The 60948-nt window shown below is 43.1% G+C and overlaps 4 protein-coding genes and 1 long non-coding RNA gene across 9 annotated transcripts; 2 read left to right on the top strand and 3 right to left on the bottom strand.

Annotated features, from left to right (window-relative positions):
- Positions 1 to 381: 381 nt before the first annotated feature.
- Positions 382 to 10023, bottom strand: LOC124041645. The gene is made up of 3 exons (XR_006839971.1): positions 9711 to 10023; positions 2711 to 2857; positions 382 to 1212 (listed from the first exon to the last, which is right to left on the bottom strand). It is a non-coding gene; the product is annotated as an uncharacterized LOC124041645 (long non-coding RNA).
- LOC124041642 (cullin-3) lies at positions 8064 to 22419 on the top strand. 2 transcript variants are annotated; one of them, XM_046359456.1, is made up of 16 exons: positions 8064 to 8376; positions 11907 to 12104; positions 12378 to 12491; positions 12969 to 13129; positions 13736 to 13850; positions 14356 to 14584; positions 17247 to 17392; positions 17690 to 17866; positions 18257 to 18427; positions 19490 to 19597; positions 19890 to 20014; positions 20170 to 20266; positions 20389 to 20523; positions 20696 to 20882; positions 21139 to 21284; positions 21889 to 22419. In XM_046359456.1, the coding sequence occupies exons 1-16, from the start codon at positions 8317 to 8319 to the stop codon at positions 22018 to 22020; spliced, it is 2301 nt and encodes a 766-aa protein (XP_046215412.1). In that variant the 5' UTR covers positions 8064 to 8316; the 3' UTR covers positions 22021 to 22419. The 2 variants fall into 2 exon arrangements, with proteins under 2 accessions (XP_046215412.1, XP_046215413.1); XM_046359457.1 differs by lacking the exon at positions 8064 to 8376 and adding an exon at positions 8936 to 9663.
- Positions 22420 to 22534: 115 nt separating this feature from the next.
- Positions 22535 to 28528, bottom strand: dhrs12lb (dehydrogenase/reductase (SDR family) member 12-like b). Of its 3 annotated transcripts, none has more exons than XM_046359461.1 (11): positions 27886 to 28528; positions 27523 to 27684; positions 26850 to 26983; positions 26648 to 26730; positions 25987 to 26082; positions 25751 to 25832; positions 25606 to 25667; positions 25303 to 25407; positions 23618 to 23708; positions 23208 to 23345; positions 22535 to 23040 (listed from the first exon to the last, which is right to left on the bottom strand). In XM_046359461.1, the coding sequence occupies exons 2-11, from the start codon at positions 27576 to 27578 to the stop codon at positions 22889 to 22891; spliced, it is 999 nt and encodes a 332-aa protein (XP_046215417.1). In that variant the 5' UTR covers positions 27579 to 27684; positions 27886 to 28528; the 3' UTR covers positions 22535 to 22888. The 3 variants fall into 3 exon arrangements, with proteins under 3 accessions (XP_046215417.1, XP_046215416.1, XP_046215415.1); XM_046359460.1 differs by having other exon boundaries at positions 27965 to 28528; XM_046359459.1 differs by having other exon boundaries at positions 27523 to 28528.
- On the top strand, positions 27874 to 37587 carry LOC124041644 (AP-1 complex subunit sigma-3-like). 2 transcript variants are annotated; one of them, XM_046359462.1, is made up of 6 exons: positions 27874 to 28257; positions 34319 to 34497; positions 34701 to 34809; positions 35479 to 35616; positions 36712 to 36771; positions 36961 to 37587. In XM_046359462.1, the coding sequence occupies exons 1-5, from the start codon at positions 28255 to 28257 to the stop codon at positions 36757 to 36759; spliced, it is 477 nt and encodes a 158-aa protein (XP_046215418.1). In that variant the 5' UTR covers positions 27874 to 28254; the 3' UTR covers positions 36760 to 36771; positions 36961 to 37587. The 2 variants fall into 2 exon arrangements, with proteins under 2 accessions (XP_046215418.1, XP_046215419.1); XM_046359463.1 differs by lacking the exon at positions 36712 to 36771 and having other exon boundaries at positions 27891 to 28257.
- A 1209-nt stretch (positions 37588 to 38796) lies between these two features.
- On the bottom strand, positions 38797 to 47027 carry LOC124040862 (secretogranin-2-like). Its single transcript, XM_046357965.1, has 2 exons — positions 46911 to 47027; positions 38797 to 41023 (listed from the first exon to the last, which is right to left on the bottom strand). The coding sequence occupies exon 2, from the start codon at positions 41010 to 41012 to the stop codon at positions 39219 to 39221; it is 1794 nt and encodes a 597-aa protein (XP_046213921.1). The 5' UTR covers positions 41013 to 41023; positions 46911 to 47027; the 3' UTR covers positions 38797 to 39218.
- Positions 47028 to 60948: the final 13921 nt, after the last annotated feature.

The raw sequence follows: 60948 nt of genomic DNA, 5'->3' as shown, positions 1-60948 counted from the left end.
GTAACGTGTACTGGAAAGGGCCTATAGATATACAAGGAGTATACAAAACATTAAGAACACCTGCTCTTTCAACCTGGTCTCAGAGCATTTCGTATTATTCTGTATGTAAATCTGAGATACTACATTTAGTATGATATGTTACGTTTTGTATGGTATGTATTCATTTGTGACTGTCCATCACCCATTTTGTATTATATATTACTAATGTGCTAAACGTACAATATATGATATGCAACTATGACACAGTAAAGGTTTCTTTTCAATGTCACCAAAATTAAATGTTGAATTGCCATTCATTTATTTCCCTAACGTAACCTAAGATCCTCATTTGCCCATTATCTACAGATGCATTTCAGACCTCTGGGTCAACGTATGTGTTTACACAACACCATGACAGAGAGAGAGAGAGGAAGTCAGTCTATCTGTCCGTTGCTGTCATTATCAGCAAGCAACCAGTAGCTGAGCCCCTGTTCTGTGGAATGGGAGGAACTCAGAGCATGGGCTACAGTGTTGATACATGCCACTATGCACTCACAGATTGCATCCTTAATGGCACCCTATTCTTTATATAGTGTACTACTTGGTCAAAAGTATTGCACTAAATAGGGAGGCAGCCACAAACAGCACACACTCTCCTAAACACACACATGTACACACATACCTATGTGCTTATGTTGGCCAATGAACATTGAATGGCTTATTAACACATAGCTTTCAATAGAATAACATCGGTTGTTTTATTTCAAGCCTGTCTCACTCACAGACAAACAAAACAAAAAACAGTATAGGCCTACATACATTGTAGTATAGCAGCGGGTGGCAACAGGTGACCAAAACCAGCCGTGAGTGATTTTCTTGGGCCCCCCAAGGTTTTTAGTAAAAAGGAATTCAGCAAAAAAAATCTGTTTAATTACTGAAATCTGTTCCCAAGTATTCACACACACAAAAAAGAGACATAATTATGTGATTGTGTCTTAATGTAATCAATGTATAAAATTGTTATTTTCAAATACAATCTCTTTTGGGGCTTAGTTGTGATCCATTTGCAATTTTGCAGACTATTCTGGCTATAGACACAGTTGGGGTTAGCGCTGTAGCGCTTGGTCTACTAGACGCCTCCCAGGTAACTTTCAGCACAGTTCACATGGCTGCTGACCTGGTCCCGGTCGCAGGTGGAAAACCTCTGGATGTTGTAGTGGGAGAGGGCATCACCTGGTGAAAGGGGTTCAGGTTTGAATTTAATTGAATTGTTGATCAATCGGGTTGAGTTGAATTGAGTTTAGATTGATTGTGAATTTAATTGAACTGTGAATCATTTTGAATCCTGATGTGGCATTCAACATAACCCACAATAGAATAAGCAGAAACAATCAACCATTTTGCTTTCTATTGCTGTGAAAAATACCATAATATATTACAAATGAGTCATTCATGAATCCACCAATAAAGTGGGCAGCTCTGATTTCTATGTCACCTGCCCCGCCATCTTAAAGTTGAAGATGTGGAGCGTGTATCTGTCTTACTCTGAGGGTGTTTCTCAAAATAAATACTACTGTGCTCCGAGCACACAAATTGGAGCATGGGAGGGTCAGCATATGAGTCCAAATCAAAGTATGCGAAACAGAGCACAGAGGGCACTTCTCAAATGCGTACTCTGTTTACACATATTTTGAATCTTGCATCAATTCAAGATTCAACGGAAAGGATGCAAAGAAATATGACGTAACCACGTAAAAAAATGATGCAAAAGGTATTGAAATCACGGTGGCCATTATTTGAGCTGAAGCGAGAAAAATACACGACTTTGGAATGACATGTTGCCTATTCACACAAATATCACATTTACATAAGTATTCAGAGCCTTTACTCAGTACTTTGTTGAAGCATCTTTGGCAGCAATCACAGCCTCGAGTCTTCTTGGGTATGACGCTACAAGCTTGCCATACCTGTATTTGGGGAGTTTATCAGATTCTTCTCTGCAAATCCTCTCAAGCTCTGTCAGGTTGGATGAGGAGTGTCACTGCACAGCTATTTTCAGGTCTCTCCAAAGATGTTAGATCGGGTTTAAGTCTGGGCTCTGGCTGGGCCACTCAAGGACATTCAGAGATAGAGTCATTGTCCTGTTGCAAAGTGAACCTTCACCCTAGTCTGAGGGCCTGAGCCCTCTGGAGCAGGTTTTCATCAAGGATCTCTCTGTACTTTGGCCGTTCATCTTTCCCTCGATACTGGCTAGTCTCTCAGTCTCTGCCCCTGAAAAACATCCCACAGCATGATGTTTTCCAGGTGATGAGCGGTGCCTGGTTTCCTCCAGACGTGACGCTTGGTATTCAGGCCAAAGAGTTCAATCTTGGTTTCATCAGACCAGTGCCTTTTGGCGTACTCCAAGCAGGCTGTCATGTACCTTTTACTGAGGAGTGATTGGTGGAGTGCTGCAGAGATAGTTGTCCTTCTAGAAGGTTCTACCATCTCCACAGAGGAACTCTGGAGCTCTGTCAGAGTGACCATTGGGTTCTTGGTCACCTCCCTGACCAAGGCCCTTCTCCCCAAATTGCTCAAAGTCCTCCATGTCCACCCTCAGATCTGTCTTCCTACCCTGGACAGGTGATGCAGGGTCTCCAAACCGGCAACCCAATTTAGTAAACCACTAATTATAAACTAACAAGTAATGGATTTAGTAAGGACTTTACAGTCAGTGGTGAACATAACTTACAAATATCTGGTGCAGTACAACCCAGTCCACATCAATAAAAAGCCCTTACCCCAGCCAGTGGTCTCCTGCAGCATGCTCAAAGCCATTCTTGTAGTGGTCCAGGTCTCTGTAGAAGTTCACAGACCCATCCATTTGTCTCTGGAAGAACTGGGAAACAAACACAAATCACAGTCTTCACTTTACCCCGTCCCCTCTGTTCTCTCTCTCTCTCTCTCTCTCTCTCTCTCTCTCTGTTTCCTCTCACTGTTCTCTCTCTCCATCTGTCTCTCATTCTCACAGTCCATTTCACTCCGTCAGTGTCCATGTCACAGTAGGCATAGACAGCAGACGTGGGGCCAGCAGGGGAGATGGTAAACACTTCACTGTGGATGAAGCTATTGTCATATACCTCTGAGCAGTCCTGAGGCTGGTTCTGAGACCACAGTCATAGAGAAGAGCAGCACCAAAAGTGTAATACACATACACAGGTGTAAAGTGTGTGGAAAAAACTACTCTTGGTATCTGACAGTTCTGTACCTTGTTATTTGGCAAAACAACAGACTTGAATCAACAAGCGACATTGCATACATAGAGCATAATGTCTAAAATGGACTGTTAAACTGATTTCCTGTCTGTCTCTCTCCCTCTCCTTTTCTTACACACACACACACACACACACACACTCATCTTCCCTGAGTTTTTGGAGCTATTGTGTAGCAGGGCTTTAAGTGACTGCAGGACTGCAGGACAACAAAGAGAGCCCAAGGATAACAGCGTGGGAACTGGAAAAGGTGTTTCTGACTTCTAAAGCATCAATTTTGAAACTAAATGGGGAGAGAAGGGTGAGGGAGTTTGACCTAGGTCCAATTTTAGAGTTTTTAAAAGATGATAACAGACACTTTCTAGGCCTACATAAGACATGTCTAGAAAAGTCTAAAAATGTCTACACACTTTCTATATGAATCACCTAAGTAGGTCTAGCTCATTCTGAAAAATAGGCCTAGTTTCAGTGATTGGACCAGATGGAGACCATGCAGATGCAGATGAATGATAGATGACAAAAACAAGAGAGCGAGAGAACTGATCAATTTTTAAACTTCTGATTTCAACTGTATGTATGTAGGGGGGGAAAAGTTGAGGAAATCATGGTATCTATTTACCAGGTCAGGTTAGGCAAGTGGCTAGCAATTAGATATTCTATCCCAATGGCACTACTTTCCACGCAGACATACGTTTGTCGTTTCAGCAACATGGAGAGTGAACAGAGGCTCATGAATGTGATCAGAGAAAGGCTGTGGGAAATCAGAAAATTGGAGTTTGAGAACATGAGGCTGAGGAGTTGGAAACAAGTTACGAAAGAATGCTACCCACCCCTACATTAGTGGCTGAATACGAAAGTGACTCAATGCTTTACATTTTCCTATTCTCACCATTTATTTTGTTTGTGGCCTGATGTGAAGAGAATATGGCATCAGGGGCATGGAATCAACCTGAAATTGGCCCTGGCATTTCTAACACACTGACCCATTGTTTTCCTTGAGGCCCCCATGATAATTTTGTGCAACATAAAAATAAAAGTTAGACATGCCCACTGAGAAAAAAATGGACCAGCCCATCTGCCAGTCTGCCCCTGCATGGGACAGTTAGTGTTTGAGTAACTGTCCATTGTCTTATTCAGAAAGCAGCGTCATGACTGTGAGAAGATATTCCATCTTCCAGTCCTTTGTCCATCATCACCCAGGGCCAGGACATTTTAATGTGACCAGGGTGCAGATAGAGAGTTGGAATAACCCTCTGACGGAGGCACGGTGGACAGCATAATGTGACATTTCTTTTGTTGTTTTGTTCATCCCGTCCCTCATCCGTATAGCCCAGGATTGATAGGAGCGCAACGTTACCCTTTTGTGAGGGTTCACTGTATTTCAGAGGAGGCTTATTGTCATGCATGTGGCCAACATTGGCAATTTGCATTTTTTTAACAAATACCAATAGTAATTTTCACACAATACCTTTTGCATAGCCACCAAATACAAATTATTATTTAAAAATGTCCCTCATCTCTATTTTTATTTAATCATCTCATTTTATATTAGGCCTAGTGTATCTAGAAGTATAATATCTAGGCCTACAGTAACCATAAGAAAGTGTCACGCCCTGACCGTAGAGAGCGTTTTATGTCTCTATTTTGGTTTGGTCAGGGTGTGATTTGGGTGGGCAGTCTATGTTCTATGATTTTCTATTTCTATGTGTTTTGCCGGTGTGGTTCTCAATCAGAGGCAGCTGTCTATCGTTGTCTCTGATTGAGAACCATACTTAGGTACCCTTTTCCCCCACCTGTTTTGTGGGAAGTTAACGTTGTCTTTGTTCAGGGAACATAGCACAAAGCTTCCCGCTTTGGTTTTTTGGTCTTTGTTTTGTCAGCGTCATTTTTTTAAATAAAGAGAAAATGTACGCTTACCATGCTGCACTTTGGTTCAGTCCTTCAGCCAGCCGTGACAGAAAGGCCCATTTATTGGGTAACAGTCTGAGGCAGATATGGATTTTTAAGTTTATTAAAGGCTCAAGGTGTTCAGTAAATGCAGCTTGTACATTACAGATAGGGCTACCATTCGCCCTTCTCTCTGTCTGGGGAGACCGCCATGGTATGAGTGGGGTTTGGAGCCCAGGGCAATGAACATCTGTTGACTGAAATGCATTCCAGGTGACTACCTCATGAAGCTGGTTGAGAGAATGCCAAGAGTGTGCAAAGCTGTCAAGGCAAAGGGTGGCTACATTGAAAAATCTAAAAATATACAATATATTTTGATTTGTTTAACACTTTTTTGGTTACTACATTATTCCATATGTGTTATTTCATAGTTTTGATGTATTCACTATTATTCTACAATGTAGAAAATAGTGAAAATTAAGAAAAACCCTTGAATGAGTAGGTGTTCTAAAACGTTTGACTGGTACTGTAAAAACAACACTTTTTTCAGGTGAGATCAGAATTTCTTGAAGTACATAAACGTGTACCACAGGAGTCGGTTTTGGTACCTATTCTCTTCACTATTTATATAAACACCATTGGTCAATCTGTTAAAAATGGTCATTTTAATCTATATGCGGATGATACTATTATGTATGCTATTGCCCCGACTGTTGATCTGGCTGTCAGATTTTATAGCTATGCAGGAATCCCTTGTGTCACGCCCTGACCTGAGAGATCCTTTTTTGTCTCCATTTTGGTTTGGTCAGGGCGTGAGTTGGGGTGGGCATTCTATGTTTTTCTATTTCTATGTGTTTGGCCGGGTGTGGTTCTCAATCGGAGGCAGCTGTCTACCGTCGTCTCTGATTGAGAACCATACTTAGGTAGCTCTTGCCCACATGGGTTTTGTGGGTAGTTGTTTTCCATATCAGTGTTTGCACCTTACGGGATTGTTTTGGTTTCATTTATTATTTTGTTATTTTTGTATTTAGTGTTCAATGAATAAATATGAACACTTACCATGCTGCACCTTGGTTCTCTCCTTCCAACAGCCATTACACCTTGCTGATTTAAAACTTGTGCTTAATACAGGCAAAACCAAATTATGTACATGGTGTTTTCAAACTCTCTGAAGAATATTTCAGATGAACTACATGTTCACTCATGAGATGGTTCTCCAATCAAACATTTTCCTGCATATACATATTTATTTTAACCTTTATTTAACTAGGCAAGTCAGTTAAGAACAAATTCTTATTTACAATAACGGCCTGCAAAAGGGCAACGGCGGGGAGGGGGCTCGGATAAAATATATATAGGACGAGAGACACCACAATACTACATAAAGAGAGACCTAAGACAACAACAGCATGGCAGCAACACATGACAACAACATGGCAGCAACACATGAACATACAGCATGGTAGCAACACCACATGACAACAACATGGCAGCAACACATGAACATACAGCATGGTAGCAACACCACATGACAACAACATTTGGATTGATATGGATGATGTTTAAAAAACATTAGATGAGCTGGTTAAGAAGCTAAGATTTAAAGTTGGCTTTCTCTACAGAAACAGACTGTGCCTTTCTCTAAGCAAAATATTTTAGCTGGTAAGTAACTGATTATAGTTAGTTTTTTTGTACCCCTCAGTTTACATTAGCACAGTGTCTTGTATGTAGGCATATGCATGGTACATGCACACTGGTAGCCTACTTAAACGTAACAAAATAGGAGATTGGTTATGTGATTGAGACAGTAGCCTATTGGCCATCTGACTACTCAATAAGGTATTGTAGTTAAGTAGCAAGTAAGTGCGAAGAATGCTATATTTTTAAATGTGCACATTTTTGTAATATTAAACCAATCAATGACACCTCTAATTTTGACTATTTGCTGAAATGCAATAGGATATGAATTTCATAGACTGTATTTAAACAAATTGTCAATACTAGTTAAATCTGCTATTTTACAGTGAGAACCTATTATAATGAAGCAAAAAGGCCCAAGGGGGTGTGGTGTTTGGCCAATACACCACGGATAAGGGCTGTTCTTATGTACGATGCAACGCGGTGTCTGGACATGGCCCTTAGCCGTGGTATATTGGCCAGTGGTGGAAAAGTACCTAATTGTCATACTTGAGTAAAAGTAAAGATACCTTAATAGAAAATTACTCAAGGAAAATCACCTAGTAAAATACTACTTGAATAAAAGTCTAAAAGTGTTTGTTTTTAAATATGCTTAAGTATCAAAAGTAAAATGTAATTGCTAAGATATACTCAAGTATCAAAAGTAAAAAAATATAATAATTTCACATTCCTTATATTAAGCAAATCAGCTGGCACAATTTTCTTTATTTCCTTTTTTTTAACAGATGGCCTGGGGCAAACTTCAACACTCAGACATAATTTACAAACACAGCATTTGTGTTTATTGTATCTGCCAGATAAGAGGCAGAAGGGATGACCAGGGATGTTCTCTTGATGTGTGTGACTTGGATCATTTTCTTGTCCTGCTAAGCATTTGAAATGCAACGAGTACTTTTGGGTGTCAGGGAAAATGTTAAAAGTACATTATTTTCTTCAGGAAAGTAGTGGAGTAAAAGTAAAAGTTGTCAAAAGGAAAAATAGTAAAGAACAGATACCCCAAAACATGTATTTTTACAACACTGATATTGGCCATATATCACAAACCCACGAGGTGCCTTATTGCTATTATAAAGTGCTTACCAACATAATTAGAGCAGTAAAAATACATGTTTTGTCATACCCATGGTATATGGTCTGATATACCATATCTGTCAGCCAATCAGCATTCAGGGCTCAACCCACCCAGTTTATAATTGGACATAGTTCAAACTTGTTGAATGAGGAGGATGAACGTTCTGTAGCTTTATTTTTCGACAGTTAATCTCGCGTGAATTCGGTGCGCCGTTAACACTGCGCAGTAGAAGATTGTTGTCCGCCATCACTGCTAGAGAAGCTAGGCAAAATTTGAGAGAAGTGTGACAACAACAGCGAAGAGAGACGGACCCAAACCCAAGGGGAAGGTCGAGGGACATTTTTACCACTTTGCATTTGAAGGCCTCCCTGTTGCAGCCTAAAATAGTATTTCATGTTAACTTAGAGACGACGGACGTACTAACTAATCATGTCCAACCTCAAAGGCGGCGTCAAGAAAGACACCAAGATGAGGATAAGAGCCTTTCCTGTAAGTAACGTTATTGGCCGGGTACGCTGAGACGCAACTACCGGGGTTGTCACTTGCTAGCTGTTTGATGCTATAGATAGGCCAGACTAACTGAGCAAATGCGTTTCACTGTCAGCTAACTAGCTAAACGTACTATTTCGTTGATTAATAATCGCCCGTTGGCTTGCTAGCTAGCCTAATAAGCATTGAGTCGATCGAGTTATGTTAGCTATTTGTGCAAACTGGAAAATATCCACTAACTAGCTACTAGTTTACGTTAACGTGCAGTGATGCTGACAAACCTGTCAGCCAGCTAGCTAACTTAACTAGTTCTCCGATTAACGTAGCTAACTGGCTACCTACATGGCTAGCTAGCTAACTAACCTACAGTATGTCAACTATCTAACGGTACCTAGTAAACAAGTTGCCAGGTTAACCATACATAACTTGGATACATAGCTAGCTAACTAGCCTACCAAGTTCGCCAGTCTTAGTAACTAGCTAACTCGAGAAATGTCACGTAATGTAGCTAGCGAATGTTGTTTTGATTATCATTCAGCCTGAGCTAACGTTGTTAAGCGAGTTAGCCAGTTTGCGATGATAGATATGGTGCATTCATGACAAGTTGGAAACTCGGAACTCCGAGTTAAAGTTAACGTACTATCCAAGAGTGAAACTCTGGCTTCATCTTTCTACAACGATTTTATAAGTCGAACATTTCCGAGTTGCCTTGAACATAGCCAGATTATCTATGATATTGACAGTGGACCCACCAATATAAAGTAGCTTTTTCCAAATATGCTGAAATCCCACGTGCGTCCACATATCAGTGCATTCGTAGCAACCTAACCATTACAAGACATTTGACACTCGCATTGATCTCCATATAAATATTCCTCACTGTGGTCTTGTTTTGGGTGGAGTAAATCTTCCTCTTACATTTACATTTAAGTCATTTAGCAGACGCTCTGGATAAGAGCGACTTCTCTTCCTCACACAATAAGGAATTCCCTCGACCACGCCCACAAAGTGGGGAAAACGCATTCTTTCCCATTGACCCCCAGTGTAAGAGAGAACTGAGTTGTAGTTTTTTTTTAAAACATGCAGAAAAGCTGCAGAACCAGTTGTTCAATGTACATATAACCGGGTCAAAAATCAAGACCTATGGTTCGCAATGCTCCCACATAGGGACATGGAGCCTGCGAGAAGAGTCCTTTGGCTTCAAGCTTTCGAAATGGGAAATTACGTAAATCGGTGTAGAAGTAGGCTACACGTAGCTGTGTGTGTGGGAAAGCATCTTAATCACAGGTAAGACATTAACTTGTTTAGTATATTATGTTTGTAACTCCACTCACCAGTAGCAGTTGTATAGTATGCTTGTGTTGTGGTGCTTGGCTAGCTAGCACTCACTCGTGGCTGCTAGCAGCGTCATAAAAAGGGGCAGCGCCACAATATTAGTTTTTTCTAAGTAGTGGGAACACTCCGGATCCGGCAATACTGAAAAGAAATCTTTAGACATGTATTTTGCTTTAAAAATTGATAGACTTTTAGGACACCCATGTGCAAATCTTGACTGTTCCCTAGGTGTGCAGCTAACTACCCAGCCGAAAAAGACTAAAGGTAGCAGAAAATTCCACGATTTATGATGGAGTTGAGCGGTGACTAGTGTGGGCGGACTGGAGCTCCGACGTCACATAAAATCCAGTGTTAAAACTTGACGTTGCCGCTGCTGTCCGCGCACACTAATCACCACTCAACTCCACCGGAAATCGTTGAGTTTAGTCAGCAACAGAAATGTAAAGTGTTTTACTTGACTTGCTAGCTAGCTGCCACTAATCTGTATTCTGTCAGAACCAATTCTTTATCTTGGCCTACTTTGAAACGGTTTATTAACGTTAGCTAATCGAGGAGCACAGCTAACTACTAATGTTAGTTAACATTACTTAGTGGTTTGGTTATTTTTTGTCAACAGCTTTTGTTGATCAAGACACGCATTGCACAACGTTGCTTACGGAGTGGAGTTTGGTTCTTTTACTGAGTGATCAAATAGCATTTTCCCTTTGCCCATTTGTCAAAGTTTATTAGGTGTTTTTTGGAGGTGGCTATTTATAGATATTTAAAAATAGGCCTGCTATGTTGCAGAACTAGGTAAACATGGAGAGCTATATGCTGTAGTAGTCTTTATGTTGTTGAGAGGAGCCTCACATTGTTGGATGCCAAAATTTGGCAGCATATGTGAAGGAATGACATTGCAGTCAGGACCCTGGGTTTAGCCAGAAGTGTACTGCATCTCAGTCCCTGAATTCTGCTCTCTGTCTTTTATCTCGCTCCTTCACACAGTGTTACACTCTGACAGCTTGAATGCTGCAGGAATAACTGTGGCATCTGTGACCACCAGGGTTGCAAAATTCTGGGAACTTTCAATACATTCCTTGGTTTTCTGGAAATCCTGGTTGGATATTCCCGGAATAAGCAGGAAATCCGGAACAATGCAACCAGGATTTATAGAAAACCAGGGAATTTATTGAAAGTTCCTGGAATTTTGCAACCTTAGTAATCACACACTGTCTGTGTGTACCTGGACATGTAGCCAGGGTATGGGATATGCAGTTTTTTGCCTGGCTGCATACCTGCAGCTAGCCTGGCTAACGCAAGCCACGTGACTTAAAGCGCGGGGAGAGCTGTGACCACACTCGACCACAACATCCGAGAGCCATTACAGACTGAAGTTCAGAGGACTTGAAGAGTCCAGACTAACCTGCCACAGGTTTTAGCCAGACTAACCTGCCACAGCCCCACTGAGAATAATAACTGAGCATGAGGATTAGGCTTAGTTTAGAAGTAGGGAGAAGCTGCTGTGAAAAACTGTTGTACTATTTAGGCAGTTTCTCCCCTTGGCACTTGTTGGATCATCCTGTTCAGTTGTTTGCCCCAAAATAATGGGATGGATTTTTTAGTTGCTTTTTGAAGGGGAGGCACTCAGTGTGGAGGAGAGACTTGATGGAATGGCTCTCTCTCTCTTTTTAAACTTTGATCTCCCTTTTTTTGTCCCCCCCATTACTCATGTGTCAGTGTGAGTTGGAAAGCCATCTCTTGGTAGACCAACAATGAAGTCAAAGTTACAACCTCCAGCGCTAGCCTCTAGGTGTATGGTTGTGGCTGGAGTTCTTCTGCAATGAGCAACACAGACATCCAATGAGCAACACAGACATCCCTAATTGGCGAATGGCATTGTTTGTTTTAAATGTGCTCAGACAAAGTTTGCTCCAACTGCCACAATTAAGTCACTGTGAAGTCAAAATGGGCTGTTTTTTTCCCCTGTTATTGCCACTCAGTCAAGTTTTAAGCGCGGGTCCATCTTGTGGGTGATTTGTTATTCACAGCCTTCAACACCTTTTAATGAAACAATTGACTAATATCTCATCTGAGCAGATTTGCAGCACGAGGAAACAACACCTTTGTAAGAATGAACGGACACACGTGAAAAGGGTTTAACTTTTCTGTTATAATTTTCTCTTCGCCATTGTGTCCTACTGCCATCTTTCCCCTAGATGACAATGGATGAGAAGTATGTCAACAACATCTGGGACCTCCTGAAGAACGCCATCCAGGAGATCCAGAGGAAGAACAACAGTGGGCTAAGCTTCGAAGAGCTCTACAGGAACGCCTACACCATGGTGCTGCACAAACACGGCGAGAAGCTCTACACAGGCCTGCGTGAGGTCGTCACCGAGCACCTTGTCAACAAAGTAAAGGACTACACTTCCCAAAATGCACTACTGTATTTATCTTATCGAAAAGCATTTCCCATAATACGCTATGAAAGTGATCTCCGCCTTGTAGCTTACCAAGTTTTCTCATTATTTACGTACGAGAAAGAGAACACAATTGAAGATCTTCATGAATGACATCTGGTGGAAGTAAATTTAAACAGACATTAGATCAGTGTCTATGGGCAACTTCAACATAGTCTCAGCAAAGATATAGCTTCTGTCGTTATCAATACTTATGTCTTTCCACAGGTACGAGAAGATGTCCTCAACTCATTAAACAATAACTTCCTGCAGACATTAAATCAAGCTTGGAATGATCACCAGACGGCAATGGTCATGATCCGAGACATCCTCATGTACATGGTAGGTGGCCTGCTTTGTCTTATCGTATGGTTATTTCACCATGAAAGATCAACCATTTTGTTGTGAGCCTGAATCGGAGTGCCCTAGCAACCCTGCCAAGAAGGAAAACCACAGTCTGTATTAGCGGGGGCACGCTGGAAAATATGCATGATTTGAATGAATCTGCAGAGTTCCTGAATTCTAGTCCTGAATGATTCTGAAGATGTTAAAAACCTCAGATAGGCCTAATCAGTACTATTGATTTTCTAGAAAGCTGTCTAGAGTATTTCCTTGAAGTGTAAATAATAGTTTCCTCTTAGGATGGCATAACCCTGGCAGACTCCCCTCACCTCTACATCTCATGGTGGGTCGGTGGCCAGGCACCGGGCAGGCTCAGCCTTCTAGTAGCTGTTTGCTCTGGGCAGAACAAAGAGCTACTATTGTTTTATCTATCCATTTTGAGAACTCTGCTTAACTTATCTCCGTGTTCTACTCCAGGACCGGGTGTACGTGCAGCAGAACAACGTGGAGAATGTGTACAACCTGGGCCTGATCATCTTCAGAGACCAGGTGGTGCGCTACGGCTGCATCCGAGACCACCTCCGCCAGACCCTGCTGGACATGATCGCACGCGAGAGGAAGGGAGAGGTGGTGGATAGGTACGGACGCTTCCAGGGTCTAACAAAAGGCCTGGCCCTCCATTCACAAATTGTCAGAGTATGAGTGCTGGTCTAGGATCAGTTTTTCCTTACAGATCATGATGAGTATGTTGGGGGGGGGGGGGGGGGGGGGGTGATCCTACTCAATGCTTTGTGAATAGAAGTCCTGCCACTGTTTATCGGCTATTTGGTGAGGCTTGTGTATGAAGGTCATGTGCTGGGTGACAATGGCTGGCTGTGTGATGTAAGGTTTAAGCTCTAACACGGCTCCATATTTTTCTTTGACTGTTTTATATGTAAGCCTATCATAAGGGCAGTAGCATAACTTATTCATAGAGTACTGACCTTGTTTGTATACTCTCAACTTGGGAGATACGCAGCCGAACCTAATACATGAAAACCCACACCATGAACGGTCTGGCATATGGTTTTTAATCTGTAGTTGAGTCAATGTGATCTCTTTGAAGAATCTATGTGGTTGTGTAAGATATCATAAAACTCCATCCTTATCAAATTAAATGTATTTATGTCACAAAGTGCTATACAGATGGTTTTTTAGTCAAGCGTTATCGCTTTAAAAATAAATAAAAATGTGTGTGTGTACAGGGGAGCGATCAGGAATGCCTGTCAGATGCTGATGATTCTCGGCCTGGAGGGCAGGACTGTGTATGAGGAAGACTTTGAGGCCCCCTTCTTAGAAATGTCTGCAGAGTTCTTCCAGGTAGGTTGGGCAACACTTAACTGAACATTTTTTTGTGTGTTTTTTTGTTTGTTATTTTGTCATTGTGATTGGACAAATCTGCTGAGCTTGTTTGTTGTCATGGGTGCTAAAACAAAAACTTAACCAAGCTATTACAAAACATTAAGATTCATTAAGTCAGTGACACTTCACACTATCCTAACCCAAAATAGTGATTTTCCAACATGTAGGTGTGACATATCTTTGTTTGTGGTCATGCAAATCTTGATGGCCTAATGATGCATCCTTTTCACACTGACTACATTCTTTGCGGGCTTAGTCATTTTGATAGCCGTGAATGTGATTTCCTGCATTTCTGACATTTATCTGCCATTTGGGATGGGAACTGCCCTATTCCCTAGTAAAAACAGATTTTCATGCCCTGATCACATTCCTTCTATCATCTTCCTTTCTGTCCTCCAAGAGTGGCTGAATAACCCGACATCACGATCCTCAAACATGCTCTGCTAATCTATCCCCTCTTTAGATGGAGAGCCAGAAGTTCCTAGCGGAGAACAGTGCCAGTGTGTACATCAAGAAGGTGGAAGCCAGGATCAACGAGGAGATAGAGCGGGTGCTGCACTGCCTGGATAAATCCACAGAAGAGCCCATTGTCAAGGTGGTGGAGCGGGAGCTCATCTCCAAACACATGAAGACCATCGTGGAGATGGAGAACTCTGGCCTGGTCCACATGCTTAAGAATGGCAAGACCGAAGGTAAACAAGGAAGACATGCTTGTTTTACAGGCATCAGATGAAGACTGAATTGCGTTATAATCCTGACTAATGAGAACTACGTGTGTTGAATTATTTCTGGAGACCTGGGCCCATTTTCAAAAAGCGTCTCAATGGAGGACTTCCGATCTAGGATCAGTTTCTCCTGTCCATATTATCTTATTCATTGTGATCTGAAAGGGAAAAGTTATCCTATATCAGCATTCCTACTCTGAGACTTTGTGAATATGGACCCTGGGCTGAGGGGGTTATCTTAATAAGATTGAGTCAGGCATGTTATCCAATGGTGTTTCACGGTACCAAAACATCATGATGCCAACACTTCACTTTCATGCGCATCTCACTTGTAGCAGCTGTAATCCACCAGCTGCATCCCCTTCCAACCATCACTCACCTGCTTCTCTCAGTCCGCTCTTCCTGCGCATCTATTCCTCCATCAGTCTAAAAATATATATAATTCAGCCGTAATGGCGAGCGGGGATGCAGACCCTGATGTTATATTCGCAGAGCGTGCAAAGTCATCGCCTGGTATAAACAAGAGCACAGGCAGTCTGCGTAGGCTTTGCAATTGCAAATGTTCTGTCACGCAGCCTCTGAGTGACCGAGAGGAACATGGAGCACAGCTTCGTGACAGGCATGCTTGCAGCTTCACAGCAAAGAACACGTTTCAAACCGGAAGAAAATATAAATGAATCATACTATTCTTGATTTCACTATGATTTGATTTCATTTCACAAAACACGTCTCGGGCCATTATAAACTAATCCCGGGTCGCTAATTATTGGTTTGATAACCAACAACAATGCTCAGTTATGTTATAGCTATCTAAAAAACTGTTAGCTTGACCGTAGGTCTAGGCAAATTTGATTGGCACGGTAAGAAAGGAAACTGGTCTGCTACTCATGAGATGTGCTTCAAAGTTAGGGTTCATATAGGCCTAATGTAAGTCTAAACTATATTTTAAAATTATATCTTTCTATTGCGCCTTAGGCTGAGGCCCTCTCGGTTGAGCTAACGTGTGCTAATGTGATTAGCGTGAGAATTTCTCAGGACATAGACATATCTGATATGGGCAGAAAGAGATTAACACAAATTTAAGCTAACTGCACTGTCCAATTTACAGTAGCTATTACAGTGAAATCATACCATGCTGTTGTTTGAGGAGAGTGCACTGTTGTGAATTTGAAAATGTATCAATACACCAAATAGGCACATTTGGGCAGACTTGATACAACTTTTTGAACATAAATGCAATGGTTCATTGGATCAGTCTAAATCGCTCCTAAAATGGAACCCCCATAGTAGAATAGTTCATCTATTAACCTGGTCGGCTTGTTTGTTCTATGAGAAATATTCTTCAAGGCGCATTCAAGTTGTGAGCGCCATAGGGAAGGAAACATGCGTTCTGACGTTGTGGGAAAACGGCAGTTTTAATGGCATTTGATAAAAAGAGGGGAATCTGCACTATTTTAAACCGGCGTGATTTAAGCACGTTACGGCTCTGCAATTCTCTGAGTGCATAGGGGAGAATGGGGCTAAATGTAACACGGGTCTATGACCTTAACATTTTCACTGCCCAGGAAATCTAATTAACCTAATACTAGCAGAGCTAGAGCGGTGTTTGTCAGACCATGAGACATCCTGAAAAATCTGTCTTCTCACAAGACTTGTCTGAAGATCCCCAGTAATTAATGGAAGTATATAGTTTAGTGCCTAAAATAAGGGTATAAATACATAAATCATAGTTTCCTGATCTTTCTTGTCTCAGATATAGGACCGACACGTCAGAACAAACTGTCTTTTTTTCTTTTTTTCTCCCCAATTTCAAGGAATCCAATTGTTTTAGTGGCTACTATCATGTCTCATCACTACAACTCCCGTACGGGCTCAGGAGAGACGAAGGTTTATAGTCATGCGTCCTCCGATACACAACCCAACCAAGCCGCACTGCTTCTTAACACAGCGCGCATCCAACCCGGAAGCCAGCCGCACCAATGTGTCGGAGGAAACACCGTGCACCTGGCAACCTTGGTTAGCGCGCACTGCGCCCGGCCCGCCACAGGAGCCGCTGGTGCGCGATGAGACTAGGACATCCCTACCGGCCAGGCCCTCCCTAACCCGGATGATGCTAGGCCAATTGTGCGTCGCCCCACGGACCTACCGGTCGCGGCCGGTTTTGACAGAGCCTGGGCGCGAACCCAGTGTCTCTGATGGCACAGCTGGCGCTACAATATAGCTCCCTTTGTTGCTGTTGCCAGTCTTAAAACACTATCAACCTGCCTGGTTTCCAGCATATTTAAAATAAAATATTTAAAAAATAGTGTTTAATGTTTAACATGATCTGGCATCTCAAACACTCTTAATAAATCAGTTGGAGATTAATAAATTCTCACTCACTCGGGCATTTACAGGTTCAGTTTAATTTGTTTCAAATGCATCTCTTGACCTCTGCATGCTCACCTGGCAAATGAACGCTGTAACCGTGGCAAAGCAAGACACTGAGTTAGACAGGCAGACGGTGCATATTTGACAGTGCTTAAACAATGCATCTTTGCAATCTTGAAGGTAGATCTGTATATTTATGAAGTTCCTTCATAACCCATCTATTCTTTCTTCCTTTCCCTCGCTCTCTCCACTTCTCAAGACCTGGGCTGCATGTACAAGCTGTTTAGCCGTGTGCCTAACGGCCTGAAGACCATGTGTGAGTGTATGAGCTCCTACCTGAGGGAGCAGGGCAAGGCTCTGGTGTCGGAGGAGGGAGAGGGCAAGAACCCTGTCGACTACATCCAGGTACGCTGGGCCTAATCTCAAAAATCAAAGATTGTCAAATTCTAAACATACCCAAATCAGGGTACCGAGTATTTCCTGACCAGGAAAAAGTCAGGACTAAAAGTCTAAAATTTAAAGCGTTTAAAATAATGAGTAACTACCCCCATAAGCATTGAAGCTAATGTTCCAGACCACTCTTTTACAGCATCCCCAAGAGTTGACACATAAACCACTGACTCTAATAGTATCTGTGTTTATGTTAAAGTGTGCTGTGATTTATCTCTTAAATAAAGTTTGATTTGATTCCCCCTCCTATAGGGCCTGTTGGACCTGAAGACGCGTTTCGACCGCTTCCTCCTGGAGTCGTTCAACAACGACCGGCTCTTCAAGCAGACCATCGCCGGAGACTTTGAGTACTTCCTCAACCTAAACTCCCGCTCCCCCGAATACCTCTCCCTCTTCATCGATGACAAGCTCAAGAAGGGAGTCAAAGGGGTACGTCACTGTAGTGTTCAATCTTGTACATTTTATGTCACTACACTTCAATGGGATAATCTCATGTGGTACCCTATTCTCCACACAGTGCACTGGCTCTGGCCAGAACCACACACAGTGCTCTGGCCAGAACCACACACAGTGCTCTGGCCAGAACCACACACAGTGCTCTGGCCAGAACCACACACAGTGCACTGGCTCTGGCCAGAACCACACAGTGCACTATTGGGGTATCATGAAGTGCATCTGTTGCTGCCTTAACACACATCATTTTTGTACTGTGCATTTTTGTACTGCTTTTGTACTTTCTGAAAAAGGTAAAAGAAATATGCCATTTTCAAACTATTGAAGCACATATCCCAACCCTCTGTCTTTTGGTATGATCTCCAGCTGACAGAGCAGGAGGTGGAGTCCATCCTGGACAAGGCCATGGTGCTTTTCCGGTTCATGCAGGAGAAGGATGTGTTTGAGAGGTACTACAAACAGCACCTGGCCCGGAGACTGCTCACCAACAAGAGTGTCTCTGACGACTCTGAGAAGAACATGATCTCTAAGCTGAAGGTGAGGAGAGGGCGAGTCAAGTCCGCTGTCAATTACATTGACATTTTTTATCCAGTGAATTTTGTATTCATGAATTAGATTTTAAAGAGAAACTGAATGCAAAAACCAACTTCTCTGGTTGAAACTGGTGTATGTGCATCAATATCAGTCAAACATTTATTCCAGTGCCAAAATTGACTTAAGAAGGGTAAGTAGGATCATTCTGGTCATAAAGTCAGCATATTCAAAAACTGAGTTTGTTAGATTTGTGTAACTAAGGGTCAGCCACTGTTTTGGGAATTTGAATTGAGACGATGTGCACATATTCAAACATTCTAAACCCATTCGTGAGCATCTTTTGTCCCGCAACATGATTGACTATGAACCACTGCCAGACAGACACTCTGGTAATAGATAGTGAGAAAGTTATGAAGAACTACACGTCGCCAGTGACTTGATGAGCTGATTGGTCTGTGGCCTGCCTGCTCAATGTGCCTGCTAGCTACTACTAGCTAGCTTCATTGACAAACCCAGAGATGGAACCTAGCTAGCTAGTGATTTTGGTTTGTCAGCTTGCTGATGATGAAGTTGAGACTGATACTCAGTACACTGACTAGTTTTTTTACTTGAATTTCTGAACCAAACACCTTAGTTAGATGTAAAATTGCCTGACTAAGACATCTGCAAAAACGTCAATTTATTACAGATTTCTTGATTTATCTTAGATCAATTCTATTTTGAGGAAGTGATCGTGGCTATGTTGTTGCTACGGTGTCTCAAGAGGGACAAACATCAGTAACTGCCAGGGTACGCTATGCAAACCTAACACACCCACATCGAACCACACCCCCAAGACCCTAATCTAATTTTTCTTAATGAGCAGCAGAAAAACGTTGAATCGGTGTTCAACCCCCCTTAATTAGTAATAAAAAGTTACATTGTTACTTTTTATTATTAATCAGGAATTTAGGATGTTCTTAAATCTTCTCTTAGCGTTAAAATGGACTTGTAGCTGTTTGACCTGATTGTCCGTATTGTGCTGATCCCATCCCTGAACCAGTATGTTGTCTCTTCTCTGTGTAGACTGAGTGTGGCTGTCAGTTCACCTCTAAACTGGAAGGGATGTTCAGAGACATGAGCATCTCCAACACCACCATGGACGAGTTCAGACAACACCTACAGTCCACGGGGGTAAGACGGTGTTGCACTACTATACCTCTCCGCTCACCTCACACACCTGATCGTACACATTTCTAAACACTCACACCTGGTGGTACACAGGCATCACTCAAACACACACCTCACAGTTCACAGGTTTTAAGATATGATGCGTACAATTCCTCTTTACATCATCAGCGAGACTGACATCGATATAAAAGGCGTCCGATCTTCTCCTGTTTATGTTTAATAAATGCAACCCTGGACTCCTTTTGTGGCTTGGTTTTCGTTTTCATTTTGTGACCGTGTCTGCTGTTTCTTACAGGTGTCTCTAGGGGGCGTCGACCTCACAGTAAGAGTACTCACCACTGGCTATTGGCCCACGCAGTCGGCCACGCCCAAATGCACCATCCCCCCCTCCCCCAGACATGCCTTTGAGGTCTTTAGAAGGTAGGATTCCTTCTCTTTTTGCTGTTTTTCACCTTCAATTACAACAATACAATTAATTGCATTACAGGCATCTCTTTAATGCAACTACTAGATAAACCAATTCCTTGGTTGATGAAAAGTATAGTTTGTAACCAGTTATTTACCTCCCCCTTCAGGTTCTACTTGGCCAAACACAGTGGCAGACAGTTGACACTCCAGCACCACATGGGCTCAGCAGACCTCAATGCCACCTTTCACGGTCTCATCAAGAAGGTAAAGGGCCCTGCCTGCCACACATGGATGGAGGGGCTAGCTTTCCTAAACTGTACAATGGCAATTCTCAACTTTTATTACCCCGTCTCTTCGTCTCCCTTTCTACCTGCCTACCGCTTCAGGAGGATGGTTCGGAGGTAGGAGTGGGAGGAGCACAGGTGACAGGCTCGAACACCAGGAAACACATACTGCAGGTCTCAACTTTCCAGATGACCATCCTCATGCTCTTCAACAACAGAGAAAAGTCCACCTTCGAGGTAAGAGCCAGACACTTGTATAGGCTTGTCAGTCTCAATCACAGAAATCAGATAAATGCAATCTTCTATTTCTTCTCCCATTCATCCTCCTCTCCCATGTATTGTTTTACTCCACTCTGCTTCCCTTTTATTTCTCATCTCTCTTCTCTGCTCCCTCCCGTCCCCACTGTAGGAGATCCAGCAGGAGACGGACATCCCGGAGAGGGAGCTGGTGCGAGCGCTGCAGTCGCTGGCCTGTGGGAAGCCCACCCAGCGCGTCCTCACCAAGGAGCCCAAGTCCAAGGAGATCGAGAACGGCCACGTGTTTACAGTCAACGATCAGTTTACCTCCAAGCTGCACAGAGTCAAAATACAGACAGGTGTGTAGTATGGGCCTTCGATGTTGATCTATATTCTGTCCGTTGTTCTAATGATTTTAATTGATTCAACTGAAAACTACCCGGCCGTATCACATTGGTCTCCCACTCTGGTTTGGGGAGCTAAAGGCTTTTGTGGCCACAGTTAGGGTCAACTTCTTAGCTATTCCTCATTTAACCTCTGGGCATGTTGACCTTTGACTTTGACTTTGCCCTGATGACCTGTACTGAACATTTCTTTCCCTCCCTCCCCCTCCAGTCGCTGCTAAGCAGGGGGAGTCTGACCCTGAGAGAAAAGAGACGCGGCAGAAGGTAGATGACGACAGGAAGCACGAAATTGAAGCAGCCATCGTCCGCATCATGAAGTCCAGGAAGAAGATGCAGCATAACGTCCTGGTAGCAGAGGTGGGTGTGGTCTTTAGGTCCTGGTATCGGAGGTGGGCGTGGTGATTTTTATTTTGATCCACATTAGCTGAAAAAGCAGCAGCTATTCTTCCTGGGGTCCTCACAAAACATAGAACATGACAAAATACAGAACACTAATAGACATGATCAGCAACACAAATGTTAAACTAAGAACAAAGATCTTAACATTTTGGTAGCAAAGGTGGGTGTGGTCTTAACTTCCTGGGCTAAAAAAACTAGCTCAATGGAGAATATACATTAAATGTTTAGTCCCGGATTAAGCCGAATCTGTTTTGGGGAAACCGCCCGCAGAGAACTCTGCCTTTAGCTTTTACTTCTCTTGACTGAGCCACGTTTTTTATTAAAATCTGGAGTTGAGGCAATTTGGTTGATTATTATACTTAATTTCTCAGCTAATTTTTATGAATGTGGAATTTGCATCCTGGAGTATTTACTTTGAGGTGATTATTTTTAACGTTGAAAACGAGTACCAACTAATCATGTTGATTCCTCAGAAGTTTGTGCTGAAATGTCCAATATCTTTTGAACCAGAGAAATGATAGTGAAGTGTCTAATAGTGCTGTTGTACTTCCTCTCTCCCCAGGTAACCCAGCAGCTGCGGGCCCGGTTCCTCCCCAGCCCCGTGGTCATTAAGAAGCGCATTGAAGGACTTATAGAGAGAGAATACTTGGCACGGACGCCCGAGGACCGCAAAGTCTACACCTACGTTGCATAAGAGGAGAGGAGCATTGTGGGAGAGGAGAAATGGAGGGGTGTTTTTTTGGACTGTTGTTCGCATGGACTGGGAAGTTCCTTTTAAAAGAAATGCTGGGAAGCTGACTCCTCCCTTTACTAAAAATTTAAAAAAGTAAATGGCAAAAAAAGTAAACAAAATCCATGAAGCCTTGTAGATTTTAAAAATCTTCTTACTCCCTGTGAGAACTTCAACATGTATGGATTCCAGCTTCAGGCTTTTCACTGTTTTACCCTTGTAGAGATCAACCTTAAAGAATCCCTTGGGAAAGATGTGAATGCACCACATTATTTTTGTTTTCAATACTGTATAAAATGAAATATTAAAAACAAAACGGCAAATGTGGATTGCTACAAAAAAAAATAAAAAAAATATTCAATATTGGGGCTTTATTACCCACTTTGAAACAAGGTCATTTTAGCCTGATCCTTCAGGCTAGCTACAAAATCGTTGAATTCTTAAGCGTGTGTCCTGAAAGATTCAGACAGATACATAATCTGGGTTCAAGTCCTTTAATACCAACGAAAAACATTGAGGACAGGTTAGGGATACTTAGAGTCAAATGAGAAACCATGAATACTATAATTTATAACTTTTGAACTGTAGTGTCAGAATGAGCTACCTACCTCTAGGTCTGTGGTCACATACTGAACCTTAACTATAGTACTTTTCACTAAGGGTCGATGTCCATTGACATCAATGCACGACAAGTGTAAGTTAGGATTCCTAAGAGCTGAATCAATTATAATTGGTTAGGTAAGAGTTTATCAAAGTGGTTGTTTGGTTACATTGGGGTTGCAGCTTGAGACTGGATATGTACTATTTTGGTGCTGGTGGGTCACAAGACCTTTCAATAAGTTGGGTCAAAACTGTGTTGTGCGTCAGTGCGAGGCTGCTTTGCAGCCTGGGCCAAGATCTCCAGCTGGGTCATGAAGGACCGGACCTCCTCGGGGGAACTGTGGGTCCAGGCCAGGGGCAGGTGGGCCGGGACCACCTGCCGATCTGAGAAAAATCACACCCAGCCCATTAGTGTTGGCAGTAAGTGTTACAGTGTGCATTGGCATTTTCTGCTCAGCCCTAGTTGATTAAATGAAGTAAATGCAAGTCAATTTAATGAAACATTTTAGGGGATCCCCGCCCCACTGGTACTAAAACACACTGGTGCACACCTTGGAAGAACTTTCCGCTGCGTGTTCTGCCAGCAGAGCGGGTCAGTGCCAGCCACACCACAGTGTCAGCTCCCTGCTCTGCACTACGTAGCCTTTCCCCCATCATCTGGTGGAACTGAGGCATAGATGTAGAAACCGCTGGGGGGAGGAGAGATGTCATCTGACTGCACCAAATAACTAAATCTTATGTTTACAATCAATATTTGCAATTTACAGCACATTACTCAATCTGTATAAAAGTATCTTCAATCAGTGTCTACCCTACTATACGGTACATGATTTGATGTGTCTGTACACATTTTGTCTGATTTCTATCTATCCCCCTGACCTCCCCATGGTACCTGGTCTGTCCTTCCCCCTGTCTCCCCATGGTACCTGGTCTGTATCTATCCTATGCCTCCCCATGGTACCTGGTGTGTTGGCCCATCCAGGGTGCATGACGGAGAAGTGGATGGCTGGGTGGTGTTTGGCCCATTGTTCTGTCAGCACCACCTGCTGTCTCTACAGGGGGCAACAAAACAATGTGCTATTTAGCAGACACTTTTATCCAAAGCGATTTACAGTCATGCATGCGTACATGTTTCATATGGGTGGCCCCGGGAATCGAACCCACAATACTGGCGTTGCAAGAGCCATTCTTTACTTACTGAGCCAAACAGTTGGTAGAGCAGCACACTGACACTCACTAAAGAGATATCACACAGGTCTCTAACATATACAGTGGGGCAAAAAAGTATTGTCAGCCACCAATTGTGCAAGTTCTCCCACTTAAAAAGATGAGGCCTGTCATTTTCATCATAGTTACACTTCAACTGACAGACAAAATGAGAAAAAAAATCCAGAAAATCACATAGGATTTTTAATGAATTTATTTGCAAATTATGGTGGAAAATAAACTTTTGTTATTGACCAAATACTTATACCCTTTGTTGGCAATGACAAAGAATTGAGATATAACAGAGGTCAAACGTTTTCTGTAAGTCTTCAAGATTTTCACACACTTACTGGTATTTTGGCCCATTCCTCCATGCAGTGATGTTTTGGGGCTGTTGAGATCTGGAGACTGGCTAGGCCACTCCAGGACCTTAATGCTTCTTACGAAGCCACTCCTTCGTTGCCCGGGCGGTGTGTTTGGGATCATTGTCATGTTGAAAGACCCAGCCACGTTTTATGCCCTTGCTGATGGTAGGCTTTGTTACTTTGGTCCCAGCTCTCTGCAGGTCATTCACTAGGTCCCCCCGTGTGGTTCTGGGATTTTTGCTCACTGTTCTTGTGATCATTTTGACCCCACGGGGTGAGATCTTGCGTGGAGCCCCAGATCGAGGGAGATTGTCAGTAGTCTTATATGTCTTCCATTTCCTAATAATTGCTCCCAGAGTTGATTTCTTCAAACCAAGCTGCTTACCTATTGCAGATTCAGTCTTCCCAGCCTGGTGCAGGTCTACAATTTTGTTTCTGGTGTCCTTTGACAGCTCTTTGGTCTTGGCCATAGTGTAGTTTGGAGTGTGACTGTTTGAGGTTGTGGACAGGTGCCATTATTACAGGTAACAAGTGGAGGACAGAGGAGCCTCTTTAAAGAAGAAGTTACAGGTCTGTGAGAGCCAGAAATCTTGCTTGTTTGTAGGTGACCAAATACTTATTTTCCACCATAATTTGTAAATAAATTAATTAAAAGTCCTACAATGTGATTTTCTGGATTTTTTTCTCATTTTTTCTGTTATAGTTGAAGTGTGTCTGATGAAAATTACAGGCCCCTCAACTTTTTAAGTGGGAGAACTTGCACAATTGGTGGCTGACTAAATACTTTTTTGCCCCACTGTACATGCAATAGAATCTTAATGCGTGCTATACAACATTACACAGCCATGCAACCCCAGGCAAGGTATCCTACCACAGTGGAGGCAGCTGAGGGGAGGACGGCTCACCATAATGGCTAAAACGGAGAAAATGGAATGGCAACAAAGACACGGAAACCATGTTTGATACCATTCCACTAATTCCACTCCAGCAATTACCACGAGTCCGTCCTCCCCAATTCAGGTCGCACCAACCTCCTGTGCCCTACCATCATTGGAACCCTGTTCTCCTCTCCTACCTTATTCTGTGCGTAGACCATGGTGCCGTCAAAGGAACCTTTTGCAGACTGGAGGTCATCAGGTTGGAGTTTCTGGACCAGCATGCCCCCTGATGTTACTGTTATCTGGGAGGAGAGGGGGGTCATCACTAGATGGCTATGCCAGAATGGGCAAATGAGACAATGTTGCAGGATATTGGCCAATATTGACAGATATTTATTTTTATTGTAGAAACTCCCACGGCGTATCCCCACGCAATATCCAGACCATTGGTTTGGTTGTAAATTAAGAGTATCTATCCATCCTAGTGTGCCTATACCCACCACCCTCGGATCCCTGCTCTTCTGAAGTAGTGGAATGAGGCTCTGGGTGAGAAGATACACTCCTAAATGGAAGGGAGGAGAGGAGGAAAAAGATAATTATACCTATACAACTCATTGCTCACTCTGTATAGACAGTAAGTCTTACCCAGTGTGTTGGTGGCAAAGTTCTTCTCCAGACCATCATCGTTCACCTCTCTCTTGTTCACCATACACCCAGCATTATTAATCTGAACCAACACAGAGAAACAGCATAACCCACTCAATAATAACTCCTTAGTCAATATTCACTCTATTCTCAACACACTCAATGCTCCATAATGGAGTTTATGCAAAAAGCTATTCAAAAGTGGAAGAGGGAGAGGAAAAGTCTGTGGTGCCTACCAACACATTGAGGGAGGGGTATTGCATCTTAAAGGCTTCCGCAAACTCCCACACCTTGTGTGTCTCGGACATATCCAGATGGTGAACGTATACTTCCTGGAGTGAAAAGTAATACAATAAACCATTGCGGTATGGCCAGATGTTGTTCATTATAGTGTATATAGCTGAGTTTGACACAAACACATCAGTGGCGTATCCAGGAATCTGATTAGACACTCGTAGCCACACCAGAAATTCTGAGATCTGATAGGTCGTCTCTGAATATGTTAATCATTTTCACCAAAAACGTACACCGAAAGCAAAACCGCTGTGGCGCTGTTTCAGGCAAAACGAAACAGCGCCCCTCTGTCTTAGAGGACAAATTCTTATTTACAATGATGGCCTACACCAGGCGAACCCGGACGACGCTGGGCCAGTTGTGCGCCGCCTTATGGGACTCCCAATCACGGCCAGTTGTGATACATCCTGGATTCGAACCAGGCTGTCTAGTGACGCCTCTAACACTGAGATGCAGTGCCTTAGACCACTGCGTCACTCAGGAGCCCTAATTTAATGTGTTGAACAATCATAATTGTATTTTTTTTTGCATCAATTAAGGTTCAAAATGTTATCGCCCCCGAAACTGGGTCTGTGCCCCACCTTGGCCACCCCACCCTCTTACCGTGTTTCCTGTCTCCCTGACAATATCTTCTTTGGCCTTCTCAGCTCTTTCCTTGTTCCTGCATACCATGTGGACTGTACCACCTGGCAAACCAAAGAGGGAATGTTGGTAAAACAGAATCATGATTCTTCTGTATGACAGACACCATTACACAGTGCAAGCATGGTGGAGTTGCCTTCCTGACCAATCTCTGGTTTCATACCTTTCTTAGCTATAGCCGTGGCAGTGGCTTTCCCTATGCCACTGTTAGCTCCTGTTATTATGAAGGACCTTCCTACCACAGCCACATCCAGCTCCTTGGCCACAAAGTGTTTTGCTGCTTGCTCATAGCCACTCCTGTTGGGAAACACAACACACCGATCAATCAACTAATGAACCAATTCCATCACATTGTATGTTGAAGTAGACATACCTTTTCTTTGCAATGACATAAAAACCCAAAGAGCAAGTTTGAAGTCATGATTCTTCCGTCAGCTCTTATAAAAACTAATCAGCTGTTGGGGTGACTGAAGGAGAAGGCGACCTCAAATGACAAGACACTTCATCTGTCAAAGGGACTATTGTAATGCGAGTGAAAAGAGGGATTGTGTGTGTGGCTGGTAGTGCCATACAGTGATCTACATTTGCATATAGCCTACTGTAACAGTAAGAGTAATATCCTTGCAGATGATGATCAAATAGACAAACATTTGATCGTTATTATAAACCAGGAGCAGCATAGAATACTCTGAGACATGGGCACTTGCCAACAGTGTCTCTACCAACTACCTCCTCAAATACCCACAAAAAAAAGTCAACCTTCAAAAAAAAACTTTCTCATATCCCTAAAAAAAAGCATAATGCAACAGATTTATGTCGTTTTGCAATTCACTGACCTTGTGTATTCGTGAATTCCTTTGAGAAACCAGACGATATTGCGATAGAAAGACATTGCTTTTCATGATCAAGTGCTCTCTCTCCTCCGAAGCCCGTTGAGTTGTGGCCGGTTTACCAAGCCCACTGTAGCATGGACTGTGACAGACAAGCGTCACGTGTGCCTACAAGTTCATTTCAGAGCTTAGTGTTGCCCTCTCTAGTCTTTTCTGAGAACAACAACTACACCAGCCTATAAAACACTTTGTCAGATGACACAATCGTTGGTTGATTATTTTGTCTACTTTTGTAAAAGGGATAGGCCTACGTCTGCTCTGCACATGATCAGTACTAACACAAAACAAAAAGCTAAACTGCATACTAACCTCAGTAGCATGTCATTCTACCACTTTTAATTGAGCACATTTTTGCATCCGTAGGCTACAAGCCTAATACGGTAGTCACCTCAGATATGATCAAAGGCGCTGTAGGACTTCCGAACAGGTGTAACGCTGTCAACCAATCCAGAGGCAGATAATTGGTGAGGTGGCCTCCACCGGTCTAGTCCTGAGGGCAACGTTCAGGACAGAGCAGTTCTCCTGGTTTTCTTTTCTCTGCTCGACGACAGCGTCCAGGGTGAAACGAACACAGCTATGCGTTCTTCAAGTTGTCTGGCCCGCTGTGCGAGGGTGAAAGTGTTGGACTAACTTTTAGTTATCTTTAACGACTGGAATTTGACTCAACCTATCCTCAAAATGGTGAGTTCGTTTTCAGGCACACGACCCGTTCTAATTTAGTGATGAGTCAGACTATTCCGACAGTCCACTGGACTGCACCTGTCGCTACCACAAGGTGACTGTGTCGGAGTCATTTTAAACTGTATACCGGATTGGTATTTGTCATTAATCGTTTGCCCTCTCTATACACCATAATTATCTTCACCATAATACACACCATAATACACCATAATTATCTATCATATTTTATTTCTAAATGTTAGGTGTGTTGGGTTCAGTATTTCTGCTGAAGCGACAGTCGGAAGTAAGTTGTATTTCCTCGAACTGCACTCCTCTGCGGAACAGGTTTCGTCACTTGTGGCTTGGCTGGTGACTCTGCAGCCATGGTGACAGTTGAACGTTGGTTCAGGTGTATTTGCATGTACAGGCTCCCTGCGCCTTACGCGTCATCCAGGTAGCAAAAATAGGTGGGTTCTTTAGGTGTTGGATTGGTTGTCTAAACATTCTGAATGTATTCAGATACACGTTCGGTTTTGGTTCAAGTGTAGGGGACAGATTACGTTTTGTAAACATTTGGCATAGGTGTCATCAACGTTTGGTTAACGTAGGTGCATTTTACGACGTTGGTTGGGTTTCAAACGTCCAACGTTGACCAATGTTTAGCAAACGTTGGTAATAGATGTTATATGCGACCATTGCTTCAGCTAATAAAGACAGGAAATACAATATAAAACTGTTAATTACTAACTCTTGACTAACTATAATTTGAATGGTAATTATTTACATGACTGAAAAGGGGACAATTATAGATAACATTGTATTCAACCAACAAGGAAATACAATATAAACTGTTAATTACTAACTATTGATGAATTAGTAATGTAATTAGTTGCTAATCCAACTATATTTCCTTCTTTTATTTAACACTGGACACATTTAATAAAACCACTGGTGACAAAATGTCCTCTTTAGTCAAAAAGCATTAGGGTAGACTCCGGGTTTGTGCTCCTTCTGTGTCTTGGCTTTTGTCTCTTTCAGGTGCTGTGGACTGAAACGAAGTAACTGAGTGTTAACTCATCATTGTCATCAGTCAGCTCGTGCTCTCTCACACCATTTAGGCAGACGAAGCTCTTTCTGTTTATTTGCGACTCTTCTCAGAAGTAACATTACAGAAGAAGATATCTAATCAAAGTTTATTTGTCACGTGTGCCGAATACAACAGGTGTAGTAGACCTTACAGTGAAATGCTTACTTGCAGGCTCTAACCAATAGTGCAAAAAAGGTATTAGGTGAACAATAGGTAGGTTAAGAAATAAAACAACAGTAAAAAGACAGGCTATAAAAGTAGCGAGGCTACATACAGACACCGGTTAGTCAGGCTGATTGAGGTAGTATGTAGATATGGTTAAAATGACTGCATATGATGAACAGAGAGTTGCAGTAGCGTAAAAGAGGGAGTGGTGGGTGAGACTCAATGCAGATAGCCAGGTTAGCCCATGTGCGGGAGCACTGGTTGGTCGGCCCAATTGAGGTAGTATGTACATGAATGTATAGTTAAAGTGACTATGCATATATGATAAACAGAGAGTAGCAGCCGTGTAAAAAGAGGGGTTGGAGGCACACAATGCAAATAGTCTGGGTAGCCATTTGATTACCTGTTCAGGAGTCTTATGACTTGGGGGTAAAAACTGTTGAGAAGCCTTTTTGTCCTCGAATTGGCACTCCGGTACCGCTTGCCATGCGGTAGTAGAGAGAACAGTCTATGACGGGTGGCTGGGGTCTTTGACTATTTTTAGGGCCTTCCTCTGACACCGCCTGGTGTAGAGGTCCTGGATGGCAGGCAGCTTAGCCCCAGTGATGTACTGGGCCGTACGCACAACCCTCTGTTGTGCCTTGCGGTCAGAGGCTGAGCAATTGCCGTACCAGGCAGTGATGCAACCAGTCAGGATGCTCTCTGTTGCAGCTGTAGAACCTTTTGAGGATCTCAGGACCCATGCCAAATCTTTTTAGTTTCCTGAGGGGGACTAGACTTTGTCGTGCCCTCTTCACGACTGTCTTGGTGTGTTTGGACCATTCTAGTTTGTTGTTGATGTGGACACCAATGAACTCGAAGTTACCTAGCATTAGTGTTGAAGTAAACAAACATGGCTGTACCCATAAAGTAGACCCTTCGACAGCTTAACTGGTTGTATAGTTACTAATGTATAGTTAGGCATAGCTACTGCTGTTACTTTGCTAATGTTTTGCTTCATAAATTACTGCGGTATTTAGCTAGACTAAAAATCGAGCTGTTGTATTAGCGAGCTACGACGGAGTCGATCATTCAGAGAAATTACAATGAAGAACATTTTTATGTAAGTAAAACACTTGTTGCGTACTGTTAATGAACACAACATATCAGAGGAACTCCACCTGTCCGACCTTTGATCTGTATTTGTTGCCCCCCCTCCTCTTTGTGGCATCTGCTGCAGGCCTCTGAATGCGATTGAAACACTTCTGTTTAATTATTAGTAAAGCAGCACAATATGGTCTTATAATGTAGATCTAGGACAAGGAGGCCAATGGATTCTGGGTAAATAGATGCTGGTTATCTTCTGAGCTATAAATAATAAAGGTTCTACTAGTAACTAGGGTGTCCGGTGTTAATGTGCATCTACTTCGTCGTGACTCTTAAAAGAGTTAGATCTTCGAATGGCAATTTTTTTTCTCTCCCTTTCATACTGAATTGTGACCACAGTCTGCTGGTCCCAATGCGCCCTATCAGCCTCCACAGTCTTCCCCACTGTGTTGAACCCATACATACTGAGATAGGATGACGAGTAATTAAGAATTTGATTACTGGTATGTCTGACAGAACCAATTAAAAATATGTGCCCTACAGTAGTAGCCCTATAATACTTTATCGGCCGGTGTTTATCTTTTTGTGTTGAAGAAGTACTTGCAGTGAGAGCATACCAATTGTTTGTGACAATTCTCCTCTGTTGACATCCGCTTACACAGAGGTGTCAGGTCAGCCACAGAGTCTAACAGTGATGGCAGAATGTCGAGGTCCTCAGCTATGGTCGATGGCCTTGTAGCATAAAGGAGCCTCAGTTGCTCTTGCTGGTTCTCAATTATAATGTCTAGCTTCATCAGTACCTGTGTCTGGAAGGCTTAACAAGACGACAACATTGATGAGAACGGAGACACATAATTGGGTCCTAGACGAGCTCTTTTAGCAGAAAGGAGGGGGGAGTTGCTATTTTGACAAAAGCACTGTTAAGTCACAGATTAAGACATTGCAATTATCTCCTGAGACTGAACAGCACTTGTGGATGCAGATTCCTTTTGTTGGAGACCTATGAGGATTGATAGGTTTAGCGTAAAGCAGTTAATTCATTCTTAACAGTGCATTGTGACATTTCAGAAAAACACAACGGTTTTGGTTGAGGGGAAAAATCGAGATGGATGTGTCGATACTGTTGGGCACTACTAAGGGAGGTTGACTGTGTTCTGTAACATATGTATCATTCTTACTGGATGCTACAGGTAACGCTAGTCCGCCAGTTGTTGTTTTGGCTGGTAGGCCTGTAGGAAGTTGACGATTGGATAAAACTCCGGTATGTGAATTCTATATGCTATTACAGTCATCACCGAAGATAAATGGACTGTGACACACACTTTAGATCTGTACTAGAAGTCGACCGATTATGATTTTTCAACACGATACCGATTATTGGAGGACCAAAAAAACCGATGCAGAATTGTTTTTATTTTATTTTTTACTTTAATTTTTTTTATTTTTTATAATGACAATTACAACAATACTGAATTAACACTTATTTTAACTTAATATAATACATCAAAATCAATTTAGCTTCAAGTAAATAATTAAACTTGTTCAATTTGGTTTAAATAATGCAAAAACAAAGTGTTGGAGAAGAAAGTAAAAGTGCAATATGTGCTAACGTTTCAGTTCCTTGCTCAGAACATGAGAACATATGAAAGCTGGTGGTTCCTTTTAACATGAGTGTTCAATATTCCCAGGTAAGAAGACTATTTCCCTCTATACCATTTGTATTTCATTAACCTTTGACTATTGGATGTTCTTATAGGCACTTTAGTATTGCCAGTGTAACATTATAGCTTCTGTCCCTCTCCTCGCTCGAACCAGCAACACAACGACAACAGCCATCATCAAAGCAGCGTTACCCATGCAGACAAGGGGAACAACCATTAGAAGGCTCAGAGCGAGTGACATTTGAAACTCTATTAGCGCGCGCTAACTAGCTAGCCATTTCACTTCGGTTACACCAGCCTCATCTCGGGAGCTGATAGGCTTGAAGTCATAAACAGCGGCAATGCTTGACGCACAAGGAAGAGCTGCTGGCAAAACGCACGAAAGTGCTGTTTGAATGAATGTTTATGCGCAGGACACGCTAGATAATGCGCAGGACACGCGCAGGACACGCTAGATAATATCTAGTAATATATCATAAACCATGTGTAGTTAACTAGTGATTATGATTGTGTTTTTATAAGATAAGTTTAATGCTAGCTAGCAACTTACCTTAGCTTACTGCATTCGCGTAACAGGCAGTCTCCTTGTGGAGTGCAACGAGAGAGAGGCAGATTGTTATTGCGTTGGACTAATTAACTGTAAGTTTGCAAGATTGGATCCCCCGAGCTGACAAGGTGAAAATCTGTCGTTCTGCCCCTGAACAAGGCAGTTAACCCATTGTTCCTAGGTGTCATTGAAAATAAGAATGTGTTCTTAACTGACTTGCCTGGTTAAATAAAGGTATAAAAAAATAACCAAATTAAATCGGCGCCCAAAAATACCAATTTCTGATTGTTACGATAACTTGAAATGGGCCCTTAATTAATCGGCCATTCCGATTTTAATCGGTTGACCTCTAATCTGTACTTCTCCACCTCAGATTTTAAATTAATGTGATGACTTAATTTCATGATATTCTATATACACTGTGGCCATGAGTATGTGGACACCTGGCCATCACACCTATATGAGCTTGTTGGACATCTCATTCCAAAACCATGAGCATTAATATGGAGTCGGGCCCCCTTTGTGGCTATGACAGCTGCCACTCTTCGGGGGAGGCTTTCCACAAGATTGTGGAGTGTGTCTGTGCGACACAGTCATGCTGGAACAGGAAAGGGCCTTCCCCAAACTGTTTCCAAAGTTGGAAGCACCCAATTGTCTAAAATGTATTTGTATCCTGTAGCATTAAAATGACCCTTCACTGGAGCTAAAGGCTCAGCTGGATTTATGCACCAGTTAGCAATGGGTGTGGCTGAAACACCTGAACTCAATAATTAGTAGGGTGTCCACATACTTTTGGACATAGTGTATGCCACTGTCCAAAATGTTGGTAACTCTTTGTAGGCCTTTCCTTTTCACGGGATATCTTTTGGGTACTTACAAATCATAAGAAGCATGATTTTATTTATTTTTTGCATTGGGCAAAAATTCTGTTCATTGTGAAATCATAAATAATTTTTCCATATAAGACACTTTGTCCTGATATCTGGGCGGTAGGGATAAACAAAGTTTTTTCTGGAATGCGGGGTTCCATAAAAAACTCATCTATACCAGGGAAGAGAGTTAATACAGGGGGCCTTGTATACAGCTTGAGTCAGGTGTCATTCAGTGACTCACTGTGTGCTGTGTGTGTGATTTTCAGTTGAATACTTGTATATTCTTTGAAATAAACACAGACTCAGTCTGGCACTACTCATTGATAACCACTATCTGACATGACAGGGTTGGTGTACTGCATGCTGTTATTGCTGAATTGTCAGTGTTTACTTGAAGGAAGGATGCATTCTCAAAATATTGGAATCCAGCATCCTTCCTGGCCTATATTTCTCTTTCTCCTCTCTGTGCTCTCACTGCGGTCCTGTATGGCTCAGTTGGTAGAGCATGGTGCTTGCAATGCCAGGATTGTGGGTTTGATTCCCTGGGCCACCCATACGTAAAATGTATGCAAGCATGACTGTAGGTCACTTTGGATAAAAGCGTCTGCTAAATGGCATACGTTATTGTTATATTACTAACCTTGTGGTGCATCTTGTCCTATAGATGCATTTCCTGCTGCTCTTCAGTCGCCAAGGCAAGCTCCGCCTCCAGAAGTGGTTCACGCCCATCCCTGAGCGAGAGAAGAAGAAGATCGTCAGGGACATGACCACCATGGTGTTGGGGCGGAAACCACGCTCCTGCAACTTCCTGCACTGGAAAGACCTGAAGATCGTCTACAAGAAGTGAGAAGGGGAGTGTACAGGAGGGAGGGGGAGGGGAGATGAATAGCAAGCGGTGTGCTCTCCTCTCCTAAGGTTGCTTATCAGAAGACTAAAGTGGCTTCCTTCTTCATATTCAATAATCTGAACTCTAACTGTATTACTCTGTTATTCCTCTCTCGCTCACCCTCACTCTCTCTACCGCTTTCTCTCTCTCGGTACGGTAGGTATGCCAGTCTGTATTTCTGCTGTGGTCTGGATGCTGAGGAGAATGAGCTGCTAGCCCTGGAGGTGCTGCATCGCTATGTGGAGCTGCTGGATAAGTACTTTGGCAATGTATGATTCTCTCACACAGCACTCTATTTGTGTTGATCTCTCTCTCTCTCTCTCTCTCACCCTTCCAGTTTCCTCCCCCTATTTATCTTTTTCAACAAATTGCATTGCCTGCATAGTATGTAACACCATAAACTGATTTGTGCTAGACTGGACTCTACTTCTTGAACCTTGGGTAATTAGTATGTATTTAACACCGTAAACTGATTTGTGCTAGACTGGGCTCTACTTCTTGAACCTTGGGTAATTAGTATGTATTTAACACCGTAAACTGATTTGTGCTAGACTGGGCTCTACTTCTTGAACCTTGGGTAATTAGTATGTATTTAACACCGTAAACTGATTTGTGCTAGACTGGACTCTACTTGGGTAATTAGTATGTATTTAACTAAACTGAACCTTGGGTAATTAGTATGTATTTAACACCGTAAATTTGTGCTGACTGGACTTACTTCTTGAACCTTGGGTAATTAGTATGTATTTAACTAAACTGACTGGGCTCTACTTCTTGAACCTTGGGTAATTAGTATGTATTTAACACCGTAAACTGATTTGTGCTAGACTGGACTCTACTTCTTGAACCTTGGGTAATTAGTATGTATTTAACACCGTAAACTGATTTGTGCTAGACTGGGCTCTACTTCTTGAACCTTTTTTTCTTCCTCTCCCAAGGTATGTGAGCTGGACATAATATTTAACTTTGAAAAGGCTTACTTCATCCTGGATGAGTTTCTGTTGGGGGGAGAGGTACAGGAGACGTCCAAACAGGTCGTATCCCGCTCCATCGAGGCCTCAGACATGCTACAGGAGGTGAGTGAGAGACCGCGCTCAAGGTAGATGTTGCCCATGACACAGATCTAGGATCAGTGTTTTCCACTTCCAATATTAACTGAGACTATTTTGGGGAGAATTGCAAAAACTGACCTTAGATCAGTGTCTAGAAGCAACATTGTAAATGCTTTATCTTACGGTCTGATATTGACCTGTTTTTCTAATATGATTTACCTGGTACAATTATTATAGTTACATAATAATTAACCTAATGTTTATTTCGGATTGAATGCACCATTTAGTAACAAGTAGTTACCAATTTTAACGAATTCTTTAAAGTAGGTACTGAAAAGTACCTATTTTACCCTATAATTCTTTAGTAAAAACCTGATGAAAGTGGACTGTTGAAATGGTGTTAATGTCTTATGGATTGACTGCAGTGCTGTTGACTGGCTCCTGATGAGCTCTCTTCTCCTGCCTCATAGCTAATACGCTTCCCTGCATGACCCATATTGACTGGTTTACTTATGGCCCTATTATCCTCATTCTGTCTGTCATGAGAGACTGAACCAATTTAGATTCTTCTGGCTCTCTCGTTGCTGTAGGTCTGCTTTGGCAGGAGCTGTCTACTCTCTGTACTATCCATGCAGCCTCTCTGTGGCGCTATAGGCACTAAGCGACACTCTGCATGGCCCTTTTTGGTTTTACTTAGGGATGGGCATTTGAAAACTCGTACTCGGCATGTTATTGTGAAATGGGGAAGAAGTTTGCGGTATGCTATTGGTCGTTCCAATTGCTGGTTGTTCTGATACAACTGAAAAGGAAATGTAACATTATTTTACTGCACTTTACATAGTCAACAAACAATAAGTTAATCTTAGAATTTGACATTTTGTCAGCGCTTATAAATTCTACCTGCTAAAGAGTTGCGTTGTAAGTGTTGAGAACTTTTATTTGGCTATTAACAAACAAATACAAACCTTGAATCGAGTACTCACGCCCATCCCTAGTTTCACTATCTGCTTGCTTAGGAAATACAACTAACATATTGATCCTAGCCTCTATTGCATGCTATCTGAACAGTTGCATCATCACTCATTTGATTCTTCATCACCTTCATCATCATTGCTTTAGGCTGAGATTGACAACAGTGATTATGATCTGGAGCTTGGATGGCCTTGAATTTGGACAAAGGTTAGAGGCTAAATGATTGTGATTCTATTAGTAGCATAGTGCCGTGTGTAAACGTTCTATGCTTATGTCTTAATGGATGTGAGCTACATACAAAGATGTTATGTAGGTGTGACGGAATATTCATGACATTAAAACAAGGCTTGTTGATATGGAGATCACACAATGAATTTGTCCATCTCTCCTCTCCAGACCATGGAGGAATACATGAGCAAGCCTGCGTTCTAATACTGGAACCAGGAATCTACACACACAAGAAGGAATGTGGAATACAGGACCATTCCAGAACTGGAAGTCTTCCTACTGTACAGAATCCATGGAATTACGAGTTCTAGAATTCTATTTCTATGACGGAATTTGTCTGCTGAGGTGGGCAGGATGTTTTATCCTGGATTGTTGTGTTCTAAATACGGCTTTATTTTTCCTCGTAAGATAAGGATGAGACTTTAGCTGTTATTATTGATATGATCACCCATCCCCCTGGATCCTTGAAGTAGTTACTGAAAACTAGGGTTATAACAATCCTAATATATCACCACGAAGTGCTTTTGAATCAATTCTTGATTTCTTCAATGACATGTTGTGCATGTAAGATTATATGGAAATTGAAGAAGTGCCCCTTTAGAATATGTATTTGATGTTGTGTTTTAAATGCATCTTGTAGACAAGCCTTGTTTTGTATAATCTTGGTTGGGACTAGCCTTTTTGGAAAGGGAATTATTTATCTGGGTGAATTTTACGGTTTGTTTTTTATAAAACTAATTATTGATTTTGAATGTTGACGACGTTGGAATTAAAGTGCATTTTGATACTTCTGGAGATTTGTATTTCTGTTATCGGCTAGACTATTTAATGTTTGTCATTATTTCACTTAAGCGCACGATGAGCATTGATAAACCAAGCACATTTATCTGTATATTTTTTATTTATAGGCTGCTACTGACACTTTAATCGTACATCTAATTCTGCTTCAACATTATTTAGGTCCAAGCTTGGAAGAGAAGCATAAAAAGAACATGAGCTTGTGGAATCCATATATAGTTGAAGTCGGAAGTTTACATACTCTTAGGTTGGAGTCGTTAACTCGTTTTTCAACCATTCAACAAATGTATTGTTAAACTATAGTTTTGGAAAGTCTGTTCTACTTTGTGCATGACACACGTTATTTTTCCAACAATTGTTTACAGACAGATTATTTCACTTAAAATTCAGTGTATCACGATTCCAGTGGGTCAGAAGTTTACATACACTAAGTTGAGTGGGCCTTTAAACGGCTTGGGAAATTATGTCATGGCTTTAGAAGCTTCTGATGGGCTAATCGACATAATTTGAGTCAATTTGAGGTGTACCTGTGGATGTATTTCAAGGCCTACCTTCAAACGCAGTGCCTCTGCTTGACATCATGGGAAAATCAAAAGAAATCAGCCAAGACCTCAGAAAACAAGTTGTAGACATCCACATGTCTGGTTCATCCTTAGGAGCAATTTCCAAATGCCTGAAAGTACCACATTGTTCTGTATAAACACCATGTGACCACGCAGCCGTCATACCGCTGAACTGAACTGAAAAAGCGTGTGCAAGCAAGGAGGCCTACAAACCTGACTCAGTGACACCAGCTCTGTCAGGAGGAATGGGGCAAAATTCACCAGACTTACTGTGGGAAACTTGTGGAAGGCTACCCGAAACGGTCGACCCAAGTTAAATAATTTAATGCAATGCTACCAAATACTAATTGAGTGTATGTGAACTTCGGACCCCCTGGGAATGTGATGAAATAAATAAAAGTTGAAATAAATCATTCTCTCTACTATTCTGATGTTTCACATTTCTTAAAATAATGTGGTGATCCTAACTGACCTAAAACTGAATTTTTACTAGGATCAAATGTCAGGAATTGTGAAATACTGAGTTTAAATGTATTTGGTTGAGGTGTATGTAAACTTCTGACTTCAACTATATATCTAATCATCACTGTATCAATGCAGGTGATCAGTGTATTATATATAATAAGACAACAGAACGCAGCAAGAAGAAAATAATACGCTAATGCTTTATTCGTCTCCAACTTGTCACACATTATTGAACATGTACAAAATGGTTTAGAAATTAGCGTATATATATATACCACAACAACCGAAAGAGTCCAACAATTACAGCGCTTGCAGCATCAGGGGGTTGGAAGGTAGGATGGTGACATCTTAATCTCTAGCCTATATCAGGGAATGACATTTTCACAATGTTACAAGATTGGGAACTCACAAACCCAGATATATACACGACACACACACTGCCTCCAGCCCAGCACACTTATATACGTTATATATATATATATATATGATTTCCTTTACTATATATATACACATTTTATGTAAACTAGCAGAATGGTTATTGATAGCATAAACATTTATTTAGTAGAGGATGTCTTAAGTCGCTTCTCTTCACGGCGTAGCCTACATTCCAGCAACCGGTTTTCCGTGATGCTCCTTTTCCTCCTCTGTCTCTGGAGCTGTGGTCTCCTGTGGAACCTGATCTTTCACCTGCATCTCCGCGGGCTCCACTACCTCATTACCCTCTGAATCTCTCTTTGTCTTTGTGTCCGTTTGGTCAAAGTAATCTTTCATGGCTTGTTCGTATAGCTTGTAAGGAAACTGTCCGTTCGCCTGAGATTGGGTGTTGCGTTTGCTGATCGTGCTGGGGTACTTAGTTAATATTTTGGCCGCCAGAAATGTCATCATCTCATCTTCGTCCGCCTCATCGTTGTCAGATTCTCTCTTAAAAGGCATCTTGTTGAGCTCCGACATAAATAAATTTTCCCTTCGGCCGGATGAGGATGGGACTTTTGGAGCAGCTGCGGGAGGCGGTGCTGGTGCTAAAACTCTCGCCGGGGCGGGTGGTGCTGAAACTCTGGGAGGGGAAGGGGCACTCTTGAGCGGCCGCCGACTCACAGGATAGTCGTTACTGATGGTTTCCATTTCTACGATATTCAGGAAGTCTTCCTCGTCCATGTCTTCAGGAGCATTTTTGACTGGCAGTCTCCGGCTGTAGTATCTGATCTTCGGGTTGCTGCTGGTCCTGTAGCGGGGGATGGCTTGTGGGTGATGGTCCAGTTTTCTGATTTCCTCCGTGATCAGCATGTCGATAAGATCCTCGGGGGGGATGTGGAGTTTGAGGGAGATCTTTAACAGCTCGTTCAGGGCCCAGGGGTCCACCATGGGGTGACGGATTAGTCTCTTTTTTTGCTCTCCGGTTTGCCTCCTGGCTGTCTCATGTTCGCTCATTCCCAGAACCTTCAACAGGTAATAATCTATTGGTTTAGTATCTTCCTCTGGGTCCTCTTTATTCTGGCCAGCTCTGCGCTGCATCTGCATTCCGTCGTCCTTCTCTTCCTCCTCCTCGTCATAGTTCTGCTGCAGAGCCCTGTCGAACTCCTCGTGGCTCCTGTTCACCACCTCCTCAGTCTCGACATTCTCCTCTACAGGAATCCACTCCTCCCCACCCGCCACATCCTCGTAGGCCAGGTTCCTTGGACTGAATAAATCGTCATCATCGTCAAAGATTTGGCGCTTCTGGTTGTTGGAGGTGGATGGTTTCCCCAGCTCTTTGAAGATGGATCGCAGGTTGTTGAGACTCTGAGGGGTGTATTTTTCCTTCAGGTCCTCTGTGGCGCGCTTGGGGCTGTCTCTATCTTCCTCGTCCTCGAACATCAGCGGGTACTTCTTGTGCGGCCTCGGGAAGCCACTGTAGGCAGGCGTGTTCACGGGGCTGCCTGTGTTTGCTGAGGGGTGCCTGTGCACGCTGCGGTCATTCCCCGGCACCACAAGGGCGGGTCTGGGGGGACTAGCGAGCTGTTCCTGGAGGGTCCTGAGCAAGGCTCTCACCAACTGCTCAGCCGGGATGTCCTGCTGCCTCTGGGCCGGCGGGGAGGACTGCCTTTCGGGTGTTCCTTCACCCTGGAGAGAGGTGAGCTGCAGGAGGATGCGGAACTTCTCGACCTCATCATAGTCTTTTGTTGGCTCCTCTCTCTCTTGGCCCCCGTCTGTCCGCTGTTTCAGGCTCTCGATGTACTCCAGGGCTTTGATCATGTCGGAGCTGGGTGGGTAGACGGCGGGTTGCAGCTCTTCGGCCTCCCCACCTCTGAGCCTGTGGTGGCGAGGGCGGGACGCGCCCTGCACAGAGAATGCATGGAGGAGGAGGAAAGCGAGAACAACAGGTTTTCCTGTGGATAGTTTAAAGAGTGACAGCATCTTATTGCAGCCTAGAGAGAGAGAGAGAGACAAAGGGATGAATTCAATACAATGATATGCCTGAACACAGGGGCGTCAGGCACCCATTATTTTAGAGGGGGCACAAAGTATTTGAAGATGGGGGGGGGGGTGGAGAATTTAGCATTTTTCAACACCTGAAACAGCTATTTCCTACAATCTAGAGCCATAATCATTATTTTTCTGCATAGGTTATCTAAGCAGGCCTCTTCACCTGTTCAATTATCATTTTAATAAATGATGCACATTGATTCTGTAGCCCTTTCCTGCAGTCAAATTACCTAGGGTGGAATGTTATTAATATTTGTCATAATTTTTCATAATTTCATAATTAAAAACCCGCCGAAAATCCAGTGTTTATATTTTAAACGGTTTTGTTATATTTCAGTCTTCTGTGATGTATATAAAGTGTAATATTGGGAAGCAAACTCAAAATGGAATACATTTCAACCCAATATATGACATGGTACAGGTGTCTTCTTTTTTGTAAGCCCATAACCATGTGTGTGAGGTGTATACTTTTGTTTCAAAGTAGATTTGTTTAAGACCCTGATTTAGCCCACTGCAGTACAGTTAAGAACTGTTATGCTTTAGGAGTTTAGTACAACTGCCACACTTGTATATTGTATCACAGCCCACGAATTAAAGCATTTTTTTTCTTCTGAAGTTTAGCAGCCTTGCCAGAAGACATGCTTGCTAAGATACAGATAACTGGCAAAGTAAAGGAAACACTTGAGTGTATGAGGGGAAAACAAGTGTATTGAAAGCAGGTGCTTCCACACAAGTGTGGTTCCTGAGTTAATTAAGCAATTAGCATTACATCATGCTCAGTAGGGTCATGTATACAATGCCCATGTGCTCATTATTTTGGCCACCATGGCTAGAAGATGAGATCTCTGTGAATTTGAAAGAGTGGTCTCAAAGGAGCATAGGGGGTTTAAAGTCAAATCAAATCAAATTTGATTTGTCACATACACATGGTTAGCAGATGTTAATGCGAGTGTAGCGAAATGCTTGTGCTTCTAGTTCAGACAATGCAGTAATAACCAACAAGTAATCTAGCTAACAATTCCAAAACTACTACCTTATAGACACAAGTGTAAGGGGATAAAGAATATGTACATAAAGATATATGAATGAGTGATGGTACAGAGCGGCATAGGCAAGATACAGTAGATGGTATTGAGTGCAGTATATACATATGAGATGAGTATGTAAACAAAGTGGCATAGTTAAAGTGGCTAGTGATACATGTATTACATAAGGATGCAGTAGATGATATAGAGTACAGTATATACGTATACATATGAGATGAATAATGTAGGGTATGTAAACATTATATTAGGTAGCATTGTTTAAAATGGCTAGTGATATATTTTACATAATTTCCCATCAATTCCCATTATTAAAGTGACTGGAGATGAGTTTGAGTGGCTGCTGCCAACACACTATGTTAGTGGTGGCTGTTTAACAGTCTGATGGCCTTGAGATAGAAGCTGTTTTTCAGTCTCTCGGTCCCAGCTTTGATGCACCTGTACTGACCTCGCCTTCTGGATGATAGCGGGGTGAACAGGCAGTGGCTCGGGTGGTTGTTGTCCTTGATGATCTTTATGGCCTTCCTGCGACATCGGGTGGTGTAGCTGTCCTGGAGGGCAGGTAGTTTGCCCCCGGTGATGCGTTGTGTAGACCTCACTACCCTCCGGAGAGCCTTACGGTTGTGGGCGGAGCAGTTGCCGTACCAGGCGGTGATACAGCCCGACAGGATGCTCTCGATTGTGCATCTGTAGAAGTTTGTGAGTGCTTTTGGTGACAAGCCGAATTTCTTACATTTACATTTACATTTAAGTCATTTAGCAGACGCTCTTATTCAGCCTCACGATGCTGTCTGTGTGGGTGGACCAATTCAGTTTGTCTGTGATGTGTACGCCGAGGAACTTAAAACTTACTACCCTCTCCACTACTGTTCCATCGATGTGGATAGGGGGGTGTTCCCTCTGCTGTTTCCTGAAGTCCACAATCATCTCCTTAGTTTTGTTGACGTTGAGTGTGAGGTTATTTTCCTGACACCACACTCCGAGGGCCCTCACCGCCTCCCTGTAGGCCGTCTCGTCGTTGTTGGTAATCAAGCCTACCACTGTTGTGTCGTCCGCAAACTTGATGATTAAGTTGGAGGCGTGCGTGGCCACGCAGTCGTGGGTGAACAGGGAGTACAGGAGAGGGCTCAGAACGCACCCTTGTGGGGCCCCAGTGTTGAGGATCAGCGGGGTGGAGATGTTGTTGCCTACCCTCACCACCTGGGGGCGGCCCGTCAGGAAGTCCAGTACCCAGTTGCACAGGGCGGGGTCGAGACCCAGGGTCTCAAGCTTGATGACGAGCTTGGAGGGCACTATGGTGTTGAATGCCGAGCTGTAGTCGATGAACAGCATTCTCACATAGGTATTCCTCTTGTCCAGATGGGTTAGGGCAGTGTGCAGTGTGGTTGAGATTGCATCGTCTGTGGACCTATTTGGGCGGTAAGCAAATTGGAGTGGGTCTAGGGTGTCAGGTAGGGTGGAGGTGATATGGTCCTTGACTAGTCTCTCAAAGCACTTCATGATGACGGAAGTGAGTGCTACGGGGCGGTAGTCGTTTAGCTCAGCTACCTTAGCTTTCTTGTGAACAGGAACAATGGTGGCCCTCTTGAAGCATGTGGGAACAACAGACTGGGATAGGGATTGATTGAATATGTCCGTAAACACACCAGCCAGCTGGTCTGCGCATGCTCTGAGGGCGCGGCTGGGGATGCCGTCTGGGCCTGCAGCCTTGCGAGGGTTGACACGTTTAAATGTTTTCCTCACGTCGGCTGCAGTGAAGGAGAGTCTGCATGTTTTAGTTGCGGGCAGTGTCAGTGGCACTGTATTGTCCTCAAAGCGGGCAAAAAAGTTATTTAGTCTGCCTGGGAGCAAGACATCCTGGTCTGTGACGGTGCTGGTTTTCTTTTTGTAATCCGTGATTGACTGTAGACCCTGCCACATACCTCTTGTGTCTGAGCCATTGAATTGAGATTCTACTTTGTCTCTATACTGACACTTATAGCTTGTTTGATTGCCTTGCGGAGGGAATAGTTACACTGTTTGTATTCGGTCATGTTTCCAGTCACCTTGCCCTGATTAAAAGCAGTGGTTCGCGCTTTCAGTTTCACGCGAATGCTGCCATCAATCCACGGTTTCTGGTTTGGGAATGTTTTAATCGTTGCTATGGAAACGACATCTTCAACGCACGTTCTAATGAACTCGCACACCGAATCAGTGTATTCGTCAATGTTGTCGTCTGACGCAATACGGAACATATCAAAGTCCACGTGATGGAAGCAGTCTTGGAGAGTGGAGTCAGATTGGTCGGACCAGCCTTGAACAGACCTCAGCGCGGGAGCTTCTTGTTTTAGTTTCTGTCTGTAGGCAGGGATCAGCAAAATGGAGTCGTGGTCAGCTTTTCCGAAAGGAGGGCGGGGCAGGGCCTTATATGCGTCGCGGAAGTTGGAATAGCAATGATCCAAGGTTTTTCCAGCCCTGGTTGCGCAATCGATATGCTGATAAAATTTAGGGAGTCTTGTTTTCAGATTAGCCTTGTTAAAATCCCCAGCTACAATGAATGCAGCCTCCGGATATATGGATTCCAGTTTGCAAAGAGTCAAATAAAGTTCGTTCAGAGCCATCGATGTGTCTGCTTGGGGGGGAATATATACGGCTGTGATTATAATCGAAGAGAATTCCCTTGGTAGATAATGCGGTCTACATTTGATTGTGAGGAATTCTAAATCAGGTGAACAGAAGGACTTGAGTTCCTGTATGTTGTTATGATCACACCACATCCCATTAACCATAAAGCATACGCCCCCGCCCCTCTTCTTACCAGAAAGATGTTTGTTTCTGTCGGCGCGATGCGTGGAGAAACCAGCTGGCTGCACCGCCTCCGATAACGCCTCTCCAGTGAGCCATGTTTCCGTGAAGCAAAGAACGTTACAGTCTCTGATGTCCCTCTGGAATGCTACCCTTGCTCGGATTTCATCAACCTTGTTGTCAAGAGACTGGACATTGGCGAGGAGAATGCTAGGGAGTGGTGCACGATGTGCCCTTCTCCGGAGTCTGACCAGAAGACCGCTTCGTTTTCCCCTTTTTCAAAGTAGTTTTTTGGGGTCGCCGGCTGGGATCCATTCCGTTGTCCTGGGTGAAAGGCAGAATGCAGGATCCGCTTCGCGAAAGTCATATTCTTGGTCGTACTGATGGTGAGTTGACGCTGCTCTTATGTTCAGTAGTTCTTCTCGACTGTATGTAATGAAACCTAAGATGACCTGGGGTACTAATGTAAGAAATAACACGTTAAAAAAACTGCATAGTTTCCTAGGAACGCGAAGCGAGGCGGCCATCTCTGTCGGCGCCGGAAGTAGTGTCTCCGTCTGTCTGTCTGTCTGTCTGTCTGTCTGTCTGTCTGTCTGTCTGTCTGTCTGTCTGTCTGTCTCCGTCTGTCTGTCTGTCTGTCTGTCTGTCTGTCTGTCTGTCTGTCTGTCTGTCTGTCTGTCTGTCTGTCTGTCTGTCTGTCTGTCTGTCTGTCTGTCTGTCTGTCTGTCTGTCTGTCTGTCTCCCTCCCTCCCTCCCTCCTGATCTCACTTATGGGATTCTGGAGTAGCGCCTGAGATGGCGTTTTCTGCCACATCAACAGAACACCAAATGATGGAATTTCTCGGAAGAATGGTGTCGCGTCCCTCCAATTGATTTCCAGATACTTGTTGAATCTATGCCAAGGCACATTGAAGCTGTTCTGGTGGCACTTTATGTTGGTGTTTCCTTTATTTGGGCAGTTATCTGTACTTAGACAAGCTATTTTAACTTGATTGATAGTTTGAAATGGCTTGGTAGCTAGTTATGAGGTTGGGAGATTGGGAACCTATCTAGCTGGCTCGCTAAAGCCAACTTCATAAAATTGCTAGGTGGCTGATATTACAAAGAAACAACAAACACAGAGTTTGTATTTATTCATCAATAAGGAATAAATAGACTGCATAGCTTGATCAAATGAATTTACAAACATACATCCTGCAAGTCCTGCCCATCACCAGCAGCTAAAATCAAATCAAACGCCCCTCCACTGATGATACTGTCTGTATGCACTAGAGTATCTAGCATCCTGTCTTGCATATCTTTGCTCCATGGTGCGCCTTGGAAGGAACCACTTACTAGGGAGGGTGTGCCCCTTCCGCAAAATACCAAAATACACTGACAGATCTTTTTATAAGTAATGATGATAAAACATGGGCTTAAAAATGAAGTTTAGTAATTAATTCAACATCTGAAAACCCCCCTATGGGCTGCATTTTAATTAAATGTCCCCAATGTTTGAGCAGAATCTCAGTTCATTGATAACCCATAGACTATAAGTGGTTATTCAATACACAAATTATGCAAAGTTGGAGAAGTGCGCTATATTTGCGAATCATTCTATTTTAAATGACTATAGCCTACATCACAGGATGAGTCACTGGCCGTTGTCAGGGCAACCTTTAGCTTGTGGCTGCCTTTCTCCAAACCTTAATCTCTATTAAAACCCATATTAATAAACCAATTTCACGAGGGATAGAATCAAAATTACTTCACATCGCAATTTTGCCCAGTAACAAAATACATGAATAGACTATTTGACATTCATCACAACAACACACAGCTATCACTTATTCAAATAAATTCCAAGTGATTGCCGAGATCTGATAAGAGATGAGAACTTGAGGAGGAGAGATGAGGAGAGACAAAATCAAAACATGGAATGCTAGAAAGCCCACACATGAACCTACAAAACATCTTAGTCTTTGTTTGAGACATGCTACAAGTCATACGCATGAATTTTTACCTTTGGCAAGATGCTCAGACCGCAGTAGTGAACGTGGATAGCATCTCCTCCCAGTCTTAGGACGAGCGGTTCTGTTTTCAGCACCAGGACAGCTCCCAGCGATATATGAAACAACACCTGATCCGCGCGTCATCACAGCAGCACGCACGCAATAACCAGTCTTTGGAAATCCATAATTATACAGTATTTAGGCTTATGATATGGCATGCTAAGACTGCTAATGTGCTAAAAATATATATGGATGTTGTCTGTTTCTAGCTGTATCAGTTCTTATCTAAGCCCTATTCATAATTCCCATTGAAAAAGTGGTGGGCTATTTTTGGGAAAATGCTTGTACCAATTAGCTTTGTGAAGGCCAATAACTATCAATTTGACAACACTTCGTATAGAATTTAATTGTGTGGCTTCATTTACCACCCCATTCAGATTGCAAATATTGTATTTGCTAATAAGGCACACATGTACTCAGCAACTAATTAGCTTGTTTATTGACATCCATTGCAATGATTTGCACTAATGGGATTACAAGAACAACAAGGGTGTTGCGTATTCTATCCTATTATATCCGTCCCTCTCAGGAGACAAGGGGTTAAATCCCCAGCGATGACTCACTCACTGAACCCACCACCGAGGAACGCCGAAATCGCTATCGCAGTTCACTCTCGCTCTCTCGCTCTCTCTCTCTCCTCCTCCCCCCCGCGGAGGAGCGATGCCAGTAAAATATAAACGCAACATGTAAAGTGTTGGTCCCATGTTCCATGATCTGAAACATGGGACCAACACAAAAAGCTTATTTCTCTCAAATTTTGTGCACACAATTTTTTATTTTCCTCCTGTGCATTTCTCCTTTGCCAAAATAATTAATCCACCTGACGTATCAAATCAAATCAAATCAAAATCAAATGAAATTTATTTATATAGACCTTCGTACATCAGCTGATATCTCAAAGTTCTGTACAGAAACCCAGCCTAAAACCCCAAACAGCAAGCAATGTAGGTGTAGAAGCACGGTGGCTAGGAAAAACTCCCTAGAAAGGCCAAAACCTAGGAAGAAACCTAGAGAGGAACCAGGCAATGTGGGGTGGACAGTCCTCTTCTGGCTGTGCCGGGTGGAGATTATAACAGAACATGGCCAAGATGTTCAAATGTTCATAAATGACCAGCATGGTCGTATAATAATAAGGCACAACAGTTGAAACTGGAGCAGCAGCACGGTCAGGTGGACTGGGGACAGCAAGGAGTCATCATGTCAGGTAGTCCGGAGGTCCTGGGGCTCAGGTCCTCCGAGAGAGAGAAAGAAAGAGAGAAGGAGAGAATTAGAGAACGCACACTTAGATTCACACAGGACACCGAATAGGACAGGAGAAGTACTCCAGATATAACAAACTGACTCTAGCCCCCCGACACATAAACTACTGCAGCATAAATACTGGAGGCTGAGACAGGAGGGGTCAGGAGACACTGTGGCCCCATCCGAGGACACCCCCGGACAGGGCCTAACAGGATGATATATGTGGTTTATCAAGAAGCTGATTAAACAGCATGATCATTACACAGATGAACCTTGTGCTGGGTATTAAAGGCCACTCTAAAATGTGCAGTTTTGGCAGCACATGTAACCATTCCAGCCCCGGACCTCCAAATCCGGCTTCTTCACCTGTGGGATTGTTATTTAAATCGACTGATTTCTTTATATGAACTCAGTAAAATCGTTGAAATTGTTGCATGTTCCATATTTTTGTTCAGTATACATTTTTTCCAGGAAGTGTATCCCTGAAAATAATCAGAACTCATGTAAACATAACAGTTTTGAAAACATAGCTTGTCCAAAATAAGTGGTCTCTTGGCACAACTTACGGGGTAAATTGGGCATAGGGAAGTGTAAGTTGAACCGCCTTGGGGTAAGTGGGTGATGCTATACTGTGACTGCTGGTAGGTCAACATTTAATTCAGATCTCTCTGCTCAATATCACTTACCCTTCCATTTCTCTGCTACTATACACCGAGTGTAAAAAAACATGAAGAACACCTTCCAAATTATGGGTGGGGTGGAGGTGTTTGCAACTTAATATTTGGATGGTGTTCTTCATGGTTTGTACACTCAGTGTATAGTAGCAGAGAAATAAAAGGGCAATTGATATGGAACATAGAGATCTGAATTAAATGTTGACCTACCAGCACACAATCATACCTTTCATACACACTTCTCAGTGGTTGATATAAATATTTTTTTAAACCTTTATAGGCAAGTCAGTTAAGAACAAATTCTTATTTCCAATGATGGCCTTGGAACAGTGGGTTAATTGCCTTGTTATGAGAGAGCTGTTGTGTTGGTGCATGAGGCACGACATTCGCCCTAAGAAGCGTGTCCTCAGTTTAATGCCACCCGAGTCAGCTCTCTGTACTTGTCCTGAGGAGTGGGCTAGCCATCTTTGTGAAGACTGTGCCTGTTCCACGCACCAGGTCTCCAGTACGCCTCCAGTACATTGTCATCTGTCCAGGACACGTTGTGCCAGCTCTCCAGTGCGCCTCCACAGCCCAGTACGTCCTGTGCCCCTCCACGCACCAGGCCTTCAGCGACGGTCTGCAGTCCAGAGCCTCCAGCGACGGTATGCAGTTCAGAGCCTCCTGCGACGGTATGCAGTCCAGAGCCTCCTGCGACGGTTCCCAGCCAGGAGCCTCCAGCGACGGTTCCCAGTCGGGAGCCTCAAGTGATGATCCATGGCCCGAAGCCTCCAGAGATGATCCATGGCCCGGAGCTTCCAGCGATGATCCATGGTCCGGAGCCACCTGCAAGGGTTTCCAGTCCGGAGCCTCCAACGAGGGTTCCTGGTCCGGAGTCCCCGGTGACGATCTACGGCCCGAGCTGATCCACGGTCCGGAGCCTCTGGCGATGATCCACGGTCCGTGTCCTCCAGCGATGATCCAAGGCCGGGAGCCTCCAGCGATGATCCATGGTCTGGAGCCTCCTGCGAGGGTTCCCAGTCCGGAGCCTCCAGCGAGGGTTCCTGGTCCGGAGCCTCCTGCGAGGGTTCCCGGTCCGGAGTCCCCGGTGACGATCTACGGAGCTGATCAACGGTCCGGAGCCTCTGGCGACAATCCACAGTCCGGTTCCTCCGGCGACGATCCACGGCACGGGTTCCTCCGGCGACAATCCACGGTCCAGAGTCCCCGGCGATGATCCACGGTCTGGCTCCTCCGGCGACGATCTACCTTAATAATCCTCACTAATCATGGAACTGTGATGACAATGGTCCTGTCATCATGATCCGTGTGCCATGGTCTGAATTCCATAATAATTCAAAGAGGATACATGTCCCAAATGATTGCACAACTGTCACGTCTGCTCTCGCTCCCCCTCTCTGGCTCCCGAGGGCGTCAGGCTGCCCATCATTACGCACACCTGTCACCATCATTACGCGCATCAGCGCTTCATGGGACTCACCTGGACTCTATTACTTTATTGATTACCTCCCCTATATCTGTCACTTCCTCAGTTTCTTCCATGTGTCTGCGTTATTGTTGTTATGTTCCCCCTGTCCAGACGCTGGTCTTGTTTGTTTTATGTTGGTTATTTATTTAATGTTCACTCCCTTTACTTGCTTCTCGTCTCCCAGAATCTGTCCTCACAGAATGCAGACACCATTATTGGAAACATCAGGGAGTTTTTTTCCTGGGTTGGTGATGTCGGGTCCGGGTGCCGCTGCCGAAGGAACCAGGGATGCCTCAGCTGGCTCTTCGGGCTTTCATGCCTTAGTTGGCTCGAGAAGTTTTCTTGCCTCGGTTGGCTCGGTAGTCTCCCATCCCACGTCACGCCTCAGCCGGCTTGTCGGGCTCCCACGCCTCAGCCGGCTCATCAGGCCATCCCACATCATGTCTCAGCCGGCTCATCAGGCTCCCATCCTACATCATGTCTCAGCCGGCTCGTCAGGCACCCATCCAACGTCATGTCTCAGCCGGCATGTCGGGCTCCCACGCCTCGGCCCAGCATGATGGGCTCCCACGCCTCGGCCCGGTCCGACGGGCTCGCCCAGGTGGGATGCCGGGTGGCGCCCCTAGAGGGTGGGTACTGTCATGCCTGCTCCCGCTGACCCTCTCTGGCCCCTTCACTTTTGCCACATTTTGTTAAGGCTAGGGGGCGGTATTTTCACGTCCAGATGAAAAGCGTGCCCAAAGTAAACTGCCTGCTACTCAGGCCCAGAAGCTAGGATATGCATATAAGTAGATCTGGATAGAAACCACTCTGAAGTTTCTAAAGCTGTTTGAATGATGTCTGTGAGTATAACAGAACCTATTTGGCAGGCAAAACCCCGAGGACAAACCAACCAGGATTTTCTTTTTTTTGAGGTTACTCTTTCCAATGGGTTTTCTATGGAGATCTAGATTTCTAATGCACTTGCTTGCAGTTCATATCGCTTCCACTGGATGTCAATCGTCTTTAGAAATTGGTTGATGTTTTTCCTTTGTGTAATGAAGAAGTATTGCTGTTCAGAACAAGGGTCGAGTGAAGTGTACTGTGTTAGAGGCGCGTGACCTGAAAGCACACTCCACTTTGTTTTTGTCACACTCCACTTTGTTTTTGAACGCAGTTTATTCTGTCTTAAATTTTATAGATTTATTTACATTCAAAAATACCTAAAGTTGTATTAGGAAAGTTTGGACAAAGATTACAGGTAACTTATGAGATATTTTGTAGTCATGTTGGGCGAGTAGGAACCGGTGTTTTCTGTATCAAACGCACCAAATAAATGGACATTTTATATAACGACTGAATTAATTGAACAAAAGGACCATTTGTGATGTTTATGGGACATATTGGAGTGCCAACACAAGAAGATCGTCAAAGCTAAGGCATGAATTATATTGTTATTTCTGAGTTTTGTGTCACGCCTGTCGGGATGAAATATGATTGTCTGTGTTTGTTTGATGGGGTAATATCCTCAGATAATAGTATGATTTGCTTTCGCCGTAAAGCCTTTTTGAAATCTGACACAGCGGCTGGATTAACCTCTCTGTGGTAGGCGGGACACTTGCGTCCCACATGGCCAATGGCCAGGGAAAATGCAGAGCGCCAAATTCAAATACATTTCTATAAAAATCTACATGCAAGATAGCAAATTAAAGCTACACTCGTTGTAGCTTTTCGGCGAAAAGCATAAGATGCTATTATCTGATGATAGCACAACAGTAAACAATGAGAGTAACATATTTCAACTCTGCAGGCGCAACACAAAACGCAGAAATAAAATATAAATCATGCCTTACCTTTGACGAGCTTCTTTTGTTGGCACTCCTATATGTCCCATAAACATCACAAATGGTCCTTTTTTTCGATTCATTCCGTTGATATATATCCAAAATGTCCATTTATTTGGCGGGTTTGATCCAGAAAAACACTGCTTCCAACTTACGCAACGTCGCTACAAAGTATCTCAAACGTTACCTGTAAACTTTGCCAAAACATTTCAAACTAATTTTGTAAGACAACTTTAGGTATTTCTAAATGTATATAATCGATCAAATTGAAGACGGGATGATCTGTGTTCAATACAGGAGCAAAACAAACTGACGCTACTTTTCTGGTTACGCGCCTCTATCAAAAGTTACACATGAAGTCACGTTCGTTCTGAGCTATGGTACTTCTTCATTACACAAAAGAAAAACCTGAAACCAATTTCTACAAACTGGTGACAACCAGTCGAAGCGGTAGGAACTGCAGGAAGAATTCTGTATTCCCCATGAAAACATATTGAAAAGACAGTGACTTCAAAAATATCTGAATGGTTTGTCCTCGGGGTTTCGCCTGCTAAATAAGTTATGTTGTACTCACAGACATGATTCAAACAATTAAAAACTTCAGAGTGTTTTCTATTCAATACTAATAATACTATGCATATACGTATTAGGATCTGGGACAGAGTAGGAGGCAGTTCAGTTTTGGGCACGCTATTTATCCAAAAGTGAAAATGCTGCCCCCTACCCCAAACAGGTTAACAAGAAGTTTATCTTTACACCTATGTATAACACTTGTATCGTTCATCAATGCTTATGATGAGTATTTCTGTAATTTGATTTGGCTCTCTGCAATTTTACCGGATGTTATTTGAGACAATGCATTACTGAACATAACGCACCAATTTATACTGAGGTTTTTGGACATAAAGAGGGACTTTATTGAACAAAACGAACATTTATTGTGTAACATGGAGTCCTGGGAGTGCCACCAGATGAAGATCATCAAAGGTTAGTGATTAATTAAATCGCTATTTCTGACTTTTGTGAGCCCTCTCCTTGGCTGGAAAATGTCTGTATGGTTTTTTGTGCTAGGCGCTGTCCTAACATAATCTCATGTTGTGTGATTTTTGAAATTGGACACTGGTTGGATTAACAAAAATGTTATCTTTAAAATGGTGTATAATACGCTAGTGTCCCACAAATCCCAGAGAGGTTTTAAGTCACAGCCTTATGCTAAAATTGATTAAATAGTCCCCCCCCCTCATCAATCTATGCATGATACCCCATAATGACAAAGCAAAAACAGGCTTTAATTTGTTTTTGAAAATGTATTACAAATAAAAAACAGAAATATCACATTTACATAAGTATTCAGACCCATTGCTATGAGACTTGAAATTTATTTCAGGTGCATCCTGTTTCTATTGATCATCCTTGAGATGTTTCTACAACTTGATTGTAGTACACCTATGGTAAATTCAGTTGATCGGACATGATTTGGAAAGGCACACACCTGTCTATATAAGGTCCCACAGGTGACAGAGCATGTCAGAGCAAAGACCAAGCCATGAGGTCGAAGGAATTGTCCATACAGCTCCGAGAAAGGATTGTGTCGAGGCACAGAGCTGGGAAGGGTACACATTTCTACAGCATTGAAGGTCCCCATGACTACAGTGGCCTCCATCATTCTTAAATGGAAGAAGTTTCGAAACACCAAGACTCTTCCTAGAGCTGGCCACCAGGCCAAACTGAGCATTCGGGGGAGAAGGGCCTTGGTTACAGAGCTGACCAAGAACCCGATGGTTACTCTGACAGAACTCCAGAGTTCCTCTATGGAGCCTTCCAGAAGGACAACCATCTGGCATTTATGGTAGAGTGGCCAGACGGAAGCCAGTCCTCAGTAAAAGGCACACTTGGAGTTTGCCAAACGGCACCTAAAGGACTCAGACCAGGAGAAACAAGATTCTCTGGTTTGATGAAAACAAGATTGAATTGTTTGGCCTGAATGCCAAGCATCACATCTGGAGGAGACGTGGCACCATCCCTATGGTGAAGCACGGTGGTGGCAGTATCATGCTGTGGGGATGTTTTTCAGCGGCAGGGACTGGGAAACTAGTCAGGATTAAGGAAAAGATTAACAGAGCAAAGTAGAGAGAGATCCTTGAGTGCTCAGGACCTCAGACTAGGGCGAAGGTTCACCTTCCAACAGGACAACGACCCTAAGCACACAGCCAAGGCAATGCAGGAATGGCTTCGGGACAAGTCTTTGAATGTCCTTGAGTGGCCAATTCAGAGCCCGGACTTGACCTCAATTGAACTTCTCTGGAGACCTGAAAATAGCTGTGCAGCGACGCTCCCCATCCAACCTGACAGAGCTTGAGAGGCAGAGAAGAATGGGAGATAGTCTCCAAATACAGGTGCGCCAAGCTTGTAGCATCATACCCAAGAAGATTGAGGCTGTAATCACTGTCAAAGGTACTTCAACAAAGTACAGAGTAAACGGTCTGAATACTTAAATGTTATGTTTCCTTTTTTAAAATTTTATACATTTGCATACATTTCAAAAAAATGTTTTTGCTTTGTCATTATAGGGTATTGTGTGTGTGTAGATTGATAAGGGGAAAAACCATTTAATACATTTTAGAATAAGGCTGTAACGTAACAAAATGTGAAAAAGTCAAAACCTCCCGAATGCACTGTACATTTCATGTGACTGTCCATGGTACTGGTGTGTGTGTGTGTGTGTGTGTGTGTGTGTGTGTGTGTGTGTGTGTGTGTGTGTGTGTGTGTGTGTGTGTGTGTGTGTGTGTGTGTGTGTGTGTGTGTGTGTGTGTGTGTGTGTGTGTGTGTGTGTGTGTGTGTGTGTGTGTGTGTGTGTGTGTGTGTGTGTGTGTGTGTGTGTATACAAGTAAAACAAATAAGTTGACTCACCCTACTTGTAGACTAGTTGAAAGCCAATGCCATCCTCCTCTCATTCATGTTGGCAAAAAAACATTCTATGGCTCTGTCATACAGTAAGCTTTTAGTTTTTGTTGTCATAGGCTACCTAGCTAAAATGCTTGCTAGTCTAACTCCCTCACATGGGCAACAATTAACCAGCTAAGTTAGCTAGCTAGTTAATGTGAGCCTACTAGGATACATCTAGGCTACATATTCAACTTCAATCATCTCAGGGCAGTGGCACAATATATTTGTTTATGGTTAGATCCGAATTGTCATCATAATCATTGGCCTGAACAGATCATTAATTCAAAAACACAATTCCAAATTCCCATCTCCATCCACGGCTTAGGAAAGGGCCAATTTAGCAAGATAGCTGCTGCAGGACATCAACACAAGCAGACCAGAAACAGACACTTGACACTTGACAACAGACACAATGACATTTGGCTTTGGATGTGATTTGATTGGTGTGAAGCCAAATCCAAACTTGCCTCCATTGGGGGGCATTTTGCTGCAGCACATCACTGATTGGCTATTTATTTTAGATATATTTTTTTAATCAAGGGACGCCAAACTCTTGCCGCCATCAATCAAAAGCTATGGTGGCAACATGTCATACTTTTTTGATTTAGACAGCATCAGACACATACTGAGACAGACAGGTGCTGTTTCCCTCGCTCTGATGATTTCTCCAGTGAGATTCAGCTTGCAAATTGAAGTAAAATTGTGAAAACAGAGATAAAAAAAAAAGAGAAATGATTGTATAATTATTTTTATTTTTGGGGGTCAAATATGTGGGAAAGCCTGGCTTCCTTTAGCATCCATGAATACATGCCATTGGTCTTGATCATATACATAATGCACTGACTGCTACTCTGACAGCAAGGAGTGTTACCTTTAAAACAGCCTACAAGGCAGAATCCTGACTTATCGACCTCTGAGGTTGCTATTGAATCTGATCATAACCTGAGGCTGAAATTGAATCTGATCAGCCTGTCAGGAATTTTAATATAGAAAAAATTATTTCAACTTTCTTTAACCAGGTAGGCCAGTTGAGAACAAGTTCTCATTTACAACTGCGACCTGGCCGAGATAAAGCAAAACAGTGCGACAAAAAAACAACAACACAGAGTTATATGTGGGATAAACAAAAGTACAGTCAACACAATAAAAAAAATCTGTATACAGTGTGTGCAAATGGAGTAAGAAAGTAAGGCAATAAATAGGCCATAGTAGCAAAGTAATAATAATTTAGCAAATTAACACTGGAGTGATAGATGTGCAGATGTTGATGTTCAAGTAGAAATACTTGTGTGCGAAAGAGAAAAAAAAAAGTTAATAAAAACAATATGGGGATGAGGTAGGTAGTTGGATGGGCTATTTACAGATGGGCTGTGTACAGCTCCAGTGATCAGTAAGCTGCTCAGATAGCTGAATCTTAAAGTTAGTGAGTGAGATATAACTCTCCAACTTCAGCGATTTTTGCAATTCGTTCCAGTCATTGGCCGCAGAGAACTGGAAGGAAAGGCGGCCAAAGAAGGTGTTGGCTTTGGGGATTACCAGTGAGATATTCCTGCTGGAGCGCATGCTACGGGTGGGTGTTGCTATAGTGACCAGTGAGCTGAGATAAGGCTGAGCTTTACCTAGCAAAGAGTTATAGATGACCTGGAGCCAGTGGGATTTTCAAAGAGTATATTTTGAGGGCCAGCCGACGAGAGCATACAGGTCGCAGTGGTGGGTGGTATATGGGGCTTTGGTGACAAAGGACTGAGCTCACTCACTCTGTGCATTTTAATATTATCCATAAAACATTAAGTGTTCCTTACAATTATACACATATCAGTTAAGCAAGCTAACAGCCATCAGAGATAACCAGACTACCTAACTAGCTAGCTAGCTTGTTAACCAGACTACCTAACTAGCTAGCTATAAGTTGTGATCTCGACGTAATGATCTCGACGTAATGTCCTCTCTGGACTTCCGTATCTAATAGAAACTGTATCCACTGGTTAAATGGAAGAGAATGAGGTGGTTGCCATCTTAGAGCCCACATTCTTTTTCGTTATGTAACATAATAGATGGAAAGCATTGAATATTTAAATGAATGAGCTTTGAAATGAACTCTGTAACTTTGCATTTCACTGCAGGGCACTCCCGCATCATATGGAGGAATGTGTCTACCTGATTTAGGGACACAGTGAACAGTTGGGAGTTGGGGCTAATTTAATCGTAAAACGTTTCCTCGGTGTTAAATACAGTCTGTGAACAAATTTAAAATGTATACATTGATGGTTCAGATTACGAGATGCCAAGGTCATATTTTTCCATATTCTGTTCCAGTTAAAGCTGGCTTAGAGTCAATTAGATCTTTCCCTTTTTGTAAATGTGTTCATTTTTTCCGGGTCGTTTACCTTGCCAATCCCAATAGCCATTAGGGGGAAGTATGGAACTGCAGAAATTCTGCCGTGGCAATATTCATTTTTATAATATACATTCTGCCGGTTAAAGCAACTGGGGATATTATTCCATCTACTGAGGTCAGGTTTATTTAATTTCATTATATTATATACCAGAAATATACCTACTGTGGTGTCTGTGGACTTGGAGCCTACATTGACTGTTTGGTACAGATGCGTTTACATTTTTTTTCTCAGTTTCATGGTGAATCCACTCTTCCACTGTCCTAAAGAAAATATACTTTTTACTAGTTACATTGTGAATGCTTATCAAGAAAGGAGCATTTTCCAATTCACACAGTTATCAAGAGAACTTCCCTGGTCATCCCTACTTCAGGCTACTGCTCAAATGTAGCTGTAACGGGCTTACATTTTTCCCACTTGCATGGTGTTTCGTTTTTTGGTTATTCATCGTCCAACTTTAAAAACCGAAGTCAGACTGCAACATTTTAGGAGCTTAGCTAGGACGTGTGTCGGTACACTTCCCCTCCGCTGTGCGCTGTGAACGCGACACACGAAAGCAGCGCGATAGACGCTGAATTCACAGATGCAAGCAGCATCAGGCTGTAATGAAGCGAGCGCTTCACCCTCTAATTTCAAAAGTAGATGACTCAACTGTTGACTCATTTATACTCACTGTGAGTCCTAATGTTCTTTAGTGGTAATTTATATCCGAGAGTGGATCCTTTATCTTTTTGACAACCAAGAACATTTTCTGTAAGGCTACAGCAATAACCAGTTAGAACCGAAACTTGGCATTGACATTTAACCTACAACACGCTTAAACTTTCGGTCTGGTAAAGATGTGGCATTAGTGATAATATCATACAGCCTAGCCTGGCTCTTATTTATGTCTGGGAGGAGGTGTGTGTGTGTGTGTGTGTGTGTGTGTGTGTGTGTGTGTGTGTGTGTGTGTGTGTGTGTGTGTGTGTGTGTGTGTGTGTGTGTGTGTGTGTGTGTGTGTGTGTGTGTGTGTGTGTGTGTGTGTGTGTGTGTGTGTGTGTGTGTGTGTGTGTGTGTGTGTGTGTGTGAGAGAGAGTGATAAGGTTGATGATTGTATAATACCTCCGCATCATGTTTCTGACATCATCACTCCCTCCATTCATAAAAATACAGCTTTTATCCAGTGGGACAGAGATTAGGTGATACGGGGGTGATGGAAACATGCAATCTTCTGCATTACTCATGTATATGTTATGTGAGTTCTTCATTATGAAGTGTTTGCCCTAGCCGATAGGTGTGTGTGTGTGTGTGTGTGTGTGTGTGTGTGTGTGTGTGTGTGTGTGTGTGTGTGTGTGTGTGTGTGTGTGTGTGTGTGTGTGTGTGTGTGTGTGTGTGTGTGTGTGTGTGTGTGTGTGTGTGTGTGTGTGTGTGTGTGTGTGTGTGTGTGTGTACGTACGTCTTCCTGACACTGATGGAGAAGTGTGATGCTATGACTCTCTCTGACATGGCAAGCTTGTTTTCACCCTGTCCACAAAAACCTAACCGTCTAATCTAACCGTCTGGAGGTTGCTGTGGTGTGTGTCTGTCTGTGTGTGTGTGTGTGTGTAACAGATGCAGCTGTCTGACTGTGTGTGTGTGTGTGTGTGTGTGTGTGTGTGTGTGTGTGTGTGTGTGTGTGTGTGTGTGTGTGTGTGTGTGTGTGTGTGTGTGTGTGTGTGTGTGTGTGTGTGTGTGTGTGTGTGTGTGTGTGTGTGTGTGTGTGTGTGTGTGGGAGGGAGGGACTGCTCTGCTAAGGATTTTCTCGACACATTACTTGCATCTTTTTTTAAAGGCGGTAAAACCTTGAAAAAGGGAGCTTGATGAGAATTAGAATTTGTTAAAGAGCAGTTGAAAGTGGCACTCGGTGTAACACTCTTTCTTTGAGCCGGATGAAGTACAGATTTTATGTTGCAAAGAGATTGGAGGTTAGCAGTTGAGTACAGGAGATAGAGAACGGGACTCTGGTGTCGAGATCGGCAAGGATACTGATTTAACTCCTAGCTGGGTGTGAGGGAAGTGGTAAGATGCAGACAAATGAGTCCCTGACCCTCCAACTCCAGCACCACATAAAAGATGACTTGTTACAGAAACCTTTACTAGAGAGAGAAACGGACTGCATCAAAGACAACGACGCAGGGGATACCCCCAAGACTGTGACAAGGGGTGTGAGTAAAACTTGTTTGAGTCAATTAGCTGAATTATATCTAAAGTTGTTATTCCATTATAGCCAAATCAGCCAGCTCTTAGGTTGATCTGCGTTTAATTATTTACATTAGAATATCTGTCTTCAGATTACACATTTGATCAATTCCTCAATCGCTTTTCAAAACTTTTAAGAAATACAAAATGGTAGTGTGATATGGGTGATATGCTGTGTTCCCAGTGCAACATAGAGCTGCCATCTCAGTTCCCCTTAAAGCCTCTTCATAACAAACTGATGACTGAGCCTGTGATGTCTCTTCAGAGTCATCCAGGCCTGTGCTGTGAAATGGTCCATACATACCCACATAGTAATGGCATGAAGGCACACACACACAATGATGTATATACATTCTCTGGAATTTAAATCTATGCATTTGCGTGTAGATGTGTTTTTAATGTAAATTAGATTGGTGGATTCAAATAAAAGTATTTCAAATGTGTGCGTGTGTGTGTGGAGGGGGGGGCGGGGGGTGCAGGGAGCGGATTGGCTGCTATGTGCAGTGAGAGTCACAGTAAATTAGTGTAATTATGAAAAGTGCTCATCGTGTCATGCACATAGTTACCTCATCCTCTCTCTCTCGCTCTCATTATTACTGTACAACCTCTCTCTCACCTCCTCTCATTACTTCTCCCTGATCCCTTTATAAGCCCTCCATCTATCTCCCTCTGTCTCTCCCTCTCTCTGTCATATCTCCCTCTGTCTCTCCCTGTCATATCTCTATCTATCTCCCTGTCTCTCCCTCCCTCTGTCTCTCCCTCTCCCTGTCATATCTCCATCTATCGCCCTCTGTCTCTCCCTCCCTCTGTCTCTCCCTCTCCCTGTCATATCTCCATCTATATCCCTCTGTCTCTCCCTCGCCTTGTCATATCTCCATCTCTCTTCCTCCTCTCTCTCTCTCTCTCTCTCTCTTTCTCTCTCTCTCTCTCTCTTCTCCCTGTCTCTCTCTGTCATCTACTTGCCTCATCATGCTCTCCAAAGTGTCTACAGTAAACTGGTTCACCAGTAGTGTTTATTCAGATGTCAGTCACAGCCTACAGAGTATTAGTCAGCTCCTGCACACACAACACACACACACACACACACACACACACACACACACACACACACACACACACACACACACACACACACACACACGCACACGCACACGCACACGCACACGCACACACACACACAGCCACACAGACAATGAAGCTCAAGAGCTCAAGGCCTCTTTTGC

This window comes from Oncorhynchus gorbuscha, linkage group LG08 (genome assembly GCF_021184085.1).
Source record: "Oncorhynchus gorbuscha isolate QuinsamMale2020 ecotype Even-year linkage group LG08, OgorEven_v1.0, whole genome shotgun sequence".
NCBI classification, from domain to species: Eukaryota; Metazoa; Chordata; class Actinopteri; order Salmoniformes; family Salmonidae; genus Oncorhynchus; species Oncorhynchus gorbuscha.
The sequence above is the reverse complement of the archived record's forward strand: the minus strand, read 5'-3'. Positions and strand labels throughout refer to the sequence as shown.

Coding starts and splice junctions, on each gene's coding strand:
- dhrs12lb (XM_046359459.1), bottom strand. CDS start 27,578: ATGTCTTTCTATCGCAATATCGTCTGGTTTCTCAAAGGAATTCACGAA. Junction 25,833..25,986: donor ACCCCTCCCTCAATGTGTTG/GTAGGCACCACA, acceptor GTGTTGGTTCAG/ATTAATAATGCTGGGTGTAT. Junction 23,346..23,617: donor TGGATGGGCCAACACACCAG/GTACCATGGGGA, acceptor TCCTCCCCCCAG/CGGTTTCTACATCTATGCCT.
- LOC124041642 (XM_046359456.1), top strand. CDS start 8,317: ATGTCCAACCTCAAAGGCGGCGTCAAGAAAGACACCAAGATGAGGATA. Junction 12,105..12,377: donor CCGAGCACCTTGTCAACAAA/GTAAAGGACTAC, acceptor GTCTTTCCACAG/GTACGAGAAGATGTCCTCAA. Junction 19,598..19,889: donor AACACCTACAGTCCACGGGG/GTAAGACGGTGT, acceptor TGTTTCTTACAG/GTGTCTCTAGGGGGCGTCGA.
- LOC124041644 (XM_046359462.1), top strand. Junction 34,498..34,700: donor CTGAAGATCGTCTACAAGAA/GTGAGAAGGGGA, acceptor TCGGTACGGTAG/GTATGCCAGTCTGTATTTCT. Junction 35,617..36,711: donor CCTCAGACATGCTACAGGAG/GTGAGTGAGAGA, acceptor TCATTGCTTTAG/GCTGAGATTGACAACAGTGA.
- LOC124040862 (XM_046357965.1), bottom strand. CDS start 41,012: ATGCTGTCACTCTTTAAACTATCCACAGGAAAACCTGTTGTTCTCGCT.